This window comes from Alligator mississippiensis, chromosome 1, assembly GCF_030867095.1.
Source record: "Alligator mississippiensis isolate rAllMis1 chromosome 1, rAllMis1, whole genome shotgun sequence".
NCBI classification, from domain to species: domain Eukaryota; kingdom Metazoa; phylum Chordata; order Crocodylia; family Alligatoridae; genus Alligator; species Alligator mississippiensis.
The window spans coordinates 172,056,598-172,128,686 of NC_081824.1; the positions used below are offsets into that span (position 1 = coordinate 172,056,598).

The window sequence follows — 72,089 nt, forward strand, 5'->3', positions numbered from 1 at the left end:
TTATGCAAGGGTTTCACAGTGCTATGCAGTCACTCACATTTCAGAGGGTAAAATGACTTGCTAAAATACATGTCAGTTAGGAGAGGAAAGGGGCAAGTCTGCCCTTGCTCTTACCTATCAACCACATAGGCTCTTCTGGGAGCAGGGGTTCAGTGATAGTAGGCACATATACACATGCAACTAGTCCACATGAATAAACTCTGTAACCTATTGCTCCAGAGTTTTTGTTCCTGGGTATACTGTTTGAATGTGGAACAATTAACTCCAGGGTAATAAACTTCAGAGTTTGTGAGCAGCATGTGCAGCCTGGTTGGAGAAGTCCCAGCTAGCAAGGGGTCCCAGGGGTCAGCTTGCCAGCCTGGAGCTGCTCTGACCAGGCTGAATGTGCTGTAGAGTGGCTGGCTAGGGCATGAGGGTACTTCAGTGCAGGGCTAGCCAGCAGGCAGCCCCACACTGAAGCATCCTTGTGCCTCAGCAAGCTGGGCAGTGCTTACATGCGCTGCTGAGCACAAAAAAACTCCGCAGCAGGATAGTACTTGTAAATATAGCCTCTGGAGCTATTTTGTCTGGCTTGCGGAGCTGGGGAGCTTCTGTCACATTTTAGCAGATAGTTTCCTGCACCCTAATAGGGGCACATTGCAGACACCGGGACATTTACTGTAGAGCTAAGTCAGCTCCACAGTAACTCTCATGTAGACACATCCAGTATCAAACAGGTATCAAAACTCACCTTGGGCCTGGAGCCAGATCTGGACCTTGTCAGTTTCTCTCAAGCCAGATTGTGGGGACAGCAGCAGCTCTGGTGGGTCTGGTGGTAGAGGGAAGGGATCTGTGGGCATCGGCATGGATCCAGGATTCAGTGACAGAGGCAAGAGGATCCAGGACTAGTGGTAGTGAGTCAGGCCTTGGAAGCAGGGGTGCCAGTACCCAAGAACTGACAGGCACACACTACTAATTCAGTTCCAAGTTTGGTTAAGACCTAGCTAGGGCACCTCTAAAAGTAAACTGGTGGAGAGTCAGCTAGTAGAATTTTCCTCTCCGCGTTTATAATAAACAGAATCCATACGTAGCACTCCCAGTCTCCATCCGCTCTGCGTTAACAGCAGTTGTGTTCCATATTGGGTGTGTCTACATGTGCAATTAGTGTCTCTTAAGGTTAAGCACATTAAAATAAAGTGCTGTAAACTGCATCCGGGCATGCATCTACATGTGCACCTGTGTTGGGATCAAAATTATTCCCAAGGGAAGCAGCTGAGTTCAGGGCTGCTCCTGCACCCCCTGCCCTGCTCTGCCCCCCTGCAGCAGCCAGTGGGTTCGCAGAGGGACAGTGGTCAGGTTTGGGCTCCAGGGAGTTGAGGGGAGCTGCCCCAAAAGCAAGGGACACTCCCAGCCATGTGGAGCTCAGGATTGCAGCTTGGCTTGGTGGCACTGGCTTGGGGCAATGACCTGTGGCCAAGCAGTAGCAGTGCCCCGAGGTCTCCCCTTCCTTTGCTTGCTGAAGGGACAAGGGAGTTCTCTCTCCCTGCAGCACCAAGCTGGGGACAGAGAGCTCCCTTGTCCCCTCAGCCCTGCCACTGAAGATGCAACACATGACCCAGTTGGCTTCCACTCCCCACCCATGTCTGGGGGGAGCTGGGGGCTGAGCAATGCCAGGACGTGGGAGGAAAACGTGTCTTACCATGGTGTCTCCCCACCAGTCCTGGTGCTACTGCCCCTGTGCCCCATGTGTCCCCCTCCCCAGTTCCAGAGCTGTTCAGCTCCCAGGTACAGGTGGAGAGTAGGAGCTGACTAGGGTATGTTGTTTCCAGGAGTGCTAAGTATTATGTAGTCACCCACTAACTTCTGCGGGCATGGCTGACTCTCAGCAAATAGTCAAGCTGCCAGAGAAAAAAGCATTTGCTTAACCACCAAAGATCCTTAGAGGGGTAATGCAAGATTGTTATGTAATTGTATTAATGCATGTATGCATGTGCGTGTTTGTGGGCATCTACACGCATACAAAAGATCTGCCTCCCTTTTAGACCTTTAAGCACATCCAACAGGGGTGGCCAGTGTGTCATGCACATATTACAAGTGGCACAGGCATCCTCTGTATGTGGCCACCCATCATAGCTGCAGATCAGGGAGGGGACAGGCAGCACAGCAAACAGGGCAGGAAACAGAAGGTGGAATAATAGACTGGACAGGAGAAGGGGATCTGAGTGGCACTTCGGAGGAGTGCAGGGCTAACTTGTGGCACACCTGCCAAAAAGGTTGCCCCCGCTGATGTACAGAATGGGGCATTCAGAAAGCAGTCAAAAGCATCCCATCTTGAGATTTTCTAGTTAGCCTGCTAATCCTAACCTTCACTTAAATACTCCAGTCTAATATATTTAAAAAAAAAAACCCAAAAAGTTACCTTCCCTCCTTCCCCACAAGGAAAAGACGTTTGAATACAAAACTTTGCATACACTTAACAGCATCATCTCCTAATTTAACTCTTCCTGCAGGACTTAACCATAGTCCCTTTTCTGTAATACTTTGCTATGCTGTACCTACCAGATCTTGTTCATCTAATGTCACTGGGGCTTCACATGGGTGCAGGCATCTGCACAAAACAACTTTCTACATCAGGCCTTTAGCTTCAAGCTCTTTGGAACAAGACCAGCTCTGTCTGTAAAGAGCAATGTAGGTGCATGGCAGTGTGGAAATAAGGCTTAGTTTCTCAATTCTTTCCTCTGCAGTGATGAATACAGATAAACTTGTACAATTAACATTTTATTGCAAAATATTAAAATAAATTACATTTTTACAAAGACTTATCCAATATTTACATACAGTGTGGTTCCAGTGACAATCAGCGAACAAAGAACAGACTATCTCTTCATGCAATGGAGTGACAGAGATGAAACAGCCGAGACTGTACAAACACTAAAAGCTGCATGGAAAGCAGAGACTCTACTTTAAAAAAAAAAAAAAAAAAGTTAAGTGTCACAATTAGAATGAAGCCTAGAAAGCATGAAGATTAGAGATAAAATGGGATTCTTAGGCTTCCGTTAAGGTCCAGAGGCTTAGTATTGCTTTTTGGTCTCATGTTATTGTGAATGTTGGTATAATTTTACCTATACCATGAAAACCAAATGAGGGGGAAAAAAAAAAAAAAATAAATAAAAAATCAGAACTTATCCAGGGTGACAAAATGTTGTATATCACTAAGGAATGGTGGTAATATCATGACATCTGTTGCCAGCAACAGATTCACATAAATCACGATCACAGGAAAAAGTAAAAATAAAATAAACCAAGGCTATTTGTATATTATTCAGTGGTTTCGTACCCATATCTCAGATTCATTAGACTCTATACCACAAGACACAAGACCACCATTGATGTTCATTTGGTCACACTAAAACAGATTTGAATGACAAAAGAAAAAGCAATAAGTGACACACAAAATTGGCAGGGTGCTAAGAAAGAGGAGGGCACCTTACTGACTGTAGGAACAAGATTCACCAACAGAACATAAAGAGACCTTTAGGAATTGTCAATGCCTTTTACATCTCATTGGCTCGTTGTGGCAGAATTGGTCAATGGAAATTGGGCACGAGAAGGGAAGGGACCCTCACTCTGATTAATGCCCCAAAGTTAACGAGAAATAGGTCTGTACCAGCAGTCCACTAGAAGGATTCCTGCCCCCTCCTCTCTCCAAATTTATACAAGTGTCTGCCATGAGTCTTGCAGATTTTTATTAGTAAATGACTATACAATCCCATCTATAGAAATGCACTTATTTAACCAAACACAGCTAGACAGTTAATTACCTCAGCAAAAAATATTTACCAGATGGCTAAAAAAATGGTTCTCCAAAATCATGAACGTAATTTCCTTGAACTACTTCACATTATAAAGATCTTACCAAACAGCATCTGGGAATTCAAAGTGGCCCAAGGCACTTTTGAAACCGATAGGCCAAAATGTAGGGTAGACACTCTTCTAGTTCACTACTTGGAAATCAAAAAGGCAAACAGATAATGCTAATTTAAGCCTCTAGCCTGCTGTTTTTCCTAAACAGGATGGAAGACTTGTAGACAAAGGTCTGTCTGGCACCATCATTTAAAAGGACAGTGGACAAACCACCCTTTTGCAGAAGGGGTATAAACCAATTTAGTCCCGCTTAAATGTTGGATGCATGTTGGATTTAACAACAACATTTCTTGTGCTGGCTCTTTGCAGACTGGTAAATTTTGCCCAGCATTAGAGTTAGAGCAAGGCACATGGTTGGCTGCTGGGGAGAAAAACTGTGAAGTGTAATTATGTTTTAAAAAACTCAAACCCAGGAATTCTGCATAGTTCTTGAAAAACTGATTGGTACCTGAAAGCCCATGACATGCGTCATGTAGACTTGATATTCTAAGATGACAGCACTGGCAGTTTGGCAGTGACCCTGTTCTGCATTTAAACTTAGAAACACAGAATAGATCAGGCCTATCCACATCTTTAAATACACGGGTGCTGTTTGATATGGAGAACATACAGATTCCAATGTGCAAAATCTCAATATGAGCAGTCCAAGCCAATGGTTACCATGTAGCAGCCGATGTGTTGTAAAATGGACACCCTGGCTTACTTCACATGTTCAACCCTCCAATGCAGGAGGCCACATTTGGTTATCCCTCTTCTTTTACTTAATATAACATACAACACGCTTGATATTGCGTTTTTAATCTTTGTTTTCCAACTCTACCTGGAATTAACTGTCTCTATAGCCTTAATCATTGTAATTTACAATGGAAGACTAGTTGAAGAGCAAGAAATGCTTTATGGAGTGCTCTGTTTGAAGGATGTGCATTTTCCTTAATGAGAAGGCTGACCTGCTACACTAGGGGGTTACACCTTCTATAAATTGCATACTGTCTACTATTTCTTTTTTCTTGTTTTTTATTTTTTTTTACAGTACTAGTGGCACCAAGGCACAGTCATCATTCAGAACCCTTAATACAAGGAGGTACACCTGGGGGGCTTGGCATCACAATAAAAGGCTATGAAAAGAAAGTCTGTTAGAACGAACCAAATGTTGCTCAGACAAATGTGCTCATTCCTGTCAGTTGCAAAAAAACTGATTATGTCCTTCCATCAAGGTTCCAAACAGCAGCAATATTTTGCAATTACACGTTGGATTTGCTTTTTCTCCTCAGCCATGCAAATGTAAGGGTGGAGTAACTACTAAAACCAATGAAACACACTTTACATTTCCGACCAGTGTAATGGGGCAGGATCTTGCCCTTAGTTAACATTAGTGTATAGAAGCTCCTGCAAATAGTACAAGCTTTTGAACAGAAATGAACACTGTCATTCCTTGTTTCACAGTAGGTGACTTCAGAACTCTCGTCAACAAGATATCCAACTGGAGTGCCAGGTTTCCACAAGTTCTCCTTGTATCGAAGGAGAAACTAGTGATTTGAGCAGCAGCTAATATTTACTGTTATTAGTATGCTTAGTCATTCAAAGTTAGTATTACAAAAATTTTACACAACCTCTCAAAGTTAGAAAGAGAGCCATATTTTCCACCCTCTCAAATGCTAGAGTTTAGTTTCAACTGTTCACTGGACTGCTGAAAGTTTAAGGCATGTTGACATGACTTAAATACTGTAAAACAAAACATAAACTTGCCTAATAATATTAAAAAGTTTAAAATCCCAGCAATTGTCTGTTCTAAAAATATGTTGGACCACTGAAATCCATACCTCTTGCCAACATAAATCAAGAGCTTCATCTGAAAGGATTTGGCACATTTCATGTGTAGAGCTCTTTAAAAAAGAGAGAGAAATATAAAACCATATACCACCATTTTCTTTACTCAAAATGTATGGTGTTCATTTTTTTTAAAAAAAAAAGCAGGCCTGGCACCCCATAGCAAGAATCCCTAACTGGAGCCGAGACATAACATCTTCAGAACTGCTACAGTGACTTAGGGGTCCAAGTCTCTTTTTAAAAGCAAGTTATGCTTCTCAAGTCAGTTTTGAAAAAGATACTTGGAGCCTAAATCACTGTAGCACTTCTGAAAATGGTACCAAAGATTTAGCATTACCCAGCTATTTGGGGTAAAATAACCATATAGAATGTCCTCTTAAGGATGCAATATGCAGAAGTATAAGCAACTACTGGTACAAAACAAATGCTCAGGTTCAAGTCTAATCTGAAGTACCAAGTTGGCAAGAAACAGCAAAAGATTTTGCAGCGATATTGAACACACTGTATATAAGGTCTGCAGCAGCTCTTTAAGTCCTTCCAAGAGGCACTACAACACTCAGGGGGTATCCTCTACTCAAAAGATGGTTTTGCTCAAAGAACAGTATCACTAAAAAACTTCACCTGTACAGATGCATCATATAAAGTTTATTCAAGCATTTCCTCTAGAATATGGGCAGGAGAAGGACATGTTCCACCCACAAAGCTTGTCAAATGGCGGTTGTGCTCTTCTTTACTTTGATCAGGGTGGTGTCCCCTCCACACCCTCCTCACTACTTTCTTGCACACAATCAGGCTGCTAGACCCTGAACTTCATTCACACATACTTTTCATGCCCAAGAAGGATTTTCATTCTAGGGTAGGTCCTTGTTCATTAAAGGCTCTCTAAACCAGTTCCTTTGGGCTTTTAAATGGATTTGTTCAAGAAGTTAGTGCTCTTCATTTTTGCTAGCACTAGCATAATCTGATGCTGTGGAAGCTTCCTTATTCAGCTCTGCCAATGCACCTCTACTCTCACCTTTGGTACATCCTGCTTTTCCTTCTCTTGGAGAAGAGAGACAGAATATGGCACAATCGGGAGTCTCAACTACGATACGACTTTTCACGTGTGGTCCAAGCAGGACTTGAATCCATGTTTCCAGAGGTGAAAATCTAGTACAGTAATCAAACATGTTACAGATGCCCAAACTAGTTTGTCTGCAATTGTAGTTTCACCCCCAAACTAATTCCCTCAGGAAAAGCACAAAATAGATCCAGTGTAATAACTAGTCTTTTCCCCCGCACTTCCTTCTAGCCTTCTCAAACCCTTAAACTGTCATTCTGTTAAAACTTGCTTTAAAAAAAACCCAAACAAACAATAAACACCACATAAAGCAAAATTGAATGGATGGTTTCTCAAACAAAAAACCCTGTAGGTAACATTAAAACACTGGAGTTTTAGTTTGTTTTTAAAAAAAGAGAGAGAGACAGGAGGTTTTAAGCAACAAATTTGCCTTCCTCCTTGCTCCCATCTATTAACCAACATCAGACAACCATTGGTCAGCATGAGTGCTGCTTCACGTTGTAGCTTTTCCATTGTTTACTGTGTTATACTCGTTCATCAGTTGTTCATAAGGCACAGAAGTTTCCAGCTCATTACTGGTAAATGTGGATTCATCTGAAGATGAAAACTTCATCAGGGTTTTGGGAGTCTCAGGCTCCTCTACAAGATTGTCATCCATGGAGGATTTGGAAGTTTCCTCATCATCTGAAAGATCTTGCTCTTCATCATCATCTTCATTTACAAAAGTTATATTGGCGTTCTCAAAGATTAGGGGACGACAATCCCTGGAGTCCCACGCTTCCCCTTCTTCCTCACTGATTCGGTCCAGCTGGTTTACAAACATGTTGCAGTCCAGTGGGCTGTCTGTCTGTTTGTCATTTAGGTGCCTCGCAATGCGACTATTTTTGAGTTTTAAGGAAACCTCATCATAATTGAATGAGTTGCTCTTTGTGTACGTCACCTGGATATCTTTATTGGCAATCTGCATATTTGGTTTGGAATGGTCTGTTTTAATGATGTTATTATCACTGTTTGACTTCAGGGCCTTCTTCCCAATCTGCTTGATGAGATCATTATAGGTCTCTTCCTTCTTGGAAAGGAAGCTGAAAATGTTCACATCCTTGGAGGTGCCCATTTGAAGGGCTTTTTTAGACTGAGGGTGATTTTCAAATGACTCTTTCCTTTTTTTCCTCCGTTTCTTGATTGCTTTGTGGACTTCCACAAACATGCTGACTTTCCAATTGACAAATAGAGAAAGCCACGCTAGGCCCAGGTAGATCCATAACTCCACAAAGTATCGGTAAAGGGCATGGTAGTTTGCTTCTGGGTTTACACCTGCAAATAATTCAAAACAGGACTATCATGTTGTGACTGTATATAGTTTTAGGAAAGTATTCAACCAGGCATAACCTTCATGAACCTGAGTGAAAAAACCTTGAAGGTTTTTCAGGACACAGTTTTTACATCTGCCTTTAAAAACAGGATCAGAGTAGAAAGTGTTTGAAAAAGTTTGTCCTAGAAAGGGACTAACCTTAAAAGAAGTCTCTTGCAAATAAAACCCCAAACTTTTTTTTTTTTTTAAATGGATCAGAATGAAAGGACAGTTTAGTTGTTAAAACAATGTTAAGAGCCAAGATGTGGGTTGTTTCAAATTCTCCTGAGCAACTATGGCAAGTCATGTCCAAGTTTTTCAAAGTGCTCTGTAATTTTGGGCTCTAGACACACAGGAACCAATAGTCAGAGGTGGCAGTCACTCGTAACTGAATTTAGTTTGAAGTCAGTTGGAACTATCAGCATTTACTATTTTCACGGGAGAAATACAGCTTGCCAAACCAGAGCCGAGGTGTCTGTAGGTGGTGCCCAAGATTAGAAGTTGCTTTAAAAACTGAGTCTTCAACATTAGTACGTCTGAATTTCTCACATCTGAAAAATGGGGACCCTGTTTACCTAGCCTGGTTGGAAGCTTGTTTGCCTTAAACAAGATGTATAAAGAGGTGTTCATTATTCAAAATTAGAGCTACGGCTGACAATCATAAGAGCAGCAGTACTCTCAAAGTCACCCAAAAATGAAGGACTCCAACTAATGTAGAACTTATTTGTTGTGTTTTTAGCCACGAGATTTTCAGTCACTCACCCCACATTGTCAGTTTCTCAGGGTGAGTTGCTCAAAATCAACTGGTTGCTGAGACCAGTGCAAGCTTGGGCAGGAAAGAAGCACTTTCTACCCCAACTCCAGTTTTACATTAAGTAGTCAAAGGATAAAATACATAAGCAGTGCTTAGAGCAGGGGTGGAAACCAGAACTCTTCCAAGCCCATATAGTGTGACAGGTAGAGAACTCTCTTGGGATGTGGGATAGGTAGGCAGGCATGACCCCTCCCAGGCTGAAGGAAGTAAAAGCTTCAGATTTCCCAAATCCTGGGCAAATGCTCTGACCACCTGACTAGTGCACAAGAGGTGGGCACCGTGCTTCTTCCCAGAATTGTCTAAATAAAAAGAGTGAGCACCGTTTTCTTCTTTTTTTTTTTTTTTTTTTTTTAAATGAAAAGATGCAGGCACCTTACTCAGGGCTACAGACAGACATATAAATCCTGGCAAAAGAAAGATGGGATTGAGACACCTTCCCTTTCCTGTCCTCAGCATTTCCCTATTGTATAGACCTAGGCAGTGAACAGCAAACTTTAGGTAGCTCCCTGCTTAGCATGGTGCTACGATAGAGGTGCCTAACTCTCCCTAGGCACATACAGTGGGCTGCCCTCACAACACAAGCATTAGATTCCATTCAGGAGCCACATACTAAAGATTAGATGTTGCTGTGCCTAACTCTTTATTGAATCTGGCCTGAAGTACCATTTAAAGAAGCTGCAGGGTGAGCTCCTTGAAGCAGCATTAACCATTAGGGAATGCTGAGAATCATTAGGTTGACCACCATGGAAATATTCAGTAAAGCAGAAGGCTCTGGAAATCTTATATCTCAGGGAAGTGACAGCACATGTGACACATACATTGAACAACATGAGAGTAAGTTATTACTGACCAGCAACAAAGTCTCCAAATCCTATGGTGGTGATAGTGATGAACGAGAAATAGAGACCTTCAATGTAGTCCCAGCCTTCTGTCACCATGAAGACAAAGGGAGGAATAACCAGGTGAATGAGAACTCCCCACATAATGAAAATAACTGTGCACGTGATTTGTGCTTGCCTCTGGGAAGTAGTAAAAAAACAAAACAAAACAACAAAAAAGCTTTTTAGAGAGAAGTCACATTTTCTTTCAACCAGTGCACTTTGTTGTGTGTCCAATGTCAGCAATATTAGTCAATTCATACTTTTGCAGTAAGACTTTAGCAACCATGGCTAAAGGGGACTAAAAATAGTAAATGAATGAATGGAAACTAAATCACATCATTCAGACACCTCAAAAACAGCGCTTTCAGGTCATTTCCTCAAGTACTTTTTGCATGCATGCATACTCCAAAAGGTAGAGGAATTCCTTACAGTAGCAGCAGTAAGTTAGTGAAGTACACAGGTTTGGTAAAAGCACTGATGCCTGAATAGCTAGAAATCACTGCAGTCTGTGAGCATATCACCACTTCTGTCCAGGGTGATCCAGTCATAAGCAATAGCTGTTGGAGTAGCTTTGGTAGCAAAAAAAAAAAAAAAAAAAAAAAAAAAAGGATGCTGTAAAAGAACACTGGAAGCAAGGGCATGGAAACCAGAAAAAGAGCCAGGCTAGCAACAATCAATGAGGGAGCGCCATGAGGCTGACGGGAAGGTGCGTTAAAGGGTTTTGGAGAGGAGAGAGAGGGGCAGCCAGGGCACTTAGAAGAAAGCATGCCATATTCTGAACTCATGGACATCAGTTCCATCTGTTTTCAGGGGACTACTCAAGCCACTCAAGTTGCACTGGTTTAGACGGCAGCCCTCAAGAGAACAGCAATTCTGTAATCTACAACGCTTGTTAGTTCTCTAGAGGCAAACTTCATACAGGTGCAGAGAGCCAGAACTTGTGCAGAGGTCATTTTAATCCCCTCTCCCCCCAACACAAAACCCTTTACTAATTGGTCGTGTGTCTGCATATTTCTATTTTACCCTGAGTAGTACACAGTACGATCTTTGTTTTACTGCATTAAGTCACGCTGCTATACAGGGGCTCCTACACACATGGGGAGCCTGCTCTGAAGAGCTGGCAATCCAGCACATCAGAGCAGACTCATTAATTGAGTCTGCTGGAGCATGGAAATTGACATGACGCTGTGCGTCTCTGCGCTAACAAAATGGCAGGTGTGTGCTCTGAAATAAAACATGTCCAATGAACTATAGTTTAAAGCAGTGTGGGGACACACGGTGATGCTGATACACGCAATGCATGGGTACTTTTGATTAGTGCGGCTTGCTAATTAAAGCATCCAGTGCTATGCCAAAAGCGCATCTAAAAATACCCCAGGTTTTGTTGTGCAGGGTGTCTCTATACTGAGAACTAAGAGTACAGGATCACCCAGAAGCCCCAGTCATGACCTACTGTGCAAGGTGCTGTACAAACTGAGGCAAACGATCTTAGGCAGTAGAACTGGTTGCTTAGGGAAACTGTGGACTGGCCGTCACTGGAAGTGTTCAAGAAGAGGTTGGACAGCCACTGGTCAAGGATAGTTTAGGCACAGCTATGCCTGTGTTCTACTATGGGTATTCCTCATGTGTTGCAGCTGTGCTGAGTGCCCCGCAACCCACCCTTCTGCTACATGTGTCAGGGTGCCTTTAAGCTTCCCTCAGAGTCATTTGTTGTTGGCTTCAGCCAAGGCTGGGGATTTTGGCTGGGGTGTGCCAATGCTCCTGCTGGGACTTAAAGCCAGAGGTTCCTAGCTGGAGGGTCTTGCTCCTCTGCTCAGGGTCAGACCGATTGCCATATCTGACATCAGGAAGGAATTTTACCCCATGGTCAGATAGGTATGGACTGTGCATTTTGTTGCCTTCTTCTATAGCAGGGGGTGTGGCCCTTTACTTGAAATATCCCTAGCATATATTAATGACCTTTTATAGAAGCAGGACACTGGCTGCCATGGTTCCTCTGCTTTACCTGTGGCAAGTCAGGATGTTATGTCTTGTGTTGTCTCAGGGTTTATGGCAGTCTTATGAAAAGTTTAGATTATGGACTGCATAGGGTGGTTTGGACAGGGATAGTCCTGCCTTGCATTGGATTGGATGGCCTCTAAGGGTCCTTTCCAGCCCTACTTCTCTATGATTAGTCTATGACAGCTTACAGAGTCCAGTTCTGCTCCAGGTCAAATTGTGTAGTATCACTACAGAATTTGCCCCTTGATATGTCCAAATGTACTATCCAGGTAAGTGGGCATGCAAAGAACTAGGTTAAGTCACATACTGAACACTTGGCCAGAGAAGAAACATACCAGGCTTACTCCTCTCTTGGTCAAGAACTGGCCCAGCCTCTTGGCACGCCCACCAAAGAACTTCCCCAAAGCACTGATCCATGTCAAGCAGAGGGGAACCCCAAAGAGACCGTAAAATATGCAGAAGAGACGCCCAGAGGGTGTCTTTGGAGAAACGTTTCCATATCCTGAAAAAGAGATAAGAAGATATAATTTAGCTCACACGAGCTATGGGCTTGTGCTAAGCATATAGCAGTACAAGTTTGTCTATACACAGATGACAAGCCATTGTCCGAGCCTTTGCTGTACCAAATATCCACAACTCAAAAGCTGCAGTCCTTTCCTGCCCAATGCTGATGGCCTGAAATACTTAGAAGCCTTCTTTTAAGTAACGTATTATATTTAAGTGGAGGCTGGGAATGGAGGGCTGCATTTTAGTTGCCTCCTGGTTTATCTACAAGTTCTGAGAGCTCTCTCCTCATCAGATAAACCAGAGATTAAAAAAACCCTCACCTTGAAGCATCTAAAGTGTTTTTTTCCCCTTTTGGTAAAATACTGCTAGAAGTCTGAATCTTATAAACTGATTCAAATGCAACCTCTGTAATCCCTCCCCCGCATCTCCTGCCATAAAGACAAAAAAAATCAAGTTGCAAATCAAAAGTGCCACTGCTAAGAAATTTGCACCCCTTGTGAGATCTCCATTCTGGGCATGAATGTTATACCCCAGCATCTCTGCAGAAAGAGGCAATCAGACACCCAACTGGAGGAGAATAGGTCACAACTGTGCAAGTTGCCTTGATCAGGGCTTTAAATCTTTGATAGTAACAGAACTCAACAAGCAACCATAGGTATTCTGAGCACAGACCCAGGAAAGACAACTAGCTTATTTTCTAATCCTCTGCTTGAAATTTGTTTAAACCATGTTTGCTTTCCTGACCTTTTCTTGCTGGAAGTCAAGCAAAAATAAAGTCAGATTTCTTCAAGGGTTTTTTTAATAATATTAACAGGGGGAACATGTTGCTGTATTTGGTTTAGCAGTAAGGTTTCTATCTTGGTCACCTCCTCTGGTCAGTTTGTGTTTTCCAACACCATGGATGTTCTTTTTTCAGAACAAACAACAACCAACCCATAACCCTGATCTTTTTCTGAATCTCGCAGGGTCCTACAGATATATCAGTGAAGGCCTTCTGTAATAGCAAAGGCAGGGTTTTGCATTGGGAGAGAAGCTGATTTTCCAAGGTACGGCGTATTGGAAAAGAGCAAAAACCTTTTGGTCGGGTTCTAGCTGCATAGATCAGTGGTGAATTTTAGACCATCTCATACCTTTTGCCCTTTCCCCTAAAAAAAATGGAGAAAGAGATGATAAAACAAAAAGGTTTCAGAGAACCTATGAGATTGAATCTATCAATACTCTGTTTGGGATAGTAGAAGACCTGTACTTTGAGTCCCAGTGAATATTCCTTTAAGTTATAAGCAGCACTTGATGCCAGGTTTATACCAAACAGGCATTCAAATATAAACTGTGATTGGAACTGGGATTGTATCAGTCCCACTTCATCAAGCCGCTGGATATGTAATTACTCAGCAAGGAAAACATTTTTATTACATACTTCAAGGATTTGAGTGTTGATGAACCATAACTGCCTCATACACATGCCTCATGAAAACATATGTTCTAAGGTTGCTTGCTCACTTGTTTATACTTCCCATGGTTATTAGGAAGTATATTTTTCTTCAATGGATAGCCAGATACATGAATGAAAGAGCAAGAGGCCACTGAATTGTAAGAAGTTCTGCAGCCAAGAGAACTCACATGATAAATACCCACCAATTGTCGTGATTACAGTAGCAGCAAAGATCACGGCATTGGGCCAATTCCAGTTGTTGAATGTGTTGTTGCCCGTAATGGTAACTCCTTGCCCAGCAGCATTTGATACTACCTACAAATAACAATACATAGCATTGGTTAGAGATAATGTCCAGCACGTAACTTGAAGCAGAAAGAAATGCCCATTAGTGTCTTCCCATAGTTCAACAGCACAAAATAGTTGTGTAAGTTTATTCTATGAAGCACAAATACTGCTTTGGCACCCTTGCTAAAAAGTTGAAAACCTACCTAATGTAAATTGTCTTGCCCAGTGAACATTTGCTAAATGCCAGAAATAGATTGCAAAGCTGTTGCAGAATATGAGGGTTTACTTAGGGGTTTAAATGTGAGGTTTACCTGGGAAGAAAACTATGGCTAGACATACAAAGGTACCAGAGCAAATCATGATCTACCTCCCAGAATTATTTTAGCCAAGTAGCATTCAGCTACTCTGCAGCACAGTTCCTGAATACAGAGTTAGTATTGCACAGGGGCACCTGCTGTATTACAACTATATTTGTAACAATGTTTGAAACTCTTGGTAAGTCCTGGCACAACCAAGGCATGAGAAAGACCAAAGGGAATCCTTTAGCAAAGCTATGCAAATAGAAACACAAAATAATACACATTAGTGCTAGTTCACCTGTTGTCCCTGGCAAAGCTAGGTACCTTACAAGCCAGCATGATACTGCACTTCTGTTTTGCTTAACTTTCCCATGAAACTTAACACTATAAGGAATCTGGTGGCACTCCCTGCATTAGGCCTGTCTCTCACTCACCCTTCTCTCTCAAAACCCTTGTACTAGCTGAGCCAATATGAATGCCCTGTGTTCGTTTATACTATTGTCTGGTGGATAGCATCAATTATTTGTGCTCCCATAGAACATGCAAATTAAAAGCTTTGATATTCACTTGGGTCTAGAGGGAAAAGTTGTGAGCAAACCTTATATATTGTCTAGCTAATCTTAGGAAACATCTGAGTAGAGACTTGGGCTTTTCAAACTGGATCATAGGAGGCTGCACTAGTGTGATACAAATCTGATGACCACAGAAAGTCCCTATACAAGTTTACAGAAAGTTTTAAAAATAATACATTTAACTCTCATTCTGACAGACTTGGACCTCCCTCAAGTAACAAGAAAGAGCTTGCTAGTGATTTCACTCTCAAAATCTGTAATTGTTTCGTTTAGTCCTCGAAGCAATCCTAGGGTGCAGTTTCAGATTTCTTAGTTGTTCTTAAGGTACTTCTAGAAGTCTAGGCTAAACTGAATGTGTTGACACATGGCTTGTATACTCTGGAATAATTTGACTTTGCTTTACTTTTGCCCTGAAGTAAACAGACAATGAACAGTCTTACAATGGTGTAAATCAGTTCCCTCTGGGAAAGAGTTACCCTTTGGAAAGTGAGGAGTAAAACTTTACATTGGTGTCTGAAGCTCTAATAAATTTCATCCCAATGTAGCCCTTTCTATCACTGCAAATCAGCAGGGCCAGTCCAACCATTAGGCAAACTAGGCAGTCACCTAGGGTGCCAAAATTTGGGGGGCGCCAAAATTATATGCAGAACAGAACAACAGGAACATCATTCTAACTAACAGCCCTGGCTGGCTATGGCTCCACCTTGGTCTAAGACCTTTGGTTCAGCAAGGGGAGAAAGACCTCTGAAAAGATCTCAGAGGAAAGATCACTAGAATCGCAACTCCTACCTTTTGGGTGCTGCGGTACACAGTGGCAGGGACACCGAGGTACACAGTTCGCCTAGAGTGCCAATTACCCTTGGACCAGCCCTGCAAACCAAGTTGTTGCTGGCTCACATCCCAGCTACTGGTGAGGAATTGCAGTAGTACCTGCTGCAGACAATTATCCCCAGAGAGCTGGTTGTATGGCTCTCCAGATATAGGCACAATTTTATTCAAAGCAAAATTACCCCAGGGTAAGCATGTCATGTGTCTGCACCCTGAGAAAGTAGCACTAAGTTTAGATACCACATACTGAGTGTGCTGTAGCGCAGATACTCTTGATAATCTCACAAACATGTTGAGAACGGAGGATGACAAGAAAAACAAAGGTCTCATTTTGATAGGAATTTGTGAATTCAAACCAATAAACTGTATGTAGACAGATATTTCAAAGAAAAAGTAGCATTTTGCAGCTGAATTTAGTCTAAAGTGAATAACCCACTTTCAGAGAAAAGGCAGCCCACACACATAGATTAAAAATAAATAAATAAATAAATACGTCTGAGTCTCTGATCTCTTACAAGAAAACAAATGGAGGTATTCCAAAGCAACTCCAGCTCCTGCAAAGGTGTCTAGCAAACCTTATAGTCAATAGCATCCAAGGCAGCTGACAGATACAGGGGCCTGATTGGCTGCCAAAAAATCTTCCATGCTTTGGAAAAGGCACACATTAAAATTACACTACATGTTAGACTGCAACCATTTGGTTCCAAGTTGCATCCTATCGCCCAAGCTCACTTGGATTAGTTTCATTCTTCACAAGGCAACTGACCTTAAGATACACAGTAACATGTCAGTCTCCTCTGTCACTGGGCCATTATCTCATCCTACGTTACTCCACCTTCAACTTGAACTAACGAGCTCTGTTTAGCAGTATGTGAAAGCAGTTAGCATGCAGTGTGCAAGCGGTGGTGTTGTGAAGGTGTGAGGGGGCCCCAGCTCCAGAGGGAGAAGGCAGCTGGAGTGAGCAGAACACAGCTGCCCCTCACACCCATCCAGTTAATGTCCTTAGGGACCAAGGGCCTGCTCTTCTCATTGTTGTATAAACACTTAAAAAATTCAGATTCATAGCATTTCCCCTGCCAAAGCTGCACCTCCCTCTCATTCCTACTGGAACGCAGTTATCTATGAGCTGCAGTCTTGCTTCAGACTTTCTCCACTTTCATTATTTTCAGTACCTTTTCGCTATAATAAGCCTGTTTGTGGATCTGAAGCCCCAGAGCATTAACAACATATACATTCCAGTTGTAGAAGAACAAGATTAAAATATATACATTTTAAACTCAACGTTTTTCCCTTTTTTCTTTGTTTGGCTACTGAACAACAGCACATACATACACATACAGCAGTTTTCTATGCCAAGTAACTTTTGACCACATTGAAATAATTAAGTCTTTTTGGCATAAGTAGATAATAAAAATGGACATGATACCATTAAGCTGCAAGATGCTGTATGTGCAAGAAATTTGTTTGGTAACTAATAACCTTTTTTAATTCCAATAATCAGTATGTTAGCAACATGGTCAATTTTGCCACTTCTGTGATGACAGTAGATAGGAGCCTAGCAAAGATTGGTAATATTTTTTTTTTTTTTTTTTGTGATAAATACTAAATGTACCAAGCAAACCCTCCTCCCCACCACCTCCTTCCTCACATTCCACCCTGGAGTGTCGAGTAGAAAAATAAGCGCCCAACACTGCGGTTCAATCTTTAAATAAAGTTCCAGTTTGGAAATGCCAAAGCAATTCATTCTGACATTTTCAAAACGTCATTTTTAATTTAAAATACTGATCTAAAATTATTTTTAAAAATGTTAACTTGAAAATAAAATATTTCATTTTGTTTCAAAACAAAATTATTTTAGTTTGATCCAAAATTATTATTATTTTTTGTTGAAAATCTCGAAATGTTTCCATTTTGGTTTGGCCCAAATTCAACTTTTTTCTTTGTTTTGCTACTGAACAGCAGTAGCAAGTAAATAATCAACCAACCAATCCAGCTATTCACTTTTGTTTAGTCACTAGAGGCGTCTTTACACCTGCTCCGGGGGGGAATGCTTTAATTAGAGTGGCTCCGAAAGCCACTCTAACTAAAGCTCATTTGACAAACTTTAACTAAAGTGCCCCTGCTGCCATTTTGAAGCACAGGACTTTGAATACACGAGACGCTGCAGGTGCTTTCATTAAAGTGCCCCCGCAGCCATTTTGAAGTCCAGGGATGCTGAATACATGAGACACAGAGGCTGCCAGTGTGCTAATTAGCACACTCCAGCAGACTTGATTAGAACCGAGTCTGGTCTGATATGCAGCAATTACAGCGTGTCAGAGCAGCATCCCTGCATGTCTACATGCACCCTAGGTTGCCTGGAGCTATTAAATGGAGGTTACAGGAAGGGAATCCAAGAAAGGGGGAAAAAAACCTAATGCACCTTTTGATGACATTAGCAAAAATACAAGCCAAAAGGTTTTTCCAACCTAATAAAAAGGGGCAGTGTTCTCTTTCTTAGTTCTCTTCCAGCATAAAACACTGCTGCAATACAGCAGGTGATTTCCTTCAATTACATCTTTAATGTTACTTATTAAATGATTAGCCTCCCCAAGGACTTGTCAAAGGTCAAAAGTACCAATTAATGACATTCTCCCCTTTGCCCCTACACAGAAGTCTGTTTACAAAGGAAGTTCTGCATACTAACATTTAAAGAGCATTAGACTTGTGCCACTCAGACTTCCCATAACAATAAGGATGACTGCAAAACCAGAATAAGCTTTAAACAAGTGTGCATGTCATGGGTGGGAAGCAGAAGAGATTCAAAACAAGATATTATGGATACATCATTATATCTTTCTCCCATCCTCCTATGTTTTGCTCTGAAACAAAAGCTCAGAATAAGCATGTGGAAGAAAGTTGGAACGTTTCCTATACTAACATTAAAACAAATTTTCATCATTGCATTACCAATTCAGTAATGGTAATGATAAGAGGTCTATGTGCATCTTGATCACCAGGTTATTGACCTCTTCTCAGAACAGGTCATTAGGATGTGGCTCACAAACCTATTCAAGCCAACAGGCTGTAGCCTGTCTCAACTGCTGTCAGTCCTGCTGGCAATACAACAGCTGGAAATTTGAAAAAAGATGCTACTCCACACAACACCTTGAGATCAGTCCCATTAGAAGGGGATGTGAGGAAATATATGCCTGCAACCTACTTAGAAGGTATCACAGTAGGAACAAGAGAAGGAAAAGCATTTGAGCAGATAATACAGATCTAGAGTAAGAAGTGAGCTTAACAAAAGAGTTAATAAGTACATAAGCAAAACCCAAGGCATTTGATTATGTTAAAATACAAGTATTTGACCTGTTGAGTCCTATCCAAGTGAACAGGAGTGAACCGTGTTGCAACCATTAAACCAAAAATGTTTCAGGCCTGGTTTTAGCCATAAAAATAAGGATTTTCACCTGGTCTATATAAATAATCACATATGAAAGCTACTGATTTATATTTTCCTTTTTAAACCAACCTGTTAGGAACATGGCTTTAGTCTAATACATAGAAACAAGATGCATCTTTGTTAAGCAGCCATGTGATAAATAGCCAATTGACAGTGTTGCTAAAAAGAATGATATTCACAAGGAAATGGACACTCAGTTTGCCAGCTTCAGACTACTGGTGGGTAGATGAGAATAAAACAACAACAACAAATCCCCACACATAATGCATGACCCTACAGAAGATGAGGGTGGGGGCAGGGCACATCTATGAGACATTTACTGTGGAGTAGACTAATTAGCTGTGCAGCAAACATCTTGGCATCTACAAGTCCACCTCTATTAGGCTGGAGTAAACTAATTTACTCTGCAGCAGGGTAGTATTGTAAATACAAGTACTATCCTGTTGCAGAGTAAAAAACTCCATAACAATGCACATACAGACGCTGACCCAGCTGGCTGGGGCACAAGGGTGTTTCAATGCAGGAGCTGCCTACCGGCTAGCCCCATGCTAAAGCATCCTTGTGCCTCAGCCAGCCCTTCTGCAGAATGCTGAGCTGAAGGGAAACAGCTCTGGACTGGCTGGCAGACGCCTGGGCCCACTGCCAGCCAGGGCTGCTCCGACCTGCCTCAACACGCTGCAGTCCTAGGCACACATTCAAACAGGAGCACGTTCAAACAGCATGCCTGGGAGCAATAAACTCTGGAGTTTACTGCTTCGCATTAACTCCACATATAGGCACGGCCATAGTCACTTTGTTTAGACACCTGCAGTGATTTTCTAGTTAATCCATGATATCCAAGTCCAGGTAAAACTTGCTAAAATTCTATAACCAGATTGTTATGGCTGTACCTAGAACAGCGTTATCTGAAGATAAGTCAATGCCTTAAAACTTATCTGCCCAGATAAGACAGACGTATATGATGTGCACATAAAAATTGCTTTGTTACACAACAGCAGCAGATTTTCCCAGGTGAAGCCAGTTATCAGCGACTCACCTGGCACAAGATTAAATGCAAGCAAAAGGTCTAGCATAATCGGTGATACTACAGTTAAAGCTAAGAACTAGGAAGAAACTCTGTGAACAAGACACTATTAAACTCAAAAGGCTTAACTGTATTTGGGGATTTTGCAGGCATTCTAGAAGAGGTGGCTGGACAAGATTACAATGAACAATAGCAAAGGAGATTTTCTGCGGATTAACAGCCAGGTAGGACATTTGGACATGTAGGAGAAGAAGTACAGATGGTTTAAACAATTAATTTATTCTGCTCTTCAGGCTTTCACTTTGTGCAGCAATAGGAGAACGTGAGAAATCTTTTGGACCAGTGTCTTTGTCTTCCTTCTTTTACATTAACCTCATCTCATCTCTTCGCACAAAACTAATTTTATCCAAGGTATTCTGAGGAGGTGTGGACATCTACTTGTAGCAGTCGCATAGTCGTAAACCCATCTTTAGACATCCTTTCCTGTACTTGCCCTTTAGTGTCACTAGTTCCTAACACCCCCCGCCCCTCTTGTGTTTGATGAACAATGAGCAAAAATAGAACAAATTATATGTCCAAATTGTCCAGTTACTCACTTTTGCAGTGTTTTAAAACTCCCCACACTAATGTGAATAATGATGTTTTCCCAATGTGAAATACTACTTTTGGTTAAAGAAGGGGGAGGAGGAGGAGAATAAATATGAGTACCATAACCCCTGAATCATCCCAGTCAGCCTTCATCATGTTTTCACCACGAAAATACCAGGTTTCTTCTACATGTCAGCCTCCAGAACTGAACAGTGCATTTCAGGGTATAAAGCAGTAGCTGGTGTACTCTACCAGGCCTCCTGGGCTCTGTCCCCAGTTATAATTCTGACAATGAATGGCAGGAGATAAAGTGAACTAACCTCTCAATAACTCACATATTCTTCATCTTTAAAATGAAAGCATTTAACCCACAGGGATGTGGCAAGAAGCTGTAGGTTTATAAACATGTGTTGAGAGGCTTTGCAATAAAATATGATGGATTATAAAATGAAGAATATGGTATAAATGGAAACTAATCAGTGCAACTTCGTATAGTAATAGATTTCTGTTTGGAGATGATATTCTACTCCTCAGTGGAAGAAACAGTGCTCATCCTCCAAACATGGTGAGAGACATGCTAAACTGGCTTCTAAAATTTTGATGCAATCCTCAAAAACCCCATTTCTGGCCAGCATACTGCATGGCTGTTACATTTTCCATTTAATATGTGCTTACTATTTGGCTCTTTTACCCTAGATTCATTTGATATTTACTGGCCCATGTTCCAAAGAAGATCTGAACTCCCATGACCTGGTTTTCCTTCATTCGTTGCTTCACATTAGGCTTTATTCAATGGAGGTCTCACTAAATTTATATTTTATATAAATTTGAAGATAGAAATCTGTGGATTAGTTATCTAATCATGGGTACATGCAATGCTGACAATTTAGCCAATCACAATAAAACTGTCCAGAAGCATGGGGTTTGCATTTGTAATCAGATGAAACTTTATACTGCCATTCCTCTTTCAGCAGTTCTTATTTTAACCGAATCCAGCAGCAACAGAGTGAAATAGCAGGAGACAAGTTCACAGGCAATCAGCACTGCAGTCATGTCTTTGATTTTACAAGCTTTTCCAAGAGGGGAAGAGAGATCAGGTCAACAAGCAAGGAAGGAGCCCCAGGGGTTCAGTCCAGGGAGGGAGAAATCTCCACCTGTAGCTTCTGAAAGAGAACTTTCCTTTCTCTTCTGTTTTGTTTCTGTGGGTTAGTGAAGTCTGCAGCAGAAGTACTAACGTGGACTGAAACTCTAGCATGGTGTAAAATTAATGCTGAGAGCAGGCAATGGTAACAGGAGCCATGCTCAGTCATAAACAGGCAAACCAGCTTGGAAAGATTACCCAGACCCCTGCAGAAAGTATTTAAGTGCTACATTAATTAACAGCATTGGACAGGTGTACATTCTCAAGGCTGTAAGAGATGCATTCCCATTGTGCCTGTAGGCCAAAGAAAGTCAGAGTGATGCAAGCTGCTCCATCTCCAGGCACCTGGAGACAGAGCCCTAGCCTGTGAGTTTATGTTGAAAGAGACACCACTTTAAACTCTCAGCATGGATTTTTTTTTAAACCAATTTGGTTCAAGTGATACAAAACCCAGTGTGAACAGGTCTCGAATTAAGTCTGGTTAATAGCTACTTAACTTGATCTATCAACCAGATTTAAAGCTGAATTAAGAGCATCCACACAGGACTTCATACAACTTAAACTAAATCAATCTGTTTTACAAATAGCAACAACGGGGGTCTCTGCACATGCTCTGCAGCGGAGTGGGATGGGTGCTTTAATTAGAGCGGCTCTCAGAGCTGCTCTAATTAAAGAGCCCACAGCATCACATGTATTCAGTGTCCTGCATTTCAAAATAGCAGTGGGGGCACTTTAACTAAAGCTCGTTTAATGAGCTTTAGTTAAAATGCCCCTCCTGCCATTTTGAAACGCAGGAATGCTGAATACATGATGCGGAGGCTGCTGGAGCACGCTAATTAGCACACTCCAGCAGACTTGATTCAGTTTGCTCCAATGCATGCTAACTAGCATGTGTCAAAGCATAGCTTTGTCATGTGTACAGGTGCCCATCTTGGACTGCTGAATACAGGTAGTGCCAGAGACCATGGCTAGCAACTGAAGAGAATATGAAAGGTTAAAGCAATACACGAGTTCACAACTATTATGTTAATGCAACCTTTAAAGCTGGTGGTGGATGGGTGGAGTGAGAAAAAGATGAAGTCTCATTGCTTCAGGTACAGAGTTAAAACAAGTTGGAGAGGAACACACAGGATAGCATGCAAAACAGCTGCACCTTTTTAAGGTTTTCCTCTGCCTTCCTATATCTCTCTCTGAGTTTGAGGCAAGTTGTGTAAGGAACATGTGCAGCCTATGAATTCTCAGACATGCCAGACAATGGCTTCCCTCTCACAGTGGTTTCAAATCACCAGGAAAGCAAAAAAGCTTTTGGTTGTTGCCTAACCCAATTTCCCATCTCAGACAACGACAACATCATCATGATTGCTCACTTGGCCCCTCAGTCCCCAGCTGCTTGAAACACCCTGGCATGTGACCAGGGTCAGCATGGATGGCCAAGTCAGCGAGCTTTTTAGACCGCCTCAGGCACTTGACAGTCTCTGCGGGATTCTGGAAATCAACAGGACTTAGGATGGTTGACCTTTCATTTCCCTTCTCTCTCAGTATTATCTAAGGCTGGAATATGAATTTGATGTTCATCAGAACAACAGCCATGCCAGATGTGGGAAAAAAAAACCCAAAAAACTTTTAGCTGAGTTCTGGATTTCCTACTTCACTTTGGTGGGAATGGTTTGCGACCTTTTTTGTAGAAAGAAAAATAAGACAGGTGAACCACATTGTCTAAGGCTAACAGACAACACCCTAGTATCTTACAAGCCTGTGAGAGCTGCATGTCCTCTACTGACCTGTGTAGAAAGTAGTGTTAGGAGGTGGTTGGGGCAAGTTTCAGGATGTGAGTCAGCAGCACCTGCATTGGGGAAGGATGGTGGGTGATGAATTAAATGAGAAAAATTCCAGATTTCACAGACAGAGAAAGAGAGAGAGAGAGACACATACACACACACACACCCACCCACCCACCCAGTTAGAGCACACATCCAAATCCTATCCACTGAACCTCAATTAGCTAAAAATCCTTAGACAGGCATTTCCTCCAGGCCAATCTAACTGAAGTTCTCTAGGTCCTGAAGAACTCCATAGTACTGCTAATTCCAGCAGTTGTTTCATACTTTGCCATGATTGCCAAAATAACATTCAAAGACTTCTCTCCTTCTTTCAACATGAAAATTAGCAGCATCTGAGCTAGACACAAACTTATGACTTAATGATACTATAAGATTAAAACCAGTAGCAATCTGCTGAAAGATCACTGGCAGAGGCTGTGTTGTATTTCAATTAAATAAGAAATTGTCAAATTGAAGGAATATTCTTGGTCTGCACTCTTCAAGGAATGAAATGATCTTTCATTATGTATTGACATCTACAAATATAAATGAGCTTTACTCAGCCAGACATTACCATAAGCTAATTAGCAATACACATTTCACATGAATGTTCCTTCTCTTCTTCCCTCCTTAACATGGAAAAAAAAAGAAACAAAAAACCTGAAGAGCGTTAGCCATGCAGTTTATACTCCTTGACAAGGCACTTACAAGGTGCAGGCCATGCATATTTTTTCCCTCTTCTGTCTCTCAGCTTTTTATAAAAGCTGATTTAAAAGGTATATGCTGCTAGCTATCTTAAAGGTTTCCTATAACAGCAGAAGTTAACTATGGGACACAACTGCTCCTTTGACATGTGGCTGTTCACCAGCCTTTTTCAACGTACAGAGCATGTGCTGCTGTGAAACCTTTAAAAAAAATTAAAAAGGCTTTTACTTGGTGTATCAAAATCTGACCATGTCCGAACCAGCATTTTAACATAATCTGAAGTGCATCCATGTAATCCACCGTTTTCCATGTGGTTATAAGAAAAAAAAACCCCAGTCTCTCCCCTAAACATGAATCAATGCAGTGTGTGACTTTAACAAGGTGAATGACAGTAACCCAACAATGAACATTCTTCAAAATAAGCCACTGATAGCTCTCTAGCTAGAACGTAGCATTTAGGTTTTATGCAAATGATTGTTAAAACTTCACTTTACTATCAAAACAAGGTAATAAAATTTTTTTTAAAACCCACTTTGTTCCATGGTACCTAATACTACTAATTCTGCTGCTTTTCCATTTGCCCCAGCAGTTTCTCAGTATTTCATGCTAACTGATGCAGCACTGCTGCTTTGTGCACAGATAGTTTTGAGGATCCAAGGCTCGCTACTATACTTTTTGCATTTCTTCTATTACTCTTAAATGTTATTCTTTCGGCACCCTTGCCTTGCATCTGAGCATACTCTGCCTTACCTAACAGAGTCTCCAGCACATGCTACTTCATACAGAGTTGTCTCTGCTTTAGAGTCTAATATTTAAAGCATGCAAGTAAATACATGCCAGCCTTTCACTTTGCATATTTGTTATGCAAAAGGACGCCAGAAACAGTTTGCCTCTAACAGGATTTGGGAGAGAAATGGCATGCTGCATGACACTCTTTCTAGTCTTGGTCGCTAGTTAATTGGTCAGAAATGCCTTCTAGAAAAGTTTAGAAAGGACTGGTAGGGGGCTTGTAGTCCTTTTGAATTTCCTGGTCTTCCTCATGATTGGCAAGCAGACTGGCTAGCTTCACTGTCCAAGGAAAGTAGAGAATTTGAACGAGCTTGTGCTGCACAGGACTTTGGAACCAGACACATTCCAAGCAAGTGTTGGGAGGGAAGGCCAAGGATCAAAGGGTGAAGGTTCCTCCAGATTCACTGGTCAGCCAGGAAAGCATAACAGATCGTCATGCAGGCCAAGATGATAAACAGAGCTAGGCATTTAGGAAGTTAAGAAAGCTGTTACCAAGTTCAAACATAGCAACAGGCTTTCCTCAGGTGACCAAACCATCCATTTGTTAGCATGGAAAAGGCCACATATGGATCCAAAAAAGGGGGATGAAAACAAAGGCACATACTCCTGCAATACATGTGTTAATAACAGTGTACTCCAGAGAAGTTTTATTTCAGGTCTCTATTCAGCAGTGGAGAATCTAAAAAAGATTATCAACAACTAAAACTTCAAGTCTCAACATCATTTGTGTTGGGCTGTCAACAACATTGTCCTGAACTGCACAACGAAAATCATTTGCCCCGGGTTCCATCCCACGGCCTGCAGTCACTTAGGGCTCCTATACACACGTGCGGAGCCTGCTCAATTAATCGAGTCTGCTGGAGCACGGAAACTGATGTGCTCTGTTCTCCGTCATGTGCATCAGTGTCCCCGCACTGAAAAAAACGGTGGCGGGGCACTTTCAAATAAAATACGTTTGATGAGCTTTAGTTCAAAGTGCCTCGCTGCCATTTTTTTCAGCGCAGGGATGCTGATGCACGTGATGTGTGGCCGCTTTTAATTTATGCAGCTCACTAATTAAAGCTCCCAGCGCCATGTGCCAAAACACATGTAAAAATGCCCTTAAACACTATCCGTGGAAAAGTTAAAGTTATTGTGAGCAAGATCTTCAGGGCCAATAGGCAATAAACAAAAGCCATGGGAAAGCATGCACTTTCCAAGCCAACATCATTGTACTTTCTTTAAAAAAGAAACAAAGTTTTCATTAGACTGACCAATATAAGCCATTTTGGGTTAATAAGTTACAAGCCTGCCTTGAAGAACACAACTTGTTCTGACATGGAGCTGATTGATAGATCGTATTTTTCAGAATCACCAAATACAGTTAAATTGTAAACATCTGACAATGAAACAAATGAGCAGCTTACAGATAAGAGGAAACAAACCTTCCTATTTATTACAGAGATACTTGTTCACAACACTGATTGTCTCTTCGCTGCTAGAGGAGTTTATTTGGCTCAAACCCCTAGTCAGAAACTAACAACTGTGATGCTGTAGCAAAAATTCACTGGATTAAGAAGCTGCTGCTTCTAACCACTGCAAATCACTCTGGTTCACAAATTAAGCAAACAACTCTCTCATCCCAGCTGCCAGAGTTACGGATGGAGAAAGCTACATATGCTCAACACTCAGAACAGTTTCTGCTTTTTTAATTCCTCCTGACAACAACCTCTCTCCCCACAAACTATATATTGTTTTTTCTCCTCATTCCCCATAAGACCCTCTGCACCCAAAAGCATTTCACAGAAAAACATAGATAATTCATAGTGTGGTACAGAACAGTTGAGTAGGCCAGATGTGGCCCACAGAGCCATTTTATCCAGCCTGCAGAACCAGGGGGCTTCTGTGGTGTTTTGCCAGTGGAGGGGGTAGGGTGAGGAGTGGGGCTCTGCTCCTGTGACAGCCCTGCAGTCCAGGTTGGAAGCAGTTTGGACTCAGAGCTAAGCCCCGTTAAAGTGCTCCTCTTCCACACCTCTACTGTTGCCAACTCTATCTCAAGAAATTTTGAAAATTTTACCTAAAATCTTTTCTTTTCTGAAGTCTTGTGGGGCATCGCTATATGGTGACACTCCGGAAAATTAAGCTGAGGTAAAGGCATGTTAGATGACATGAAAGCATAAATGCTCTCTCAAAAGCTGCTGCTGTTTTGGGTTTGCTTTTTTTAAACATACAAACATTATTCTGCAATGAAGATAGGGTGTGTATTTAAAGTGGAACTATTCCAAAATAACTGCATCTAGACAAGCCTCAAGCGGCTCATCCCAGTTGCCAGAAGGAACATGAAGAGCTAGTTTTCTATTTGACCAAAAAGATTACTCCCTGTGGCATGCACTGACAGTGCTTGAGAGACAACTCCCTGCCTTGAAGAGCTTACAATCAAAATTAGATGCTGGATACAAGGGAAAAAGTGCATAGATGGGGGAAAGGTGAGGTTTACATTTCTACTGGGGCTGTTTTAGATATAAAAACAGCATAGTTTGCATATTAAAGAGTAAAGCCAACCCTATCCAAGAGAGATACTCGTGCATCAATTATCTTCATAGATCATGCCACCAGTGGCTCCTTGCAACAGAAGTGTTTATTTGGACACAGCAGTTTGAGGGATGTGAATCTCTTGGGAGGCACTCCATCCCTCTGTACTGCTGGTAAGTATTCAAAACTCTCTGTTCAAAAGCCTTATTTAGCTTCCCTATTAAAAAAAACAAAACATGTCAAAAGCAACATCCCCCCCAAAACAAAACAACACAGCTTAAGTGACACCACCAGGTCTGGCTGCTTCAAGTCCTTTTCACTACCACTCTGGGAACCAAAATTTCCCAGAATTCTGTAGTATTTCCAATTACTACATGGAAAGTTACAGTTGAGCAACAGCGAGTCTGCCCAAGGACAGGAGTCTTCCCAAGATGCAAGTGCACTCTCTCTCTCTCTCTCTTTAGTTTTTGTCCTTTGGTGTAGAGAACAAGGACTGGGAGTTTTAAAGGAAATGGAAAATATCCTGGGAAATAGTTGTCACTGACGTGACAAGAGAATCCTCTCCTGTGGGACTGTACCAAAAGAGGGGGATGGGTGGACAATGAGACTCTTCCCTGGCTTAACCCTTTTGGCCCCCTTTCCATTAGCTTTAAAACATTGGAAACATCACCGTCTAGGAAAAAGAATCCCAGTTAAACCGAACTCCAACCACAAACTCATTAAGCAAAGGACAATACCCCCAAAGAGGCTCTTTCACATGGAACTGTTCATTTCCAACAGGAAGATTAACACACATGTCCATACAATGAAAATCCAACTGACTTGGCTTAATCTTGTCTTCCCACAACAAGAAGCAGGTTCAGGCAAGATACAACTCATCCACTTGTCCACTTCATGCAATTTCTGTCCTCCAGGTCCTAGTGTAGGATGCGTCTGTCTGTGGACCAGCCAAAGTAGAGAAGGAGGTTTCAGAAACTGCATCAGTATTTTGAAAGGTGCCTTTAAAGCCAAGAGAGGTTTTGCCATTTGTTTCAAAACCAACAGGTCATGAATTTGTAAGGTATAGTTTGAGAAAAGTCACTGCAAGCCTTCTATAAACGGAGAACTGATAACAGAAACGGTGGACAGGTTGGCTTTACTTGTTTACATCATTTACCTGGCATCACTCCAACTTATAAATAATTTTAAAAGATGCTTTAGGACAGTTCATTCATATTATTCAATGGCACATGAACATTTGATCAAGCTGGATACAGCCATGCATTGTTATATCCTCCACATATCTGAACACCTTATAGATCAAATTCTATGCATTAGTACTTCAGATACCAGCTAGCTGAAGTTTCCTGATCACCGGCCCTGGTTCTCATTGGGGGATTTCAATCACCCTTACATCTGCTGAGAGGGCAATATTAGCAGTGCACAGGCAATCCAGGAAGTTTCTGGAGTGTTGGGGGACAGCTTCCTGGGACAAGTACTGGAGAGGCCAACTAGAGGCCATGCTCTTCTTGACTTACTGCTCACAAAGCAGAGAAGAATTGGTGGGGAATGTAGTAGTGGATGGCAACTTGGGAAGCAGCAACCATGAGATTGAGTCCAGGATCCTGAGGAAAGGAAGGAAGGAGAGCAGCAGAGCAAGAACCCTGGATTCAGAAAAACAGACTTGGACTCACTCAGGGAACTGATGGGCAGGATCCCCTGGGAGGTGTCTGGGAGAACTGGTTGTGTTTTAAAGAAACCTCATTGAGGACACAGGAACAAACTATCCTGATGTTCAGGAAGACTAGCAAGTATGGCAGAAGACCAGCTTGGCTTAGCAGAAAACTGTTCAGTAAGCTAAAACACAAAAACCAAGCTTACAGGAAGTGGTAACTTGGACAAACAACTAGGGAGGAGTATCAGAGTATTGTTCAGGCATGCAGAGATGAAATCAGGAAGACGAAGGCCCAACTGGAGTTGTAGCTAGCAAGGGACATGAAGGGTAAGAAGCATTTCTATAAGTATGTAAGCAGCAGGAGGAAGGTCAGGAAAAAAGTGTGGGTCCCATACTGAATGGGAGAGGCAACCTAGTGACAAGGGATGCAGAAAAGGCTGAAGTGCTCAATGCCCTTTTCACCTCAGTCTTCACAGGCAAGGTCAGCTCTCAGACTACTGCGCCAGGCATCAGTTTGGGGAGGAGGTGAGCAGCCAACCGTGGTGGAAGAAAAGATTAGGGACTCTTCAGAAAAGTTGGATACCTGAAAGTCTGTGAAGCCAGACACAATGCACCTGAGGGTGCTAACGAAGTTGGTCAATGTGACTGCAGAGCTGCTGGCCACTATCTTCAAAAACTCATAGTGACTGGGAGAGGTCCCAGATGATTGCAAAATGGGCACATATACTGCCCATCTTTAAGAAAGGAAAGGAGGAGGATCCAGGGAACTACAGACCAGTCAGCCTCAACTCAGTCCCTGGAAAAATCATGGAGCAGATCCTCAAGGAATCCATTTGTAAGCACTTGGAGGAGAAGAGGGTAATCAGGAACAGTCAGCATGGAGTCATTAAGGGAAAAAGTAATGCCTGACCAACCTGATTGCCTTCTATGAGGAAATGACTGGCTCTGTGGATATGGGGAGAGCCTTTAGCAAGGCTTTTGATATCATCTCCCAAAACACTTTCACAAGCAAGCTAAGGAAGGATGGATTGAATGATCTGTAAGATGGACAGAAAACTGGCTGGATCATCAGGCTCAGAGGGTAGTAATCAATCGCTTGATGTCTAGCTAGCAGCTGGTATGAAGTGGAGTGCCCCAAGGCTCAGTCCTGGGGCTGGTTTTGTTCAGTATCTTCATCAATGACCTGAAAAATGGAATAGAGTGCACGCTCATCAAGTTTGCGGGTGACACCAAGCTGGGGGGAGTAGTAGATACGCTGGAGGGTAGGGCTAGGATTCAGAGAGACCTAAACAAACTGGAGGATTGGGCCAAAAGAAAGCTCATGAGGTCAACAAGAACAAGTACAAAGTTGGGCACTTAGGATGAAAGAATCCCATGCACTGCTACAGGCTGCGGACTGACTGGCTAAGCAGCAGCTCTGCAGAAAAGAACCTGGGGGTTACAGTGGACGATAAGCAGGATGAGCCAACAGTGCGCCCTTGGTGCAAAGAAGACTAATGACATACTAGGCTAGGGGTAGGCAACATTTTTTGGCCAGAGTGCCGAAAACCCCACAATGTCTACTTTGGAAGGTGCTGGAGTGCTGACATGCCGGAGCCCGGAGCAGCTGTTTGCAGCCTCCCAACTGCAGCCAGCCCGTGGAGCCTGGTCTGCTTGGGAGCAGCCTGGGCTCCGTGCCTGGCAGCAGCTGCTTAGAGCTTGGGCTGGTGGTGGTGTGCTGAGCAAAATGGACTTGCATGCCATGCCTGGCGCACGTGCCAGGGGTTGCTGACCCCTGTACTAGGCTGCATTAGTAGGAGCATTGCCAGCAGATCGAGGGAGTGATTGTTCTGCTCTATTCAGCATTGGTGAGGCCACATCTGGGAGTACTGTGTTCAGTTTTGGGCCCCTCCTTACAGAAAGGATGTGGACAAATTGGAGACAGTCCAGCAGAGGGCAATGAAAATGGTTAGAGGGCTGAGGCACATACCTTAAGGAGAGGCTGAGGAAACTGGGTTTATTTAGTTTGCAGAAGAGAAGACTGAGGGGGGTGGGATTTGATATCAGCCTTCAACTACCTGCAGGGTGGTTCCAGAGAAGATGGAACTAAACTGTTCTTAGTAGTGGTAGATGACAGAACAAAGAGCAATGGTCTTAAGTTGCAGCAAGGGAAGTTTAGGTTAGATATTAGGAAAAACTTCTTTACTAGGAGAGTAGTAAAGCACTGAAACGGGCTACCCAGAGTTTGTGGAATCTCCACACTTGGAGTTTTTTTAAGACCCAGCTAGACAAAGCCTTGGATGGGGTTGATCCAACTGGAGATGGTTCTGTTTTGAGCAAGGGGGGTAGACTAGATGACCTCCTGAAGTCCCTTCCAACCCCAGCTTTCTATAATTCCCTGCTACACCTTCAAACACACACAGCATATGTTCTGAATGTTACTAATTGATCAATGTAATCTCTGATCCTGCAAACACCTACAGCCATGCTTAGCTGGACACGCCTGAATAGACCCAATGCATTAGCACAAACAAAGGTCCCCCCTACTCAGGTTTGTCACTGGAGGCATTCCCTAAATCTGTTCTGAAGAGTTCTCTTCACCCAGAGCAAGTATCTGCTCCCTGCCCACTTCATGAGCAAATACAGTGTTAAACTTTATCAGTTACAAATGGAAGGGAAACAGGCTTTTGTGCCTGGACAATCATTTAATAGCAGTTTTACAAAAGTGTTCAAAGCAGAACTACCACAATAAGATGATGGTGATGTACTTAGAGGAAGAAGTCATTCCACATCTGAGACTCTCAATGACAGATATGCTATAAGCCCCTGCCAAATACTGCTGTCTTCTAATATTGTTTGGAATGAACAGCAAGTTCTTTGTGCAGAACTTATACAGGAATATCCAATAAGTGTACCTTTCCCTGAGCATGTTTCAGAGGTATGCAGGGGCTCTCCCTCACAAATAGTGTTCTGATGACCTCAGGGGGAAAAAAAAGGCCAAAGAATGAAACAACTGCCTATGCACATTGCTATGCAAATAGCTGTGTTGATAAAGGAGGAAGAAACAAACAAACTCACACAGCGTTACAGTACAACTACAACCATTTGTATTCCTGTCCAAGGGACTTACAAGATCTTTATTTTAAAGAAAACAAAGAAACGGATGTCTTTCATCGTTATCTCTATTGTGAGAGATTCCTTTATAAACACATTATATTTTGAGTTTATAAAAGTTTTAAGATCTGTTTTCAGTCAACAGGAAAACAGTTAAAAATGTCATCTCAAACAAGATCTTAGTGAGAGCTGGCTGCAGTCAGCCTAGTTCTGGCTTGAATACTACTATTGATTTTAGCATTCCTAACAATTAATTCAAAATCTGCAGCATTTATTGAGAGCAGGGAGGTGGGGGGGACAAGTGTCCTCATGAAAATTTATCTGTCGCAAAAGAGTTTCTGAGTTATTTTCAACAATATCCTGCAGACTATGATTAAAAATTCCTGCCCTCCGTTTCATAGACCAAGCAAAACTCTTCTCCTCAATCGCATGCTTTTAGAAAGAAAAAAACCCCACAAAAAACACATTTGCCTTCATTGATGCCTGGCTTCGTGAACTAAACAAGATGGATGAGCACCTTTAACCACTGTCATACAGGATGAATGCATCCCAAAAGGAAGCACAGTATTTGGCCACCTAGATAAGAAATAGCTATGCCAAATTTCAGGCATATGTGTTGCTGTTTCAGCATGTACACCAAGTGCACAATTCTGTTGTTTCTCTCAGAAAGATTACACTTCAGTAATTTTTTTTACTCTTATTTTTGCATCAAATAACCATGAGGCTATGGTAGGAAATATAGCAGTACTCTAAGTCACCCATATTTTTAGAAGCCTCACAATTTCAAGCAGTTGCAAGGCAAGTTCCAAGTCTCAGATTGGTTAATGGCTTAATTAACGATATGAAAAAAAGGGAGACTTAGGAACAGATTTTCTCCTCCACCAAAAAAGAAAATGCATATTTCCTGCCCGTGTTCCAATTCTGTATGTTTCAATAGGTTTCCTTTCATTTCAATCCCATGAAACAGGCAGGTTTAGGCTCCCTCAACCAGAGGATTCACTTACTACAGGGTCACAGTGCCTGAGCACACCTGTTCTGCCACCCATTTCTGTTAGCAGATCATCTCATTTGGGAACCCTGCTGTTAGCTGCCTCCTTTCACAGGGCAGTCCAATATCAGCTGTGGAAGGAATTCAGTAAGAATGACTGTTTTGTGAAACAGGAGAGCGAAGGAAGTCTACCTTTAAAATAAACTCCTAAATTTTGGAATATTTGTAGGTTAAAGTGCACATCCAACAATGACATGATTTAAATATATAGGAAGGTCAGAAGTGCAGCACAGAAAGGGAAATGAAGTTGAAAGAGGTAACTGAAACAGCTCGATTACCACTCGGCAATACAAATGAGTGTCACGGTCCCTCCTGGGCAAGAGGGCTGTGCTCTGTTTGTATATTAATCTCTTGGAGGCCTATCAATATTTTCACAGTATGTGCTGCATAAGACCTGTGTTTACGTGACATACGTCATGGACAGTTTAAATTTTCCTGTAAAGTCATAATTCATAGAACAAACAAAAAAGCATGGGATATTAATGGAAAGAGACCAAAGAGGCGATTTCCTTTTGTGGTTGCCTGCAGAGTTAAACAATAACCTGCTGAATTGTGAGCTTTAGTTAACTGGAACTGTTCTGTCCTTACAGTATTGAAAACTGAAATGTACCAACTTGTAAATTCCACACATGGGTAAATCAAAAGTTCCTTCAATTAGCACTGAATTCCCCCCTCCCACTTGCTTGTGAGGCTTAAAAGGCAAACACCTTTCTGTAGGCTATTGCTTTTTTTGCCAGAGTGCACTGACTACAAGTTTTGTCAGGTGATGTGAACGATTTCTTCTCATTTTTTCTTTTTGTAGAGATACTAGCTCCCACCTAGAAAAGTATTTGAGAAAGCTACCCCCCCTTCTTTTTTTTAAATCAGAGCAGAACAGTTTCAGGAGTGAACACTCTGAATAGTCATGCAGGGCTCCAAGCATCATTCCCTTGTTTTTGTGATTAACATGCAAATAAAACTATTTCCTCAAAGACAATCTTACATGAAGACAGGAAATAAAAGACAAATGAAGCAGGAGGTTAAACACACTAGTGAAAATATAGTGAACCACTCTGTGGATGTTCTCTTGCAGAAGTAGGTGACCCAAGTTTGCTTAATTCTGAAGTTAATGCACAGGAGTACTAAGGTCACTTCATTTTGGAAAGAGCACATTCAAAAAGGGTTTAATATACTGAACTTCACATCTTCACTTAACTCAGATTAACTTTTGAACAGTGTAGTGTAGACATGCTTTTGGCACATCTATTTTTTATAGGAAAAAGGATTGTTTCAGCTGAGACAACACAAGGAGCTGGGAAGAACCACTGGAAGATTAGATAGCAATGTTGTCATATCACAGTACAAACATGGTGGGTAACAGTTAACCACCACCCCTTTCAGGCAACTTTAGTAAATGCTGCTGGCCCCATTTTACAGATAAGGAAATGAAGGTAGAAAGGTTAAGTGACTTGTTCAAGCCCACACAAGTCAGTTACCCCGACCCAGACTACCTAAATGAGACAACTGCACAGTGGTAAAAACAGATATGATTTAAATTGATTTAGAAATCAGACACAAATGTAGCTGAGAAGATTATTTCAGTTTGATAGTAACTTATTTCAAATATTCTTAAATCAAAATTTTTAAATCAAAATTATGGAAGTCATTTGGGTTTGTACCAATTTAACTAAAAAGAAAATAATGAATATTGTTTTTTAAAGGAAATAATATCATTAAAGTGATGAACTTTCTTCCTTAGATAATGCCTCAGAAGCTCTGAGCTGCTAGGCAAAAGTTCATTTTACTAGATCATTTTACCAACTAGTATTATGCAGACAGGGTATTATGAACCATGGAGGCAACACGTGGCTGCAAAAAGGAGGCAAAACTGAAGAGTAGCTTTGATATAACTGTAAAGCCTTCAATTCTGAACTTCAAATTTGTGAATTATATTCAAGGTCTTACTGTCTGGGTGCATTAATTAGTGTTCTCTCTCTCACTTTGTATTTAAAAACAAAGAGATACAGTTTGAAGTTAGAAGCTAACACAGACATAGCAATTTTCAGTGAGAATCTATTCAGTTTTGAAGTACAAGAGATGATAGTTTGTCTAATGTCTGCCAATCCAAAACCTACAGCAGAACAAGCCAAAAAGAACCTGAAAAAAAGCAAACAAACAAAAAACGAAAAACACAATGATTTTTCTCCCCCCCCCTTTTTTTATTAAAAAAAAAAGCAGAGGTAGGGTCTGTGGACTGTATCTCCACTAACCATGTCAGAAGGAGGACACAAAAATAGTAGCCACACAATTCTGTTAAGTACACATATGAAAAAATAAAATGTTGCTCCTTTCCTTTAGTGTTGCAGCATTTGTGCAGCTAAACAAAAATATGATCATTTGACCTGCTAAAACACAGACAGGAAGGTGATAGCAATTTTATCAAGTAACTTTTTCAACTACAAAACACAGGCATGTGTCATGCTGCACGCTCTAGAAGCTGGAGCTGCCAGTGGGGTCCAACTTGTGTGGCAGGTGTGCCACAGAGTAGCCACATACCCTCCCCAAATGCTACTCCAATCCCCTTCCCCTGCACAATGTGCCGCTCTGCTTTCTATTCCTAGCCCTGTGCTCTACCTTATCTGCTGCTCCGCGTTCTTCTTCCTTCCTTGTGCTCCCTGCCAGATCTGCTGCTCTGCCTTCTGCTTCCTGCCTTATCTTCACTGTGCTGCCTGTCCCCACCCCAATCTGCTGCATGCCACACAGTGACTGCCCATGCTGCTTGTGATACTCTTGCCACAGGTTGGCCACCCAGGTTTGGTTGTGGTTGTCTAAGTTCCAAAGATGCCACCTATGCACACATTGCGTTTTATACCTGAGCATGTCGTTTAAATGCTTTGGCAGTCATCCTGCATGCATAGTCCTAACTGTGAGTGGCATTTTTGGGACTTATACAACCATGAGGATGACCAAATTTATACATGTCTAGAGAAGAATGGAATGCCACCTTCAGTATCTAGGTATAGTACTTTTAAACTTACCTGGTTAAGTACCATGGAAATACTTTTGTTAATAAATCAAGCAACAAAGTCTTTTGACAGCTCTTCCTAGACAACTCGTTACATAGTGTTCCAAACATGAGAGGGGAAGGGAAGCAAGTTTCCAAAGTCAACAGCAGCAGGATGCATTTTAAGAGCACCAGGTGATGGCTTTATTTTAACAGGAGTAGTGAGAAAGAAATTCCACAGAAACTTATTTCAGATTTCTGTTATCATACATCCAGATCACCCATGCCTTGACTAAAGTGACTCCAGTTTATTAGAGGAAAATATAGAACTATAGTAAATACTTGGCATGCTACTACTTCCTCCAGTTCAGGTACAGTACTCAACTCTGAATGCTTTCAAAATAAAAGATGCATAGCTTGGATGAGGGTTTGTATATGGTCACATCTATCCTGGCACAGTTCTGTAGCATAGGCACAGCAGTCAGGTGTGTGATCCTGGATCCAAGTAGATAATCCAGAAAAAATCCAGGCACTGTTAAACTAGTAAAACTACACTTTTACTGGTATAATTTGTTTTGCTCAGTTCTGAAGGTCTGGGGAATAAAAGTTAACTGGTAAGCACAAAACTTTGCAATGAATAAGAAGAATATACATTGGGAACATTTTACTAGTAGGGCTGTATGGATAAAATGCCTCCAGTATACATGCAGAAAAACAAACACACACCATCACTCAAACCTCTGTCTTATGCCCTCTTACTATGTCTGGGATTGTCAAGTTATTAATACTGAATTCTGTGTTCTTCCCTACATGAATGAGATGTTCTCTAGGCCAACGGTTTTCAAACTTACAAAAGCCATGGAACCCTTTCAATATCACTACTTCTGCTGCAGAATCCCAACCCTATGCCGTGAGTTGACATGGAGCCAGAAAGACCTGGCCTGGCAATGGTGGTGCACTACACCTCCTGGCCCACTCTGCCATCTCTTTGCAGAACTCCTGATGACATATTGCAAATCCCAAGGTGCCATGGGATACAGTTTGAAAACTACTGCTCTAAGCTAAAGAGCTTCTCATCTAAAAGCCAGACCACAGAGACAGAAAAGGAAAAGATACACAGAAGGAATTTTTTTTTTTAGGCAATATCTTTAATTTTGTATCATATTCAGTCCTTGGGCAGAAACCCATGATAAACAAGTTGTCACACTGAACTGGGATATATCCTGTGGAAAATACTTTGTGTAAATAAATTAAAAGCCATTCTGTTTGACTGCAACAGCTTTAGCAAGCTTACTCTCACAGCTTGAAGTTAGCTTTAAAGTTTGGCCTATAATTGTTTTTACTGTAATGTTAAACTAACACTTCTCAGTGGTTAACTAGATGTCAGTCTTCATGTTGAGCTTTAGAAATGCAAAGTTCTTTCATGCTGCCTTCAACATGTTGTTAAAAGACAAAACTAGATTTGCCTTGTTTTTAGCAGGGCTGCATCATGCAAGATCTTTGAAAATTTGTTCTTCAATGTAAAGTTACGTCATGTTGCATTGCTACATCAGGTGTCAGAAAAAGGGATGTTTTCATAATGATCTCTGAGACTGCTGGTTTTCCGGGAAAATAAGAATTTCTTATGGGGGAAGAGGCTGGGGAGCAAGGACTAAGTGGGTGCAGAGTAGTCAAAATTCCCAATGCAAGTTATTTTAGTCATTTAAGGCAGACAATACACAGACAGGCAAGACTGGATTGTTACTATAGATTTTAGCATGAATGAGAATTGGACCTATGAAGTATACCCCTTATTCCTTGGCTGCTTTTGTTTGGCAACCCAGAACACTTTTTGTTTTGTTTTGTTTTTTAAATACTACTATCTAAAATCCAACCATTCTCTCCTGGAGGCTTCCTGGAGTAGAAAAATATATGCCAGTATTCTCCCAAGAAGTTTTGAAGCAGTTTTGAAGCATTACATTGTGATTCAAGTTTCACTGACCTTGTTGTAATTGAGTAGAATTATATCAGTGAGAGAAAGATTAGATTCAGTCCTTTAGCGTTTATTAAATTAAATGCACACCTTGTAGAGTTGTGTGGGATGGAAAAGTTTGAAAAGCTCCTTTCAGACCTATGCTTGTAAATACTCTTTACCAGAGGTAGGAAAGCTCAGAAGAGAGGTCAGTTTCTTTACCTTATTACTCCCTGTGATTTAAATGTTTGGCTTAAGTAGCCAATTTGTCCCATTCCCATTTGAAAACAGGTGTTCTCTTCCAGAGGTAGATATTTTCCATATAATAGAACTTATGCTAAGGTTGAGGATTTAAATTGGAGAAGTCAGCACAGTCAACCTGGTGACTGAACACTTACCAGGAGTTAAAAACAAAACTGTACAGAATACTGCCAAGTTTTGATGTGTAGTTCTCAGTTTCTAGAAACTAAGATAACATAACAAGCCAGGTCACTGAAGTACTACAGAGAAGCACAGCATGACTTTCTTTATTGAGAGCTTTGGTATAAGTTTCAATCCTTTCTTTCTGAAGCTGTGATGTCCCCAGCAAGGTTATTTTGTTCAAACTCCCTGAAAGCCTCATTAACAAAAGTAAAAATTATATTACTTTTGCTAGGAAAGAAAATAAATAAATAAGAAAAGGAACAATTAAGCAAAGAAAATTTTGCTTCTGTTTCCTCATTTCTCGTGAACTTTCGCATTGTCAGTAGCAAGGATTCTCAAAGATCTTCACATTGCAGACGTCGTCTTAACACTAAACTGCCTCGTGGACATACTTCCTTACCCAATTGTTACCATGCAAAACACTTCTATCCATTCAACATTGCAACAGAACCTTGTGGTATCCACTGGAAGTTATTAGCATACCATATATGATTTTAAGTTATAGAAATCTAACGTATGTCTATCAATCCTGGTTTTGTCTCTCAATGTAGAATAATTCCCAATATTCCCAGGTACTTAAGAAATCCCCATATGTCAGCTTCAGCAGAAATCATATTTTCTTTACAAATAGTCTAAGGGCCAAACATTTAAGACCATATTCAAAATCAATGTTAAAACAAAACAAACACACACTCATACTTAAACAGATATAAGCTTCTGCTAACGACTTAGATGCTTCCCTGGAATTTTACACTGTAGTAAAAGAATTGGTACACTGAAGAGTACCAATTGCATAACAGTGTTTCAGGCTGGAATAAATCCAAAGGTTCACATGCGAGTTAATGTCTGTTGAACTGTGCATATTTCTAAGACTGGTAATATTTTCCATATACTTGGAACATACCCTTATATCTCTAAAATGAATTGCTATTTAAAAGGTGAAAGAAAACATGCAATATTTATACTTAGGGACATATAGCAAAAGAAACAAAAATACTGAGAGGAGGGAAAGCTGAGCAATCCTTGAATCATTTAGCTGCTATAATGAAAAGAGGAATCAACTAGCAAGAAGTTGCTGGCTTCCGTGTATTACCCTTTCTTTCCTTCCTTTCCTAGCCACCCTGTAACTGTAATTTTTGTGGTTACTCAGCAAGTGCCTCTACATACTACTGGAAGAGGAAACCATTACTCTGCTTAGTAGTAATATCTTCCATTTAATCTGTCCTCAGACTAGCAAAAGATCATCAAAACCATATAGGACAAAAACAGACTCACTCAAATGAGCCAGATGCCCTTCTTCAAGCACATGAGTTCAGCTGCAAGTTTCCGTTCAGACTAGGTGCTGAAACTGCACTCTCTCAATGTTCCTTGGTCAGAAGAGAGAAAACAGCTGCTAGGACACCTATCCAAATGACCAGCTGATCATATTACAGCAAAGTGGAGTACACACTTTTAAACTTCGTGCAAATAAAGCCAAGCCGCTCAGAAATGTAAGTCTTACAAGATATTTTTGGCAAAGTAAAACAAGTGCATCGTCTTTAGCTGTACATTAGGCTGAAAGGTCTGGGACCTTACAAGCAGGTAGTGTGTAGCAAAGTTATCACAAAAAGATTGATTACAACAGTCAGACTCTAACAACTTGCTCTAGGGCAGTCGTTAGATAAGCCACAACTACTGTTGCAAAATTACTCTCTCACTCTTACGTGTGCGTGCGCTCAACTTTTCAAACAAAAGCTACTCATGCTTACACTGTGTCTTGACAGCCCAAAATGAAAATAGCAATCATCACAAATGTATAATCACTCTCAGGGTATATCTACATCAGCGATGAAAAGCTTGCGTTTTTTAAATGCACACCTTGACACTTTTTTAATAATCTCAGTGTAGGCACAGCAAGTGACTGTTGTGTTAAGACACTCAAACCTCACCCCTGCTTACATGCCACACTAGCCAGTGGCCTGTGACAGAACAAAAGAAACATGCAAATAAATGCAAATCTGTAGCTGGCAAATAATAACGGTTTTAACGATAAAACCAGATTTTGTGGACAGTCTCGCTGTTTACTCCCAAATGATCAGTTTAGCAATACATTGCAGGTGTGTGCACAGCCAGCTGAGGGCTCCAAGCTAGGCCGCTGCATCTGGGGTTTGTGAACAAAGAGAAGCCAGCCTCTGCTTAGTCATTTAATGCCAGATCCCACCCACCCCCTCTCTTACTTCCTCTCCATGGCTCCTTTGCTGTTACCATCCCCACACTACACTCTGAGTGTATAAAAGAAGCTCCTTGGCATTTTTCCCCAGAAGGTTAAAGATAGAGACCAGCAAAGCCACATGCATTTTTTCTCAAAGGAGGAGCACAGCCTCCCAGCCTGTAGTCTACTCTCCTATTGTCCACACCCAGTAAAGAGATACACAGTAGTTACAGCTGCTCCTTCTCTTGAAGCAGCTCCTGGACAAGATCTTGTGGTAGCTGGGTCCCTGGTTGAGAATCACTGCTCTGAATGGTGGAAGTAGGAGAGGGGAGCAAGAAATAATAGTAGGCATCACAAAAATAATCATCCTCAAATGAGGCAGCGATAAGCTCTCAGCATTATCCGTGAGTGTACAGCATTTTGTGCTATCTTGCCTTAGCATCCCTCTGCCGTCCCAGTCTCTGGTTCTGTTTTAGTTTATAAGGCATAAAGACTGGACCAAAGCAGCTTTCATCTGACATAATATTAAATGGATAAATGTGTAGAGTTTTGTTGTTACAGATGGCCAAAATCTAGACTTTAGATGTTTCTCCCTTGTTGAAGCCAACTCAGACCCATTTGTTTATGGATTTTTTGCACCTACGGCAACCTCAGAAAACAGACTAGTTTGTATGTTTGCTGTGGCACATATGTATGTCTTAAAGGTTTGCATCTTGTATCCGTGCAGTTAGAAAGGGCCATACAATCTTGGGTCGATGAATAGGTAACATCAGAATCCCTCCAGTCCTTACCAATTTGTGCAAATGTGCCCAACTCCCACTTCTCTGAGAAGGCAACACAACTCTAGATAAGGTTTTGTAACATTAGCCCCACAATAAGGGCTCTTTAACCAGGTAAGTGTGGAGAAGGAACTAGAGACTTGCACAATAAGTGAAAAGGAACTTTCAGAAATGCTCATGCTGGGATGACTCCAACCCCATTTGAATCTCTAGGCTTTGCAATTAATTTATATTACTTCTCTGATTCTTCTCACTACTTACTGCTTTAAGGAAAGGACAGCATACACAGCAGCAGCTTTCAGAAGCTATTTAGCTTCTTGGGGCCTCTTGACTTAATGCAACCTAACGCAAGATAAGATACCAACTGAAGAAGGGCAGAAATAAAAGCAGAACTGCTAGGACAAGAAGTGGTAGGGAATGTTCTCCCTTTTTAAACTCAGATTTTTAATTCTTTAATATTTTATGCAGAATTATCAAAAGCTACAATCATGCTTGTGATAAGAAGATACTGCCAACACGCATAAGAGCATAACAAACCACCAGTTAATCAAAGAACAGAAAGTAATACAATCTTACAGCCAGCCATGTTTTTGCTCAAGGAGCCTGAACCTGAGATGAAGTGGCAAATATGAGACGCACAAAACTGTGCTTTCAGATGTGCACCATCTTTCCAATTTCAGTGGGTCCAGGAGCAGGTTCTCTCTCAGACTGCTTAAACAGCAGAAATAAGAATAATGAACAAGCCTGCTATACTAGCCAATCAAACCACTGAAACTGAGGAAACTGTTCTCAAAGGAAAGCTTGTAGACCAGGCTGTCCCATATCCATAAAACATTCAACCATAGGATTAAGCCCTATTGAAGGTCAGTGGAATTTGAAGTTAAGTGTTACATGTTTTTCTCAAATACCATTTTTAAGACAAATTCCCAAATTAACACTTAAAAACAAAATCAATCATATTCTTAAACCAAAGCTGTTGGAGGAAAAAAAACCCTCAGATACATAGGAAAAAAGGAGATATGGGAAGCTTGCCAAATGTGGGTAAAGAATTCAAGGATTATTTTTTTTTCCCCTACTTTTACACATAAATGTGTATTGGAACACCAAATTCTCTGATAACCTGAAAACGTCTTAGATAAGAAATAAAAAATTAAATCCATATAATCAATCTGCCACTAAATATTCAACACAGACTATGTTTGGCCTCTAAAAACCAGGTCAACTAGATTTGCAGTTAGGTTAGTATTTTTCAAAGACATACGGTAGGACTTGGTGTTCCTGTAAGAAACTGCACTATTTTAGAGGCTACTATGGTAATCCTTCCAGAAGTCTATCATAGGGTTGAAATGCAAGAATTTTTCAAGTACAGCACAATGTCATGATCTCCATGCAGACTACGAAAACAGCTTTTCTTTGAACAAGATATGAGCCTTCAGCCACGTGTCTTAACTATGTTTATTTGGTTACTTTTTTACACAAGAAGAGTTGGCTGTTTTCTCCCGAGCCTTCACATTTGCTTGACAGTAAGCAAGATACTTACTGAGTTAGTTGCAACACAAATTGTTTTTGGTAGTGCATCATTTACGTTGACATTAGTAAGAATGATTACCCTATAGACTTAACAGCATTGGGGAAAAATAAATCAAAATAAAAACAAAAACGGAACTTTTATTTATTGCGAAAGTAATATTTTGTTCCAGAAGAAAGATCAGTGAAACATGAATGTAACACTGAATTTTAATAAGAGCCAGAAGCAGAGGTATGATGCATGGTAGTATGATGTAAAGCATTATTTCCTGGAATAACTGAAGAACAGTACATTAGCAGCATTCAAACCTAAGTCTGTACTAATGAAGTTAAGATCTGTAGTTCTTTGCTGATGGGTGACAAGCCATGGAGTCTGTAACAGTCAATGAATTTGTCCACCTTGTCTAATCCAACATGAAGCATGTTTAAACAACACAGTAATCAAAATTAAAACTGCATGTGGTACTACCTGTACCCACACAGAAATCTTATAAAAAACTACTGTCTTCCACCAGTAAATTGTCTCTCCCAGTTTTCCTAGTATAGCTGTTCTCTACAAAGGCTCATGAGAGAGAGCAACCTAGCAATTAGTAGGAAGACAAAAGTTGTGGGTTCTATTCCTAGCTCTGCAACCTCAGACATGACACACTCCAACTCCTTCGTTGACCTATTTAAAAATATGTAACAATATTTACTTCTGGGGGTAAGTCTTAATTTGTATTTTAATATTTTGGGATGAAAGGCACTAAATCAGACTTGTATTTAAAAAAAGATTTTGCTTAAGCAACTACTTGTCCCTTTCCTATGGATGTTGTTCAGGTTTATAAGGTCTACCCACAGAAACTTTAGATATATTCTATGTAATTCAACTAAGAAGTGTATGTTGGCCAAGTCTTTTTGCTTTGGGAAGACAGCAATACCCTGGAATGTTAACTACAGAATCCATTTTCCTGTTAAAATTCTCTCCCATTTACAGCACCTTAGGCATATATAACCAGGGTGTCAGGATAACTGCTTCAGACATTTCCTGCCCCAGTTATGTGGAAGAAAAATTATGAAACTATATCCCTGATACCTTCTTCTATGAAGAGCAAAAGAAACTCTGATTGCATTATCAACAGTAAAAACCACTTAGCCTCTTTACTGAGTGCTGAGCAAGTGAAAGGAAACTAAAATTTAATTCCAACTTTAGAAAAGCAGTTTACATAAGCTGCCAAGTTCAACAAAAAATATGCAGAATTAAACTGATGGAAATATGGCATTCAAAGACAAGCCATTTTGTTTCTTTTATAACACCATATTTCAGAAGTAGCATAACACACACTCTGATACAGGGGTGATTACCTAGCTCTGCTCATGGATGGCACCACACACTCCAAGAAGCAATGCATGTGAGGGCAAACCCCCACCCCCAAATACACCTGAAGAAGTGTGCAATTGAGGCAAAATCCTTCAATCCAGTTTTTCATCCAGCAGTTTTTAACTTCTGTATCTTTCTTTTCTAAAAATCTGGGTGTCAGTTAAAGTTGTTTTTTCTTTAGCCAGAAAACCCTCCCACATACTCATCTGAGCACTTCTTGAAGTTCTCTAAACATTTTTTATAGCGCTGGACTTTGTCCAAATATTTGAGCTACCTGGTTTCTTTAGATGCATCTCAAACTTTCTGTTTACAGTGTAGTAAGCTCTTTATTTCAAGACCTTACTAATTTGTTCCAGCACTTGGAAGAAGCAGACAAACATCACTCACTGAAACTGGCAGTTTCTGTCTTCTTTTTGTACTTTCTCTGAAAATGACAGTTTCCAGCACTTATCTTTGTATTCTTTCCTTTTCTGTCACCATTAAAACTTTGTGTCTTATCAAAGGGAAGTGTGGGCTTTCTGATGTTGGTAAAGACAGTTAAGAATCTCCCAGTGAACAAGATTTAGGTCTAGTGTTCCAAACACAGCTCTACTCACCTGAGTAGAGCTTACAAGTAGGCCCCTGTATTGTTAGGTTGACATTTCAGGACGTGAGTGGGGCAAAGAGCAGTAGAAAGGAACTGAAGAGGAGGGGGGAGGCTGCATATCTGCTCCTGTCCTGAAAATGCATTCATACTACAGGGGAGGAAAGTTCTTGGAAGTCATTACCTTGCCTCCCTCCTTTCTCCAAAGCTTCCCAAGCCATCTGGTTGTGGTAGCAGGCTGTTCCTTGTCTCTCCCCTGGAACATAATGCAACTTTGACTACACAGATATGAAGTGGTACTTTACCGCACTAACAAAGACAATTATGCTGGTATTCATTAGAGTGCTTATTCTAGTACAGGTGCTGTTATAAGTAAAATAGAAGTAGCTATTATGATTGTAGCTATTATACCAGTACAAATGCATCACACTGAAGGTCACACTGGTATAACTATATTATACTATCATATTGTAAAAATGTTTTTTTAGACCAGTCAGTAGCCAGACACCCTCACACTGCTCTTCTCTTCCCTTTGGTGGCCAGTCTGGCTGCAAAAAAGCATGCTGCTTGGTTCCATGAAACCAAAGTAATAACCTTCCTCACCTGAAGCCAGACACAGCATGCAGCTTTCTCCTGAGTTAGCCATTGCAAGGTGGCAAAGCAAAAAGCTTGCAACAATAAAATAAATAAAAACAAACAATGACAATGAGGCCTTCCATTTTTTGAGTGCATGACTCTGGATAATTTAACTAAATATAATTTTTAGCCAAAAAACTTCAGAAAAATACCCAGCACACCTATGCTGTTCTTTTTTTTTTTTTTTTTTAAATCTTCAGAACCTTCCTGAATGTGGAAAGTTGCATATCCATCCTTGAACAAGGAAACTCAGAGAACAAACTCCTGTACTGTATAGGTAAAGGGTCGGCAACCTATGGCCTATTGGCTGAATCTGGCCAGCATTTGACAGCTGAGAGCTTTACCCTTGCCATGCTATGGTCAGGTGACAGAGAGAAGTGGGCAGCCAGGTCCTAATGGTGGCCTGTGTCAGACCTGAGCTGAGCCATTCTGGGCTGCTGTTGGAAGACATTGCCAGCCACCAGTATACATGGCTACCCCCAAGTCTCCTTGCAAGCCTGTGTAAAATTGTCAGCTAGAGTCTTTGCTCAAAGGAAAGCTAAAGCATGGCTTATCTGCTTTATCCAGAAGTACAGTATCATGTGGCAGAAAGCAACCATTTACACAACACAGAAACTCACTGTGTACATTAGGCTAATTCTGTACAAGTCCCCAAAGAGACACTTGAAAATTAGTAGTTAGGAATCATTTATAGAAAATAAAATTTCTGTATCTTTATTACAAAGACCTCATCAAGTTATTAAAACTATAATATGCAAAGAGAACAGTTTATTTTTTGCTGAACTATCTTTCTTATTTACCTTAATTTTGATTAGTTTTAATGGTGAAAACCAATGGATTATTTCATTTGTAGGCTCTCTACTCTAGCATATGCTTGGTTTGGTTTGCAAATACTGTAGGAAACATTTGTTAACCTGTCTCCATGAGAACTTACTTTTATTTCAGTGAATGGCTATTGTCATTAAGGGTAGTGAGAGCTGATTTTATGGACCAAACTTGACACAATACTGTCCATCTGTCTTAAAATAAAATTTAGACTAATATTCATATCCTAATATGTTTAAGGTGATCTGACAAATAGGTACATTAATAAAGTCCCTGGCATTTTGGAGCTTAAATTCATATTCCAGACCCAAATCTTCAGCCTCTCTGCATGAAGAATATCCATTGCTCCTATGCCCAAAGAAATTATTTGCATGTCCCTACATAGCACAATACGGTACCATGCAGAAGTGCTCCATACTAACTGTTAATGTAGTGGCTTATACACTCAAGTTCATACAACAGGGCAGTAACATGCTGAAATATCCAAGGCATGTCAAGTTTTGCAAGCATTAGATTCAAAACTGGATGGGGCTGAGCTGTGTTAGCACAAGGCTTTGCCAAGTTAATCAACTCTGCACAAAGCTGACTTGCCCCACATAGACTACAGAGGGTAGATAGTATCCAATTAAGGATACCATCTATCCTTAGTTAGTCTATGAGTATAGAGGATACTATATCAAAACGGACTGCTGGATGAGAGGAAAAAGATTCCTGTTCATGGCACGCAGCCTGTTCCTGTTACTTTTCTTCTCCGCCATCATGTTATGGAGGATGTGTTGGGGCCATTGACTTAGGTTGTGCATTTCTTGTGGTTTTCAGAGTGTATTATTATTAGCTATTTTTAAAGTAAGGTCTATGGAAGTTTGTTGGTAGGCTTCATACAGAACTGGATTTTAAGGGAGGATAGCGAAGAACTGACAACAATCAACTGGCGCACATTTTCAAGGTAGCTATTCAACACCAGTGGACTGTAGAGAAGACAAGCACAGAGAACAAAAGGATACCAAAGGAACAATGAAGTATGTGGACAAAAGTAACTGCTGAAATATTCCCAAGTATAAGAGGCTTGAAAATGCTGCAAAGAGAACATTTCAGCCACAGGACATACAAGAAATGCTGCTGCACCCTCTGGCTGGAAGACTTCAAAACTGCTGTGACTACATACAGCTATACCTCTCCAGCTACGGGGCACTATAGGGAGCAGAGAATGTCTTTTGTCAGAGCAGAAAGTCTGGTGGAGTGGGAAACAGCAGTAGCAACAAGGATGCCCTGCCACTGGGATACTTGACTCTCAGCCCCTGCCCTTCTCTTCCCAGACCAAAGACTTAGTGGAGACTAGGAGCTGGAAAGGCTGGCTCCAGTGGCAGGGTGGATGCAGGACTCTGACAGGGGGAGCCAGAGTGGTGACAAGCATAGGGGGTCACCATGTAGGTCACCTGCAGGGGTTTATAGTTAGGACCTGAGGGCTGGCTCCCAGACAGTTTGCAACTGCTGCTCTGACTGCTTAAGCAGTGCCCTGGCTGCCTGTAGCAAGGGTCTGCTCTTCCATCCTACTGCAGAGCAACACGCTTGCAATAGGCACTCACAGTCTCTGGTTTTCCCCCTGGCTGCCTATTCCTCTGCAGCCAACTCATCAAGGGCATTGTTTCTCTCACCTGGAAAACCTCCCAGATGCTGAATCTTCCTTAAAAGTAAAAGAAGCCTCTGGCTCCCTGTTAGAGAGCCCCAGTGGAAGTCAGCAAGGGTCTGGCAAAAGAGTGCAGGCAGCTTGTGGTGTTGTGCAGTGGCTCCCCAGCCCCTGGAACTGGGATTCCAGTCCTAAGCCCTTGAACCTCTCCTCTCCCCCTCTTACCAGAATGAAGGAGGTGGGGATTGGGCTGGAAAGTGCATTCTGGTGACAGCAACAGGACTAGCAGCAAGACCCAGCTGTTGGGCAGTTTAGCAAATTGTCAGTCAACCTGCCAGACTGTTCAACCCATTTTACCTCCCTTGTGAAGTAGGAGAAAGAGGAAGGTGAGTGGAGCACTGGGGGATTCTGGAGGACCTTGGGGTCCCCTGTCTCTGTGCACATGCAACAAAAAATGAAATACTTCAGAGAGGACTTCATTTCAAGAGGTCCTCTTTCAGAGTACTTCAAAGGACATGTGTGTTTGACACTCTTCAAAGGGCCAGCTGTACAAAGCTGTCCAAAACATTTCTGTTGTTACTTCTGTCGCAATATAAAAGTTTGAGGAGAATAGACCAAATGAGAGGAAGACACAAGAGTGGAAATGTGAGTTGGACTGGTGTCATACAGAACCTCAGAGGCAAGATCGGAAAGTTAAAACCATATATGGGAGCTAAGAAAAGGGGCATGACAGTTGAGATACAGGAGAGGAAGAGAAAGTTGTTGGGTTTTTTTCCTAGTAGCATTCTGGATGTGCTAGAGGGGTGTAAAATGAGTCAAGGTAGACTAACCAGGATATTAGTAATTGGCACAAGACAGGGGAGAGGGGGTGGGGGAGGCAAGGCTTTAGCAGCATTTTAAAGAACTAACAGGATTCAGCAAAATCATAGGTATTGGCTGAGAAAAGAAAATTTGACTATGACTCAAACTATACATGATGCAGAAACTCAAGTGAAATCTTGGCCTCACTGAAATCAGGGTAGGTTTTTGTCAGACTTCAGTGGAGCCGGATTTCACCCCATCTTTGTCCTCAAAAAGAAAAAGTGTCATACACACTTATGGCGTGGTATACAAAAATTTCATAAACATGACAAGGTTCTTTGAGTAGACATGATATCTTTTATTAGACCAACTACATAGTTGGAAAAGTTGTTTGTTCCAAGCTTTCAGGCACAAACACCCTTCTTCAGGCATAGGGAGAGTCTGGTGGTGGTGGTGTGCTACAACCAACAACCTCATAAGCATGACTTCACTGTTGCAAGGCTGCTTGTGTGAGGGAGGATGATGAATTTACCATCTGTCCCCAAGAGGAGGAAGAAAAAGAAAAACTGAGGGGGCATTTTTTTAAAGCTAAAGTGAGTTTGAACTGGAAACAGAACACATGTGAGGAGATGGGCCTAAACACCGAACATGTGATAGATTTGAAAATAGTCAGCAGAGATGGAGATTGAGCCCATATGAATCTGAGCCCATATAAGTTGTTACTGCGCAGTCAATAGGTACTTGCTAAATCAAGTACTAAATGGCTACAGTAACTGCTAGTACTGTACAGTCCTGGTACCACACACGTCATTTCTGCCCCTACCGTGCAGTAGCACTGGTGTCACAGTTCAAGCCCCCCAATGCTACGTCACCATGGTGTCTTGTATAGACGCATCCACTGTGTTGCAGTCTGAACTTACCCAGGCTACCTTGGGTAATAGAAACAGTTTAGTTACTGTAGTACTGAACTCTGTGCACCTCATTTATTCATCCTATGCTATGGCTGCTGGACAGCTTCCATTGCCTTTCTATTAATCTTTGTATGAAATGTCTTCATTATAGTTAAACAAATAACTACATTTAACTATAAACAAGCGTTCTTAACACAGGTAGGCTTTGTAGTAATGTGTCATCCTGTTTATCCATATAGGAGGCATATCACATGGTTCTGTGTGTTGAGATGTTCTTGGAATCTCTCTAAGCCAGTTATCTCAGGTGCAGATTAAGCTACCCATCTTCCAGGGAATTATGGGAAGGACACCGGAGAACTATCACCCTCCACTGATTTCATTTACATTGGGTAGGGTGGATTTGCATCTTCTAGACTGGGGTGGGCAATTGTTTGGGCCAGAGGGCCACTTAGGGAGTTTTGGTAAGCTGTTACAGGCTGGGTCTGCACTCCCCCATCCTGCAGCAGCTCACCAAAACTCCCCAAGAGGCTCAGTTCTGCTTAGTGCTCAGCTGGACAGCTGGAACAGTGCTGCGGGTGGCTGGGGTGTGGTACCTGGGAGTAGAGCAGGCAGCCGGGGTCAGGGCTGGAATCATGGGGTGGTGACAGTGCAGGGCTGGAGCTCAGGGCAGAGCTGCAATCCACTCTCCGCACACTTCTGCAGTGGGCACCTGTTCTGCAGGCAGGAGCATGTGGGGAATGGATCATGGCTTTGCCCCCGGCCCCAGCCCTGCACTGTCACCACCCTGTAATCCCAGGGTCTCCATGGAGACCAGCAGGACTTGTGGGATGGGATGGGTCCATGGGCAAGCAGGGAGTGGCATCCAAGAACAGAACAGGCAGGTGGGGCCAGGGCTGAGGCCTGGGGCAGAGGTGAGATGTGATCAGCTCTCTGTATGTCCCTGCCCATGGGGCCAGCACCTATCACAGGGACACATGGGAAGCAGATCATGGCTCTGCCCCAGATCCCAGCTCAGTGCTGTCACCGTCCTATGAACCCAGCCCCACCCATCCTGCTCCTGGACACTGCTCTCTGCCTGCCCATGGTCCCATTCCATCCTCCTAGCCATGAGCCCTGCCTGTGTGGGCTCTGCCCATGGCAGTGGGTGTGGGGCAGACAGGCCAGGGTGCCTGGGCAGTGGGACTGGATCCAGCAGCAGCAGCAGCACGAAGGAGCCATTGCCACATGCAAGTCAGGCTGGCTGCAACTGTGCCTCCCCAGCCCCACTACATGTCTGGGGGCAGCAGGACCAGGCACATGCACCCACAGCCTCGGCTGCACCCCACATCTGGGCCAGGAAGACCAAGGGAACAGTTGTAAGCTGGACAAAATCCCTTGGGAGGCCAGATCCAGCCCATAGGCTGTATTTTGCCCACTCCTGTTCTAGAATAACCAAAGTAGATTTTACATATACATGTATATAAAATGCATGTATAGCACAAGCATTTGTGAGCTGATGCTCACTTCATCAGATGCTGTAAAGCAGGGGTGCCAAACTCCCTGATGAGTGGCATGGGACCAGTCTGCAGGCCAGATCAGGCCCACAGACCTGTTTCCCCAACCCCTCCCAGCACACCTGATTCAGCAGCTGCTCCATCCAGTCTGGGACCTATGCCACATGCAGTGTGGATCTCAAAGCAAATAGAATGGGCATTGTGTGTGGTGCAGCCCAACAGGAGCAGCAGCTGCACTGCACATAGTGCCCACCCCAGCTAGACTGTGCCATACGTGGTATCTGCTTTGTGATGTGTACTGTACATGGCATCTGCTCCAGCTAGTCTGGGACCTGTGCTGCATGCAGTGCTCACAAGCACCGCATGCAGAGCAGGTCCTGGACTGGCTAGAACAGGCATCACATACAGTGCAGTCCCGGAGCTGCCAGGGCAGGTGTCACATGCAGTGCAGTTGCTGCTCTGGACAGACTGTGCCACACATGGCGCTCATTCCGGCTGTTCTGGGATCCACGCTGCATGTAGCATGGGTTCCAGACCAGCTGGAGGAGCCACTGGAGCAGGTATGTGGAAGGGAGGGTCCAGCAGCAGCAGTTGGAAGGAGCCACTACCGCTGGAGCTGCCAGAAAGCAAGTCAGGCCACTGCTGCACCACCCCAGCTCCACTGCGTACCTGGGGGTGGCAGGACTGACCACATACACCCATGGCCTGGGCTGCACCCCATACCTGGGCCGGGTACGACCAAGGGATCAGATGGGCCTGATGTGGCCTGTGGATCAGTCCCACACCACGGCCATATGCTGTGCCCCACACGGGCAGACCGAGGGGCACACCAAGGGCCAGATGGCAGGGCTCAGTGTGCCAGATCCAGTCTGTGAGTCTTATGTTTGATACACCTGCTCTAAAGCTTCAACTCACAAAAGCGTTTGCTATATACATCTACTTTGGTTAGTCTATAAAGGTGCAAGTCTACCCCGCCTTCTGTTTGACTTTAGACTAACACGGCTAACTATGTCCCTCTCTCCATTTACATCCCTTACTGCATGAGTGAGGAAACTTCAGCTCGAATTAAAACTGCATCTTGGTTTTAACACAGGCCCCTAGTCAGGTAAATTATTTGGGTACATTGAACCCACAACAGATTTTCAGCTGTGTGGATGGTAGGTGTTGTGGGCTATAAGTCAGGTAAGAGACAACTTGTGTTCAGCAAAGACACATCCATGTACATATCCCCAACCTCCAACAATCCTTGCAAAACTTCAAGCCTTTATTCACCCTTTCTACTGTATCACACAAGGACATACTAAAGTGGTGGCAAGAAAACATCTGTCAATTATGTTAGTCATCTCAGGTATCAGATAGATTTACAGTAAATGAAAGTTAAAAAAAAAAGGAAGCTAAATTGCAGACTCCTAGAAGCAAAAGTATAGCTTGTTCCACACTTTCACAGTGCTGAGCATGCCAGCAGAGCAGATAACTAATAACAGTGAACACTGGAAGACCTAAGTCAATGTTTCTTCGGAGGTAAAATAGGTTTTTCTGTTAAGCAGTTTCTAGCTGGCTTATTCTCTCCGTTCGAACCTAACATCCAGACAATCACACTTTTCTTAATTCTCTATTTGACACTGCTTTCCCTCCATGTTAAGGGCTCCTTTCCTCAAATGTATGGGTTGTTAGTTTTTTGTTTTGTTTTGTTTTTTTTAAGTATAAAAACTATTCCCTAGACTTCAAGCAGATGGAGTATACAGTGGTGCCAATTAGTGTATACTCTAGGTACATACCAGGAAACTAACAGAATTAGTGTTTAATCAGTAACACACAATGGATCATGAATTAAAAGGAATTCCATGTACAGCAAGGTTAGAGGTCCCTTCCTCATGGTTGTGATGAAGCCGTGTGCTCCAAATCATGGAGGTTATGGAGTCTATAAAAATAATAATAATAACCCCATTTGCCACATGTTAAACCAATGGTCCATGACCCATGGGCACTGACTGTGAAACCTTCTGATGTTGTCACTAGCCACAGGAAGTTTTAGTTAAAACTGAGGTTTAACAGGGAGAGTTAAATATGATACTCTCCATGGCAGGCTAGTTGTTATTGCCTACAGGTCATCATACGCTGAGGACTACTAGATTAAACGGTCTGCTAAATTTAACTGCCATATTAAAAGGTTTCTTGATAATTAGCGATTAGTGCAACAGTTTTTACCTTTTCACCTATCCTAAGCTTCACAAAAATACAAGTGAAATTGTAAGCTTCCCACCCATGCAGGGACACATTTCTGAGCGACTCCCCTCCAAAGTGCTTGGGAGGGGTACACGTACACACACACATCAAACAAAGAAAGGGCTCAGCTTTCTCTCTGTCACCGAGAGGTCCCAAAGCATCCATGCTGGGATTAAAAAAAAAAAAAAAAGAGGAGGGAAACTGTTAGCTTTGCTACTCTCCTTTCAAAGATGGCTAGAGGAATGCATGAAGGGAGAGTTCACCAGGCTGGCTAGCTGGGGAAGAGACAGTGAAGGTGTAAAGCCTAGAGAAGCGTAGTAAGAAAAAGCAGAGACCTGTTCAACATGGAGGGGGTAACCCACCCCTTCCCAAACCAACCAGAAAATGCCTCTGTTCTCAGAGGGAATGAAAGATCTCCACCCCCATGCAAGGCTGAAGAATAGTTTTTAGGAAGCCAAATTCCTTAGGCTTGAACCCTAATCCCATAGACACAGCCCCAAAATGAGGCAGCTGCTGGTCCCGCAGTGCCTGCGGAGAACAGGTGCTGAGCGACCGTAAGTGAACACGGGGTTCGGTCAGAGCCATCTGCCCCTTCCTCCTCCCCCTACCCCGGGGCAGGCGAGCACCCCTTTGCCCAGGGCCAGGGCACCTCCCTGGCAAAACCACCATTAACATGCTGCTCCGGTGAGCAGCTTGGGCTTTGAGGGTGTGTGCACGCGCATGCGTGAATATGTATGTGTGTCCACGTGTGTGCATGTGCACATACTTGTCTGCATGCGTATGTGTCCATGTGCATCCAGGTAGACCCATGCACGTGCAGAAGCACACGTACAAGTATGTGTGTGCACACAGTGGTGACCTTAAGGGAGGGCAAGCCAGGCGGCTGCCCCGGGCCCCACACTTTTGGGGGCCCCAAAATTTTGCAACAAGCATTGGACTTCATCAGAACTAAGCCTGTAAGGGACTGCAAATGACTCTTGCCCAGGCCGCAACAACCCCAAGGCCACCCCTGGCGCACATATGTGTATGTGCATGAGTATGTGCATAAGTGTGTGGGCGCAGGTGCGTGCACACGTTGGCACATCCGTGCGGGGGGAGCGCTGTGCCCCGCGCCTTCCCCGCGGCGGCACCTGCCCGCTCGGGCCCGGGCCCCGGCGCGAGGCCACCTCCGCCCGCCCGGCCTCCCTCCCCCCCGCCGCGCCCTCACCTGCAGGATCTTGTCCAGCCCCTCCTGGCCCAGGCACGGGAACTCCTTGAGCAGCTGCGACTTCTGCAGCTTGTAGGCGTCCGTGGCCAACCGCCAGTTGGGCTCCTCCAGCACCTCGAAGATCGCCGCCCCGATGGACAGGTAGAAGATGATGGCAGAAGTCAGCAAGGGGCCGCGGTCCACCATGCTGCCGGCGCCGGCCCGGGTCGCAGCCGCAAGAGGGGGCGCCTCTCCCGCCTGCCCCTGCCCCTGCCCCAGCACCGCTCTCTGCCCCGCTCCTTCCTTCCCGCCCGCTCGCTCGCTCGCTGCCTCTGCCTCGCTCGCTCGCTCTCCCCACCCACTCTCTCCTCCCTCTTTCCCTCCCCTCTGCCTCCTTTCCCCCTCCTCCTCCTTTGTATTTGAATTTGGTGCCCTCCCTGCTCCCCGCCCCCGGGCGGTGCATGCGGGCAGCTCCCTGCCTGCCCGGGCTCGGCAGCCCCCAGCCTCGGCCAGGGCGGCCCTCTGCCTGTGGCTGGGGAGAGGGGGCAGCCTGGCCTCTCAAGCTGGGGTAGAGCAGCAAAAGCAAACGAAAAAGAAAGTGGGGAATGAGGCATCTCACTTCTGTGAGGACTGGTGGTGGCTCCACACACAAGTGGAGGCAGCCCTCCCCAGTTCAAGAAGGCCAGTACATCTTGAGCCCCTGGGATGAGGAGAGGTTGTGGGTGGGGGCAGAGGCGTGGCTCTGCTCGGGGAGAGGCTGAGGCAAGGGATGAACCTTCACTAGAAAAGGTTTTGTGAGACAGCTGGGCTCCCCCCCCATCCAGCAAAGTCACCTGGAATTTGTCTCTTGCTAGGCCATTCTGGGACATGGGTCAAAGCCCACCAAGCAGAGCTATAAGCCCCCCTTGGTGATGGCGGGGAGGAGGGCACCATGAACAGGAACAAAGCCAGGAGGGTCTGCAAAAGAAAACAGAGGAAGTGGTCTGCCAAGCTTCCCACCATTGTGCCGCTTGTGTGTGGCAGGATTGCAAAGCTCTTCAGGGAAGAGACTCACTCTTTCTGTTGGGAAAGGCTCCAGAACAGGGGAGCACAACCCCCAACCTGTGGGCCAAGTCTCCCAGAGCCATTTCATTCAGCCCACCAGGCCCCTCCTCCCCAGCTGAAAATTTGGCGGCAGGGAAGTGGTGGCAACATTAACTGCCACTCCCCTGCTGCCCAATTTCCAGACCCATGGGGGCAGCCTGATAGCATGACCCTGCATGCTGGATCAGATGCATGGGACTGTGGCAGCTCAGGGCCCTGTTACAGACACTGACCCTGCTTTGGAACTGGCCCATGGGCCAACCCTGCCCCACGAGGCTAAAGGTTGAGCACCAGTGCCCTGGAAGGTTTTGTATGTTTTGAACAACAAGCCTGCTTGTGGCTTTCCATGAGACCCAAAAGCTTCCAGCTTGAGGCACAGCTTGTTCGTAACACTTATCTCAGGGTTGTGCTCACAGTGGTTGCTCCCCTCCTTCTGAAGAGGGGATGAAAGAGAGAAGAAAAGCTGTTGTATCTCTGTTGGGTGAATGGGGATCCGGGAACATGCAATAGACTGAGAAAATTCAGGCCCCTGCTGTATTCACCAGTATTGCTGTGTGTGATGCTCTAATGTCAGAGTACTGCTCACATGCTCTACTAGAAAAATCAGCTTTTTATGCACAGTGGTCATTCTAGCCCTTCTGAGTGAAAAGCTGTTCTGGCAAAAGCAGCTTTGCCAGAGTCACTGCATCTATGCTAAGAGCTTTTGACAGGACAGGTATGTCAGGTAGGGATCATGCCCCAGGCAGCTGAGCTTTGCTGGCAAAAGTTTGTAGTGCAGACGTGGCCCAGGAGGGCACAAGAAAAGGAGAAAGAAAGAAGAAGAAAGAAAAGGGAATAGGAAAAAATGTGGAGGGAGGGAGGGGAAAGAGTAGCTTTAGCTGTGGGTTTTCAGAAAAACTGGTTTGTAAAATTCAGAGTGACATACATCAAACCTATGCTGCGAGACTGCCTGTGGAGAAGTGCATTGCTCCTTAAATAAACAGTAATTCCCAACAATGCAGTCATTCATCACTGGGGACTACACTGTACAGTAGGTTCCCTGCGCTCTTTCCAGATTAGCAATTTAATAGCGGGACTATTCAATGTGTTAGCTGCTTGATCTCTCCCTCCTCTCATGGGAATGCCCGAGTTTGAAAAAAAGAATCCTAGAACCACGGGTGCGCTTCCTTCCGAACAGATCCAAAGGGTTGTTTGTTTTGTTTACAGAAGGGGAAAAAAACAAACTTCTGCAAAATAATGAAGGCACAAAGAAAGTAAATTAAGCATTTCTATTTGCTTTCTCCCAAGCCAAGTAAAAAGGGACATTTAATGAAACTGAATGTGGCAATTTTAAGTCTGATTGAAAGGGGGAAACTTTTTCACAACGTATATTTATCCCCTGACATCACTTGAACCAAGATGGTAGAGTAGAATTCACAATAACTAGACAGTTACATGGAGAAAGAGAACATACTTGATTACATTACATAGGATAAAGATATAAATTCAAAAGGAATATAAATCCTCCTGTCAACTAAAGCAAGAATGTTAAGGAGGAACTCTGCTCCCTTTAATTACTTATTTGAGGGATGGGGGCTTGTACCTTCCTCTGAATTGCCAGCACTGGTAGGATACTGCAATAAGCAACTTGGTCAGTCCAAGTAGACCAACATTATGTTCTTGTATTCCGCTCCATGCACATTTCCTATTTATTTACCATGGGCTCCTTAATGACATTATCGAAACCATCGCTTTCCTGCTGTCCACCTGTATCTTTTTGAGGGGCCATTTATATCTTTCAAATTTAAACAACCATGTTAAAGAAAGAATGGAATCACATCACCATCATAGAGCTTGATGCAAAAACAAACTCACACACTTTTCACAATTGTTACAGACACTAGGTGGATCCTTTCTAACTTTCAGCTCTTTACTTCTGATTGCTTAGCCAGGCCTTTTAGTAATAGAGTCAGCTGACATTTTTAAAAGTGTAAGTTGTATGTAAATATGTTCTTTATTCCTACAGAAAAAGTCTCCCCCTCCCCAAGAACCAAAACCCTAACACACTCATGTGTACTTGTTAGATGTTTCCTTGGGTTTTAAGGAGGTGAACATGATAAAAAAGTGAGAAATAGTTTACGGCAATTCAGCATGAAACCAACTCTAACCCCTAGATGTAACAGTCATCTTATGCATATCAACAAACTCCTTTTGTTTGGCTATCATGCTTCAGTTCCTTTTGTCTGCCTCAGAATGAATTACAAGGCATATTTTCATGCTGCAGTCTAAGCAAGTGTGGCAAGAAAGAATTTCTTTTTCATAGCTGGTACCTCCCTTTACGCCTCCTGATTTAAAATGCCTCTCTTGACCTCATAAAAGATCCAGTCTCTTTTTAGCCATAGCTCTTTTCTATTCCCTGCCTTTCTCAGATTAAACAGTGCCCCTATTGTTAACCCACAGCACCTGCTACATGGGGCCCACAGCTTTCCATGCTAGTTGGGTTAATGAAAAGGCCAAAATGGTTCATTCAGAGGCTTCAAAAATCCATTAAAAATGTTCGGGGTGAAACAGCACTGTGGTAAGCAATACTGCAAGTATCAATCATTTGCACTATTTGCATAGGTCATCATCATTTCAAGCTGCCCAGTCCAAAGAGGAAATCTCTTTCAACTAAGCTGTGTATCCAAGACACATTTGCTATACAGATGTTTCCTAGAACAGCCCTGGAATGAATGAATGAATGAATGAATGAATGAGTAAATGTCAGAAAATGTTTTAGACTGAGCAAATGAAGAGACATTGGGGCAAAGGAAAACTGTAGTGTTACAGCAAGTGCTGCAGCCCTTGTACACCATGAAAAGGGGCATTAGCTCAGCTGGTGCTGTATTACTGGTTAGCTTATCATTGATTTGCTGGTGCTCTCTTTCTAGGTGATGACCATCAGTGCTGCATCTCTCAGGCTTCCTTAGCTATCTAGCTTTGGCCCCCCCACATTTGCTTTAGCTGCCAACTGCAAATCGTGCCTTGGTTTTGTGCGTGTATAGAGGAAGGTAGATGCGAGAGCTCTAAGGTTAAGCTTATCTATACTGGAGACAGAATTTTCTGTGTGTCAGATTAGTAATGTCCCTCAATAAACTAGAAAAGGGAGTTGGGATATTACTGTGATATTATCAGATGATTGTAATTTATTTGGTCAGCAAAACTCATTTGCAGCACCTTTTTTTGCCACTGTGATGCCTGGACTTTTACACAGATATTTCATAGTTTATCTGTGCATTCCAGTGACAAGGTTATTTCTCAACACCCACAGCAGCAAATGTATCTTCAGAACTGAACTGAGTGGCCCTGTTTCTCTGAAACTGTTGCATGAGGAAACTCTTCAACTTCTATTTAATCTGCTCAATGATGAGCCAGTTCTGTTTGACAAGCATGGAAACTAATCCAAATCTTATATTAGTCCTTGATTTTAATATTTATGTCAACAGCATGGAATATCTAGACCATACCTATAAATCCACTTTAATTTTTGCAGTCTTGTATTCATTTCACTTGTGATACCTATAAAGAGGTGACAGTGATCTTGTGATCAAGATGCAGGGGAAAAAACAGTGACCATTCCAAGACAATATGCTTCTTTTTTGGTATATAAAACTTAAAGTTTAAGTCTTAAATTTGTGCAACAAATTTCCCAAGAAACTGTTATTTTTTGTTTATTTTAAAACAAAAGATGTTAAAATGTCTGTTAAAGTTTTTATCCTCAAAACTGTATAATTCAATGGATTATTAACCTTATTTTATTTTTTTTAAATGTCCAGTGGCAAAGGATCTACTGAGTGCAGGTGCCAATTTTTTTTTCCACCCATAGAATTCCCTACTACAATAATAGTTTTCACTCATCCATTCCCTTCAGAGGAAAGGTATCACATGGTTTTCTGTAGGGGAGGAAGTGGAGAAAGTCTGTGGCTTTCTTCTCTCTTCTCCATTAAAGGCAAATTAATCTCTTGGATGTGTCATAATGAGGGTAGACACGCAACCAAAAAAATTATCACTATCTCCTATACAGCGGCTCTGCAGCAACAGCTTGTAGGGCTGATTCTGATTTGATAAATAGGTACCCTGCATACAGTGCCATGCGGTATGGCATTCTTCTCCTTGATGCCAGAAATACTGAGACAGAGCAGCACTAAAATGTAACAAAGGCAAAGTGAGTTGTGATAAAAATAACATGATATCATGGCCAAACAGCATGATTGAGAGAGGAAGGCACTTAATATTTTGCAGGTTAGAATCCTAAAATAGTAGATGGCAATTAGTGGTAACAGGCTGTGTTAAGAAAAGGCCAGATAAAATTTCCTCCCAAACTCCTTTCAGCTTCTGTAAGGAATATTATCCTTTATTGAATAAAAGGAGAATTGATATTGTGAGAAGGGATAGCAAGACATTTAGATTAGTCTCAAATTGTGCCTTGCCTTCCCTCCTTCAGATGCATTTGTGGAGGATTGCTTCCCTTCTGTATAGGTAGGTACTCAGCTGCCTCCTTAGCCCTTTCACCCCTACCGCCCTCCAAACCTGTGCCAGATAGGAAACAGGTTTCCTTCACCCAGATTTCCTTTGATTTGAAGGAGTGATCTAGATCAGTGAAAGGTCTCATTTATAGAGCTCATTACCAAGAAGGCTTGTGAAACCTAATGGTTAGCAGGCTGTTAGGTAAGTTCAGCAGAGGTTTCATAACTCACTTCCTTTGAGTATTAGGCGTTGCTCTTGCCAAAATAAAACAACAACAAAGGAAATAAAGCCATGCTAGTTATTTCATCAAGCAAGAAGACTGGTGAGTTCATTCTGAAGATGATGCTGGCCATTAACACTGAAAATTAAATGCTTTCCCTTCACATGACTGAATTCACTTGGATCAAAGAACTCCATAAATCAGCAAATGCTGATTTATGTGAGCAGTCTGTATTCAGGCATGCACACAATAAAGATGCCCTGTGTGAACAGTTTTGGAGGACCTGGCCCTTTCCTTTCCCCCCTCAACTTTTCCAAACCTGTGACAACCAGGATTAGTAAGGGTGTGTCTGTGGGTCTAAAGTGCAATTTGCATCATCATCTTTTGTGATGCAATTTAAGAGAGTTGGGAGGGTCTGCAAAATTATTCCCACGTCAGTGCTGTACCAATGATGGACTAAAAGCATGAAGGTTGCATGCATAGAAAGATCTGACTGCAGCAGCATATATTTGAATGCAAAGTGTGTCCTGTAGAAATTAGACCCTGTTGCTCCAAGGAAAATTTTAAATGTAAGTGTAGGGTGAGTTATATAGCACTGCACTGCTTCTGTTGTGTTTTAAATATACATCTAGCCTGGGGCTGCTTTCTGGACTGCATTTAGCTCAGAGACCACACATTGGCCACCCCTGCTGTAGAGAAAATATCATTCTCACTAACTAGGCTGAATGAAGTTGCATTGATCTCACTAAGCAGAAACTGCCAGAACTTGACAGCTGGAGTTACTGGTGTTGTATGTTATTTCAGTTTGTTTCTATATAAACAGTTGACAATGCAAGTTTAATTTTGACAGAAGGAGCTGATAAATATTTTTATAACTCTAGATCAGTTAACAACTGTGTAATGTCTAAGACAGTTCAATAAAAGAATTAAGTGAGATGTATCATTCTCCTCTTGCACTGTTTAGCTCAAACGGGGCAGCCTTTCTTAGGAATGTAAGCCTGTGCTAATCTTTGTGCTAGTCTTCCAGAGTCAGAGGCAGATCACTACATAACTGACAGGTGAAGACCTAGTTCTCATGCTTCACTGCTAAGGATGGGAAAGTACACGAAAGTACAAATTAACTAATACATTTATTCTCTACAGTGTGTAGAATGTAGAATATATATCGAGAGAGAAGAAGGAATATGCACCTTTCTAGGTAAAATCCTTCATTGCCAGGAAGATACTCTATGATCTTAAAGGTCTTTCCAGTTTATGAGCTCTACTATTCCAAGCAGTCTATTCACAATAGGTGCATAACAAATCAGAGCCATTTTGCAGAGAAAAGAATAGCGCATCCCAAGATTTGGAAAATATGCCTCAAGATATAGCAGCAATATGCGCTCCTTGGTTGTTGGACCAAATTATGTTTTCACTTTTACTTAGCAGAGGGAATAGCAAATAATTCCAGACTGCCATATAGCCCAGTCTGTTCCCCTGCAGGGATCCACTTCTCTTCCTTTCCAAAAAATACATTCTACCATTCAGCTAATAGGAGCATTTAAGTGTTTGAATAACAATGGAAAAAATTATTTCCAATCCCTGTCGAATGAACCTCAAAGCTGTGTATCTGGTTCTCTTCATTTTTGGTCAGTTTCTTAACATCATTTATCCTGTTTGTAAAATGAGGGGATAAGACAATAGGAGATTCCAGCAAATCCTGTGCTGATCCTGAGCTGCACAGAAGGAAGACCAAATGATAACTCTTTGTGAAGGGCAGGTTCAAATGACAGTGAACATTCAGAATCATTCAGCCATGACGTGCATTAAGCTGGAGATGGAAGGCCACTTAGCATTTCCCAGACCACAGATCAGAACATAAATACTTTTGAAATCATCTGGCAAAAACACTAAAAAGGAAGGTCAAAAACCAATATTTTCATAAATCTCAAAGCAATCTGTGAAGTGCTAAGTAACTGAGTGAAATGTTCACATTCCTGTAGCATAGCTGCAAAAGCCACAGTCTTATTGTCAGACAAGGTTCCTTGGGTGAATTTGATATCTTTTATTAGACCAACCCAAATGGTTGGAGAATAGTTATTAAGCAAGCTTTCGGGTTCAAAAACCCTTCGTCAGGCTAAGGAAGCTGCAGCAGTGGCTGCGTGCTCTTCCTGGATGGAATGAAAAGTAAAGAAGCCAGGGGCTGGGCTGGGGAGTCAGTTGCCAGGCAGATTGTAATGTATCAAAAATCCAATGTCTCTGTTTAGTCCCTGATCTCTAGTATCCAGCAGGTTGATGAAATGGAGCTCATAGGCTCGTCTCTGGGATGTGTTGTGTAAATTTCCCTTGAGGATCAGGACTGAGAGATTGGAGAGAGAGTGGCCCTCCTGTGAGAAATGTGCCCCCACCGGTAATTGAGTGTTTCTGTCTTTGATGGATTTCCGGTGTGCATTCATTCTGGTGCGCAGTTGTTGTCTGGTCTCTCCTACATACCTTCCATCAGGGCATTTGGTGTGTTGGATGAGGTATACTACATTCCTGGAGGTGCAGCTGTAAGATCCTGGGATGCTGATGCCTCTGTTGTGGGGTGTAGTAATAGTGGGGGTGGTGGAGATGTGGGGGCAGGTTTTGCATTTCTTGTCATGGCACGGTCTGGATCCTTTTGGTGTGTTCTGGGGTTGAGGAAGTTTGCTTCTGGTGATGCGGTTGGTGAGGTTTGGTGCTTGTCTGAAGGCTAGGATGGGTGGCTCTGGGAAGATCTTTTTAAGAATAGGGTCTTTTTCTAATATGTGTTGCAATTTTTTGAGGATTTTCCGTACAGGTTCAAGGGAGGGGTGATAGGTCATAACCAGCGGTGTGCGATTTGTGGGTGTTTTTCTTCTGTACTGCAGCAGTTCTTCACGTGGTATCCAGGTGGCTCTTTCAAACGTGCGATCTACCTCTCTGGAGGAGTGTCCTTGCTGGGTGAAAGCCTTTTTAAGATTGGTGAGGTGGCGATCCCGGGTGTTCTCTTCAGTACAGATGCGGTGGTATCTGAGGGCTTGGCTGTATATCACAGCTTTTTTGGAGGCACAGTCTTATTGTTCTTTTTACATCGGTTTGGGCCACATATCTCCCTCCCATGGAGCTCTGAAAATCTGGCATTCCTCTCTTGTCCATACTTTCTCTAGACCCAAATGTGCAGACACAGGGGGCATTTATACATGTGCTCCGGGAGTTGGCGGGGCGCTTTAATTAGAGCAGCTCCAAGAGTTGCTCTAATTACAGTGCCTTAAGCATCACATGTATCAGCATCCCCACACTGAAAAATGGTGGTGGGGGCACTTTAAAACTCATTAAATGAGCTTTGGTTAAAGTGTCCCACTGCCTTTTTTCAGTGGGGGTGCTGATACAGGTGACTGGAGTCTGCTGGAGCTCAGTGACTACCATGTTCCAGCAGCCTTGATTAATCAAGCCTGCTCTGATGCGCTGTAATGCTAATGGGTTGGAGCAGCCTCACTGCACACGTATAGGTGCCCTAGCTTTCCAGTTCAGAAGTCTGCATCCATGGTGATCACAACCAAAACTTAGGCTAGATACAGACACTCAAAAAGCCCGAGGCAGAATCAATCTAAGTTACACTGTTTTCTGTAAGCGGTGTAGTTTAGATTGGTAGGGAACAGAACACACATTTGCCCTTTGGTGGGGAAGCCAAATCTAAAACAGGAATCTGCCATTTTTAAACCAGTCTGTTTATGCTGAACTAATGTTCTGTTATGGGTATAGACTGGTTTTGTGTGCTGAACTTCTGTTATGGGTATAAACCAGTTTCCAATCACTTATAGTGGTAAAAGTATAATGTATGTACCTGGCCTTAGCGGACTAAGGCGGCAAATGATAGAACAGGGGTTCTAAGACAGAGCACTGGTGACTGAGCTGGCTGTTCCTTCTAACAATATTCTCTTTTCAGTGATGTATTTTACATTGGGTGAAGTTCATTCTTGTGTAGAAAGTTGGAATAAAGCCTATACAACACGTAAGTCCTCAAGACATCTTGTGTTGACCTTCTGCACAGGGGTGAATTTCACTCTGGAAGAAATTAGAAGTCAGTTCTGTGGGACATGGCCACCTTTTTTTTTTTTTTGGCATAAAGCACCATATAAGCCTTTGGGTCTGTAGAAAGATATAAATAATAATAATAATAAGGTAGTGAAAGAGAATCGGTCCTCTCTAGCTGCATGCTTCACTAATGGCTGGACTGTGTTTCTGATTCAGAAGTGTTCCTATTTGAGTATTTGCCCCATAATGTGTTTGGTGATGGTTAAAGGAACAATGTGTCAAACTCACTTTTGTGTATATTGCATTGTTTTTCTTCCCCAACCTACTACGCGAAAGCTCAGAATGCTACTAGGGCCAGTGGCTGCGCTGCCACAACAGTTCAAGGCTTCCAAGTACACCTGCTGAGGCAGGGACATTCCTGGCTTCCTCAAAAACAGCTTCCCCTGAATAGAACAGGAAGATAAGTGAAAAACAACTTAAATGTAATTTAAAAACAAAACAAAGCAAAAACTCAATGGCCCATGTTTTTAAAAGTTTCCTCTCTCATCAGACAGTGTCACCTGCTCAGTCTTGTAGGATGAAATTCAGACCTCCACAGAGCGCAAACACAAGGCTGGTACTTAATACTCAGATACATGAATTGTGGTTAGTCCTCATGCTGACTCTTCACTTGGATAAATTTGACTCTTAACCCAGCATAAATTTGGAGCACCACATTCACATCAATAATAGACAAGACTGATCATTTTCCTTGTTTGGTTAGTTGGTTTCTTTTTTTTAAAATAAAAATCTGCATTCATAACAAGACATTTGTGCAGCACATTACTTGGGTATTGTTTCACTGGATGCAATCACTCGGCCTTTCTTCTCTCTTCAGCATCAGCTCAAGGCCTTCTGTAATCCAACAGAAATGCTATGCCTTGTATTTTACAGTTTAAGATCAGTCTGCACATGCTAGGTTATCATAATGTTCACTAAGTCCTTGGTAACTTTCTTATACAGCAGATACTATTGGCCTTCCCCTGTGCAGTCTCATCCTGAAATGTTTGAAAGGGCCTAAGAGACAAGTATCTTTAAAAAACAACAATAAAAACAAGTTCTGATAAGCAGATCAGGGGCTGCACATGTTTATAGGATTCCTGCATTCAGACGTGATTTACTGAACATGGCTCTGCACGTGGTATCACTGACCGTGTATCTGAATTTATTTTCACTCTGAGAAGGCTTTCACAGCCAACAGTGTTCATAGTAAAGTGAAACAGGAGAAGGAGCTCTCATTCCACCAGCTAAGGAGAAGCAGCAGCTTGGGGAAGAATGATGCTTCTCTAATCAAAGGGGAGGAAGAGGAGTATTCTACTGCCAACAGGATGGAGAGTGTCATGGTCCTACCTGCTACTGCCTTAATTTAATTCCTGAATGCTACAGATAATAGGTGTAAAGACCCCATTGATCCTGGTAGCAGTTATGTGAGGCACAGAAAAGTGAAGGGAACAAGCTCACCTTAGATACCTGGAAAGACTCAATGGGTAATGCAGTTCCACTCAAGGTAGAACTGAGTTTCAGAGTTTGATTCCTGGACTGAACTTTCCTGAAGTTCAGGTGTGTCCAGAGCTGGGGCTTTGGTTCAGGCTCATCTTTATTTGCAACTATCTTAACCTCAGTTGTCACAGAAAGTTCATTAAAGTGCACTCTGACTCAAGGTAAAAATGAAGAAAAACAAGTTGTGAATGTAATGGCTGTAGTTCTGTCATTGTTTGAAACCTTTTTAAAAACTAATTTGATTATGAAAGCCAGGGACAAATGTCTGTGAATTTTTTTTTAACACTGTGAGCTTTAACCTTGGTTGGTTTGTACAGCATGTATACACATACCCACACCACAAGCACAGGCACTTCTTAGGTACACTTCAGATGTAAATAAGATGAGTCAGTTGCTGCAGAAATCTTTCACTAGGGAGGGAACATGGCTAAAAAAGTTAAAGGTTACACAGGGGGAATGTTGAAAAGCCTTTGCTCTGTTCCAGGTTGCAGTTATGGCAAAATTTGGCCCCTCAGATTTATGTAGGAATCACAAAACCACAAGGTGTTGGATCAAGCACTATGATGCTAGAAATACTTCACCTTTGTATAGTGTCTTTCATTTCAGGGTCCCAAACTGTTTGCCAAGCCTTATTTAATCCTAAGGTGATGTCAAAAATATTTTCACAGGTAGAGAAAACAAGATTCTGAGATGGCCACAAATAAGAAATGGATAACAGGACAAAGAATATAACCAAAGTTTTGCTTCTAACTTCCTGCTCCAACTACTAGATCCAACTGCTTGGATCATCTTAGTAGCTCTGTTACCTGGCTACCAGGACTTGTTTTATGTATAAGTGAAATACAAACATTCCTTCATACACTACAATAATTTATGTAGAGCTCAGTTCAATTCCTGGCTTGGCCATGGGCCCTGCTTGTGACACAAATATATAGGAACATGTACTTTCTTATAGGTGAAAAATAAATAATGAGATCTATTCAGCTAGTTGAATTTTTGTGAGATTTGTGTGCGAGAAAGGTCCTGGCTGTATGAACTAGGGAACTGACTACCAGTTTTTGGGAGAAAGAAGCTTATACAGTTTCTATATCCACCGTAAGCTGACCCAAAGTGCTTCCTAGTAGTTGCTAGAGAGCCTGTTACTTGACATAATCAGATAATGATATCAGGGCTCAGTGGCTAATACTGAGTTATGATCTTGCCAGCATTTCTAGCTAATGTGTTTGCACTGCACATTGACGGTATGAAGCAAACTGAAGTCAATGTTTAACTCTACTTTTAAAAGTAAGAAGAAAGGGAGGGGACAGTTGGTGGCTTAACAGAGGCTCAATAGCCAAAGACTAGTGTCCTTGGAAAATTGATAAACAACAGACCGTCCAAACTTTTGTAAGAGCTCCAAGGTTCCCTGTGGGATTCCTTTAGATAAGAATTTGAAGGGCACTGGTCATTTCTGAAGGTACATTCTCCTTTCAAGGTCCAGTCTATGGGATCAAATATAGCCCTTTAAAAATGGGTAATTAAAAAAAAGCCCAACCTCTTGGTTCCTGACTCTCAGCAAGTTGTTTACACTTTCTCAGAAAAACATGTAGTCAGTGGGTGAAGCAGTAGGAATAATTAGAAAAAATTGTGATGGGAAGTGAACATGTAAGAAGCACCAGAACTGGAAATAAAAACAAAAACAAAAAGCCCAAAATAGTTATGCATCTAGACACCTGTTTACCCCCATACATGTAAAATGTTTTCTAGTATAATAATGACATATTCATTTCCTTCACTGGAGAACAACAGCCCAATCCTGCAAATCACAGAGCACCCAAAGTATGAACCTAGGGTGCACCTCACTTCACAAAAGGTGTCTGGAACCTTGCATGCTCCAGACCCAGTGGGCACATCCCCATGAGCACACATGTGCAGCTTGTGGTGCCAGAAACTGCTTGCATTCTCCACACTGCTAATTTACAGTGCGGGGGGGGGGGGGGGGGGTGGTGACACTGGGACATCTTGGTGTAAAAAGAAAACAACAAACAAAACAAACAAACAAAAAACCACTAAAGTGGTGCGGCGCATGTAGCACCACTGTGTGTGCCACCAGAAATGGAGCCTGGCTAGCCAGAGCCATGCTCAGGCTGCCGGCCAGGTTCTTAGTGGCTGGCTTTGTATTGCTGCTGCCCTGGGGGGGCCCCCAGGACCATCCCAGGTGCTGGCCCCAGCCTCCCCTACCCCACTGGGGGTAATTTGCTATATGTGCAGGGGCGTGCCCAGAGACAAATAGCAGCGGCACAAATATGTGCCACTGCTATTTGTCCCACAGGAAATGCATACCCCTACACGTGCACACTCGTGGGGGCATGCCCAGTGAAAGCTGAATGTTGACTCAGAGCAACTTGTTAAAAGTATTCTTAACTGAAGATTTTCTTCCTCTCATAGCTTTGCCCTGAGGAATTCTAGTCAGTAGGATTTGGTAAGTGTATCTACATAATCTAAAGGTGTATGTTTAAATAATCCCATACCTGAGCAGGTAAATCTGATAATTGTGCACTCAATTGCACAATTTGCATGGTTATATGAGCTTTGCACCCTTAAATGAATGCAGGTTAATATTCTGTGGGCAACTGAGGGAGTCACCTGAACACTGCTCTGTAAAGTTAGTTTAACAGTGTTTTTTAAATCATTTGCTTTACCAAAAGTTGAAGGTATAACCCAATTAGAGAAAAGAGAGAGAGAGACCGAGAGAAAGAGATAGTAGCTACTTGTATATAGTCTTTTTCCTTCTGGAGCTGTAACAGCAAGTGGAATGGTCAGAATGGTACAGTGGAATATGTACATGTTATATACTGTGGTTATCACAGGATTTGGGAAACTGAGTGAAAATACAGCACTGCTAACTGGCTCTTACTAGACTGGAGTTAAAATAAGTGATTTATTTATTAATGTGTGTTTTCCTTTTAATTTGCATATCACTGCAACTTTTCTTCTCTTTAAATGAACATTTTCAGCCTATATGATATACAATTAAAATTATATAGTCACTCCTAAAAACCCTGAAAAGGATATGTTACCAGTTGGACTTCCTCACTGGCTTGTTGGTGAAGAGCTGCTTATGAGTGTTGGGGAACTGATACTGAAGTTATTTTCTTCAGTAAACATATTTCAGCATGGACTTTGCAAACAGGAGAAAGTAAGGTGGCTTAATCTCTAGACCTACTAAGTCACTAAGCAGTTTCCATAATGGTGTTTCCCTTTAACTGTGCAGGCCCAGAAGCAAATTCTTTTGCATAGTTAAGCCAGAGGGAAAGCTGAGTGACTGGCATCTTCTCCATGTCATTCTTTGAATGCTGAGAATTCAGGTTTTATGGCTTTCTTGGGAACTGGAAACATCAGTCATCATCATAATTCAGAGCAAGCTCCAAGTTACAATACCCTGCCTCTCTACCTCACCACTGAATACATGTTCTTGTTTTTAGAACAGCTTCCCACCGTTTCATAGTTTCATAGATGTTAGGGGCTGGAAGGGACCTTACAGATCATCTGCAGTTTTTCTAAGCCTACATAAGAATATACAAGTGACTTTTCCAGGAAAAGTCTTTGCACACAGTATCTAAAATTATGTTTTTAGAGAGCAAAGATCTGATAATAGAAACAGCACCTCTGTATTCTTGCTGGTGGCCACAAATAGCTTTCTGGGCACAAGCCATGATACTTTGGTCTATGCCCTTGTGGCAGCACAATTTAAGAACCCATCAAAACAGAAGAACCACAATGAAATGCACAGCATTAAAAGTTAATAAAAATGCTTACAGTTTACTACGTCAAATGTAGTAAATGTAGTGGGGAAATTTAAGTGTGCGCCTCCTGTACAGCATGGTATGGGCAGTTACTGCACCATGTCTTAGTACTTCCAAGGAAGTACTGGCTCTCATGTGTAAGCTGCATCTGGAGGAACTGAAATCTACTTAGCTCTGGGCATGTCTATACAGAAAACCCTCACTATTCACGGGCTTGGCATTCGTGGTTTCAAATATTCGCGAATGCCAAAGCCACATTTTAAATACACTTTATACACTTGCAGGAGCTCCTCAGGAACTCCATGCTTGCTGCCACCAGGCTCCTGCTGCCGCCGGCGGAGCCGTGCCTCCCTGCACAGCTGCTGGGGGCACTGCGTTCATGAACGCAGATGGCATTCATGAACGCAGTGCCTTATTCACAGATTTCGCCATTCATGGGGGATACAAGAATGTATCCCCCACGAATGGCGAGGGTCACCTGTATGTCACTATATGGGGATGCTGTTACTATGCTGGGCTGTAGTACTTCCTTGGAAGTACTAAGACATGATGCAGTAACTGCCCATACCATGCTGTACAGGAGGCTCACACTTAAATTTCCCCGCTACACTGCTGTAGTGGTGCACTATAAGCGGGGCGCATGCTGCCATGGCAACATAGCTAGAGATCATGTGTAGACCTGTGTGATCGTCATGTCACCATGGCACACTGTACAGCAACATAGCGCGTCACTGTGTCTCTATAGGGAGATGGGTAGACGTGGCCTCTGTTACTTGATGAGCTTTTATATTTCCATCTGAAAGATTACCAGTAAATTATGAAGATAGATAAAAAAGTTTAGAATAAAAAGACCTAAAAGATTCTCTGGCTCTCCCATTACTGACATTCCCCTCCCCCCCACCCCCCTTTACTTTCCTTCTTAAAAAAAAAGAAAAAAAGAAGAGAAATTCAAGTTTGTCTACCTCGTTTCTTCTGAAAAATTCCATCAGTGAATAAAGAACTGTAATCTGGTATTACATACCTGGAAAAATAAAGCCTGATTAACTGAGGCAAGGAATAAATTTTATTCAAACTGTTCACAATTCTCTGCTATTTCATGTCTAATATTTAACAATTTAAATGTCTGAGAAATGTTTGGGAGAAAATAAGTTACTGTTAAAAGATTTGACATCTCCCTCCCCTTCTTTTCTAGCAGCCTGATACAATACTATAAGTAAACTTGAAATAAGACTGATATAGTTCACCATCCATATCCAAGATCTCCAAAGAGTCCTTTCACAAAGACAGGAAAGATCAGACTTGAAACTCCTGATTAAAGGATGCAAATATTTTAAATCTCTTCTCCCCACCCTGCACCTCTGCTTTTCAGGACATCATAAGGAAGAAAAAGAGAACAAAGAGTATCATAATTATTCTTTGTCTTTTGTAAATCACCTTGAGATTGAGGTATTTTTTTATTTGAAAGTTTCAAATAAAAGCTTTCAAATAAAAAGTGAAGAGATCTTAGAAAAGGAGGTCTCAAAAAGTTTACTGTTTCTGTCTAGTGATTATTGCAGAATACATGCTGTTATGGTTCTCTCCATCCTTTTCTATTTTTTAATTATTGCCAGCTGCCCTTGGTCTTATCTATAATAAAACTTATAGTTTGACAGCATTGTCTTATTGGGTTAGACTGTTACTTGCTACTGGTAGGCTTTAGCTTATTCTATTCCCTTACAACCTATGGTTTATGAAATTTATAATATTTTAATACGGTCAGATACAGGGAAATGCAAAAAAGGAAATACAAATCTGTATTTTTTTTTCACTCCTTGGCTCCTGTTGTTACTCTTCAGATGTCCATTTTCTTCTCTTCCCGCAAAAGACTGTATTTGTTT

The 72,089-nt window shown here is 42.3% G+C and overlaps 1 protein-coding gene across 2 annotated transcripts; it reads right to left on the reverse strand.

Moving 5' to 3' along the window:
* Positions 1-2,741: 2,741 nt before the first annotated feature.
* Positions 2,742-55,401, reverse strand: KCNK5 (potassium two pore domain channel subfamily K member 5). 2 transcript variants are annotated; one of them, XM_019483060.2, is made up of 6 exons: positions 55,105-55,401; positions 45,563-45,634; positions 13,980-14,091; positions 12,173-12,339; positions 9,806-9,974; positions 2,742-8,104 (listed from the first exon to the last, which is right to left on the reverse strand). In XM_019483060.2, exons 1-6 carry the CDS (start codon positions 55,288-55,290, stop codon positions 7,284-7,286), a joined length of 1,527 nt encoding a protein of 508 aa, XP_019338605.1. In that variant the 5' UTR covers positions 55,291-55,401; the 3' UTR covers positions 2,742-7,283. The 2 variants fall into 2 exon arrangements, with proteins under 2 accessions (XP_019338605.1, XP_006276051.1); XM_006275989.4 differs by lacking the exon at positions 45,563-45,634 and having other exon boundaries at positions 55,105-55,399.
* Between the last annotated feature and the right edge of the window lie 16,688 nt (positions 55,402-72,089).

Bases quoted from the DNA above. Each gene is read 5' to 3' on its own strand.
- KCNK5 (XM_019483060.2), bottom strand. From the start codon at position 55,290: ATGGTGGACCGCGGCCCCTTGCTGACTTCTGCCATCATCTTCTACCTG. The intron at 45,635-55,104 runs GTGAGGGCGCGG...ATTATGTTCCAG, and splicing joins GGCTGGACAAGATCCTGCAG to GGGAGAGACAAGGAACAGCC. The intron at 8,105-9,805 runs GTCAGTAATAAC...AATTATTTGCAG, and splicing joins ATTTGGAGACTTTGTTGCTG to GTGTAAACCCAGAAGCAAAC.